This window comes from Eubalaena glacialis, chromosome 13, assembly GCF_028564815.1.
Source record: "Eubalaena glacialis isolate mEubGla1 chromosome 13, mEubGla1.1.hap2.+ XY, whole genome shotgun sequence".
NCBI classification, from domain to species: domain Eukaryota; kingdom Metazoa; phylum Chordata; class Mammalia; order Artiodactyla; family Balaenidae; genus Eubalaena; species Eubalaena glacialis.
This window is the reverse complement of record NC_083728.1, coordinates 29437710-29509798: the sequence shown is the minus strand read 5'-3', so window position 1 is coordinate 29509798 and position 72089 is coordinate 29437710. Positions and strand designations below refer to the sequence as shown.

Here is a 72089-nt window from a genome sequence, read left to right as displayed (position 1 = left end):
TGCTGAAGCTGGCAACAGAGACTTTTCCATCCGCATCAGTGAAATCTCTCTTGCAGATGCCGGCACCTACTTCTGCATGAAGTTCAAGGAAGGGAAACCTGACATAGAGTACCAGTCAGGTCAGGGCACCAAGGTGACTGTTATTGGTGAGATGTCTCCTCTACCCCTTGGTGTATGATATCTCCTCAGTAATAATATCCTCCATTCACTGAACAATTGCTGTATGCAAAAAGTTATTGAGAGTTCTATGTACATTTGATCTTGTTTAACTCTCTCAGCAACCTGTGAGCTAAGTATTTTACAGCAAGAGAAAGGGAGACTCAGGAAGGTTAATGGAGTGATGAGAAATATTTTGTTTAACGTTCCAATATTCAACATTCCCCAATAGCTAAGCTAAACCAATTAAGGTAATGTCATGGGCCCTACCAGTGGTTGATTCAAATATGAGACTGGCTTAAACCAATTGTGGTCTATAAGAGAAAAGGACAGGCATGCAGGAAAATCTGGAAAACTTATAACTTCTCTTTCCTATTGAATGGAAACAAACAATTGTGTGGCCCATGTGCTCCAGACAGATATTATATCATCATAAAGGGATCAGTTGAAAAATCTGCTGTAGATGAGTGCAGAGATGTAAAGAGTATGTTTTGACAACATTTTATGGCCATACTGTCCTGGTTTCAACTTAACCTCTGTACTCTAAGTTAGGGGAGAGAAAATACTTTCCTAAGCCAATTTGCTTAAAGTCACCAATGTCCTGAGGGATGACAGGTGATAAAAGTCCCATCCACAGTGTGTTGAAATACAGTTGCAAATCAAATGTATTCTGCTCCCAAACCCTTAATAATTTTTAGTGTTTTGCTACTTATGATGCTATCTGAAATCTGAGCAATACCCAACCTGAGAAATGATTAAACTGGTGATATTATAACATTACTGTTTATTGGGTCATCTACTCTATCCCAAGCACTTTCCCCATATTATTGTATTTATCCTCTTAGCAACTTGAGTATAAAGATGCTTGTCCTAATTGTACAGGTGAGGAAACAGCTTCAAGGATATTCAGGAGTACAGATAGTAGGGAATAGGGGTGAAGTTGGTCTGGTTTTTCTCCAGTATGCTCTACATTACTGAAGAATCTTTTCTTACAAGGGATAAGAACCCAATACATTAGTTTAAACCAAAAATAAGAGTTGATTGATCTCGTAGCTGTGGAGGATTCTAGCTTCCTCAAAGCATCCAAGACAGAGTTTTAGGAATCAAGGACTAAAGGTCTGGATTTGGGCTCAGCGCCTCCAAGACTCTTTATTCTCTGATATTCTCTCCTCTCTATTCATCTCTGTCTGAATTTGTTCTCTCCTGTTACACATGAATCTTTTCCATATGATGGGGAGAATAAATGAAGAAAATAACATTCATTCCCCAGCTTATCAACCAGGATGGAAAAAGAGCTTCTTCTCAGCCTCCACAAATGAGTCCCAGGGAATCATTTGAATTTTCCTTCCTGTGTCATATATCCAATATTTCACTTACTCATCATTGCAAGGGAGAGGAGGTGCTAAGTAGGGAAACCATCAATCCAATGTTTAACAGGCTGAAAACAGCATGTGTCCACCTAATGTCCAAATCCTTCATTTAACATAGATTCAAGTTGAGACCCAGAGACTGGGCTTGCCTGAAGGTACACAGGCAGTTGATATTAGAACTCAGGTTGCCTACTCCCAGAATTTTTTTGGTTTTATGGCTTTGACTCCTTCCTAATAACATTCTAGTTGGAGAAGAGGTGTGGATGTATGAGACAGAGAGAGAGTTCAGAAACTGCTTGTGAATGCACTCAGGTATCAAGATTAACAGGCAAAGCCTTCAATGTGACTATTATAAATATGTTCAAAGAACTAAAGAAACCATGAATAAATAAGTATAGGAAAGTGTGATGATAATTTTGTATAAAATAGATAATATCAATAAAAAGAAATTATAAAAAAGAATGAAGTGGAAATTCTGGAGTTCAAAGGCACAATAACTGATATGTAAATTTCACTAGAAAGGCTCAACTGTAGATATGAACTGACAGAACAATGAATTAGCAAACTTGAAGAAATACCAATAGAGATTATGTAATCTGAAGCACAAAGAAAAATAAAATAGTGAACACAACTTCAGAGAAATGTAAGCCATTATTAAGCACACCAACATAGGTATCATAGGAGTAGCAGAAGCAAAGGAGAAAGAGAAAGAAGCAGAAGAAATATGCAAAGAAAAAATGGTTGGAAACTTCCTAAATTTATTGAAAAATAATCTACACATCTAGATTTCAAAGCACTCCAAGTAGGATAAATTCATGAGATCCACAGGCAGACACATCACAGTAAAGATGATGAAAGCAAAGATAGGAGAAAATCTTGAAAAGCAGCAAGGGAAAATGACCCACAAGGAAACCCCAATAAGATCTGCAGCTAACTTTAGCAGAAACCGTGATGGCAAGAAGGCAGTGGGCTCACATATTCAAAGTGCCCAAAGAAAAAAGTCAACTAGGATTCCTTATATCTACCTTTCAAAATTTAAGGCAAAATAAAGACATTCCCAGATAAACAAAACCTGTGAGCTGAGATAATTTGTTGCTAGTAGACCTACTTACAAAAATATGAAAAGAAGTTATTAAGACTGAAAGCAAATGACCCCAGCTGGTAATTCAAACTCACCATATATATATATATATATATATATATATATATATATATATATATATATATATATATATATATATATATATATAAAAAATAAATATACATATATGATAAACTATAATATATTATATAATTTATATACATAAATTACATATAAATTATACACATAACATATTTCATATATAAGATATATATATCTGATAAAGGTAATTTTGTAATTATAAAAGATAGCATAAATGCATATTTATTCTCCTTTCTTACCTTAACAGATTTTAAGAAAACAATTATATACAATTATATGTACATAACATATTGGGCCTATAACATGGAAATGTAATATTTGCCAAAAACTTCACAAAGTGATTGAGAACAAAGCTGAATTTGCCTAAAGAAATGACTCTTCTTGTTAACTCAAATTCACAAGAACAACTGAAGAGAACAAAAAATGATAAATAAGATGAATATGACAAAAGCTATAAATATGTAGGTTCTTTTTTCTCTTAGCTTTTTTAGAGGACATAAAGTTATATCAAGTAAAAACTAAAACAATGTACATTTAGGTTTGTAACATTTATGAATGTGATATGTACAGCAATAATACCAAAAAAGGGGGAAAGGAGTAATAGAACTATATAGAAGTAACATTTCTATGTCTCATTGAAATTAATATAAATCTGAAGCTGACTCTGATGAGTTAACATGTATATCATAAACTCTAGAGTGACCACTAAGGAAATGATTTTTAAAATACATAGTAAGGAAATTTAATAAATTAAAATGCTACATTAGAAAATATTTACTTAATGCAAAAAGGAGGAATAGAGGAACAAAAAAGACATGATAAACATAGAAAACAAAAGGTAATGGGACTTCCTTGGTGGTCCAGTGGTTAAGAATCCATGCTTCCATTTCAGGAGGCGTGGCTTTGATCCCTGGTCAGGGGTCTAAGATCCCACATGCTGTGTGATACTGCGAAAGGAAAGAAAAAAAGTAATATTAAATGTGAATGGATCAAATGAACTGATCAAAAGGCAGAGATTGTCTGGCTGGATTTAAAAAACAAACAAACAACATCCAAATATATGCTGTCTACAGGAGACACATTTTAGATTCAATGATACAAATACATTGATAATAAAAGGAAGCCAAAGATATAGCATGTAAATCCAACCTTAAGAAACCAGGATTTGCTATACTGTTATCCAATAAAATATACTTTAAAACAAACAAAAAAATGTTATGAGATAAAAAGGGACATTTTATGATGATAAAAGATTCAATCCATCAGAAATAAAACAATAGAAATACTATATATATGCATGTAACAACAGAGTACAAAAATATGTGAAGTAAAAACTGACAGAAATAAAGGGAGAATAGACAATTCAAAAATAGTAGTTGGAGAATTCAATATCTCAATTTAGAAATAGATAGAACAATTAGGCAGAAGATCAACAAGGAAATGAGTTTAAAACCACTATCAACCAACCAGACCTAACAGACATACATAAAACATTCCATCTAACAACAGCAGAAAATACATTCTTCTCAAAAGCACATGGCACATTTTCCAGGATAGACCATGCAATAATCAATAAAACAAACCTAAATACATTTAAGAGAATAGAAATAATACAAAGTATATTCTCCAACCACAATGGAATAAAATTAGAAGTCATATATAATGGAAAGAAATTTGACAAACCCACAAAGATGTGGAAATTAAACAGTACATTCTAAATAATCAATTTTATTCAAAAAAGGAATCAGAAAAGAAATTATAAATACTTTCTGGTGAATGAAAATGAAGAACAATATTCAAAAACTTATAGGACGCAGCTGACAAAGCACTTAGAAGGAAATATAGCTGTAAACATCTCCAAATAAAAATAGATGATCTTAAATCATGACATAACCTTCCACCTAAGACACTTTAAAAAGAACAGCAAATTAAACCTAAAAAAAATCAAAACTAATGACATTTAAAAAAGAAAAATTGAAAAAATCTAAAGTTGGCTCTTTGAAAAGATCAATAAAATTGGTAACCGTTTAGCTAGATAAGATAAAAATAAATAAGACAATTTACTAGAACAAAAAAATCAAATAAGAAGTTATTTCTGTAACTACTAACATTACAGAAATAAAAAGACATCTAAAGGAACACTATTAACAATTATATGTAAATAAATTAGATAACTTAGATGAAATGGAAAAATGCCTAGAAAGACACAAAAACTACCAAAACTGACTAAAGAAGAAAGAGCATTTGAAATTAGCTATAACAAGTAAACAGGTTAAAGTCGTGATCAAAAAATTACCCTGATATCAAAACTAGACAAAGATATCACAAAGAAAATAAATAGGCAAATATATTTTATGTATATGTACATGAAAATACTCAACAAAATGCTAGCAAACTGAATCCATTAACATATAAAAAGTAATAAACATCATGACAAATTTGGATTTGTCCGATAGATGGGTTTGGTTTAGCATCAAAATCAATGTAATACATCATATCAATAGGATAAAAAGAAAACTACATGATCCTCTCAAGAGACGCATAAAATGCATTTGACAAAATCTAAAACCCTTTCATTATAAAAATACTCAACACAATAGGAATATATGGCAAATTCCTCAACCTAATAAAGTGTAAGCATGAAAAACCCACAGAGAATATTATATTTATTAAAGAAAGGCTGAAAGCGTTAGATCAATAACAAGGCAAAGATATCTGCTCTCATCACTTCTATTCAACATTGTACTAAATGTTCCAGCCAGGGTGCTTAGGTAATAAAAAGAAATAGAAGACATTGAAATTGGAAAGAAAGAAGTAAAATTACCTATATTCACAAATAACATAATCTTGTGTTTAGAAAACTTCTAAGAATTCCAGTAAAAATCAATTAGACTGACTGAACAAGTTCAGCAAGGTTGAGCATACAAGATTAATATAAAAAAAAAAAAAACAGTTGTGTTCCTATACACTTAAGATGAACAATCTGAAAATGAAATTAAGAAAACAATTCTATTTACAATAACATCAAAAAGTAAAATATTTAGGAATAAATTTAACAAAAGAAGTGCAATTTTAAACTCTGAAAATTATCAAACAATATGGAAAGAAATTAAGAAGATCTAAATAATGAAAAAAAATCCCATTTTCATGAATTGGAAGACTTAATATTATTAAGATGGCAAAATTGATCTACAGCTTCAGCACAATCCCAGCTAATTTCTTTTTCTTTTTTTGGTTAAGTCTTATTTACTATTTATGTAATTATGTAATTATTGATAACTGTTGAAATGAGTCATACACTGATTGCATAATCTTTCTTTTCTTTTTTCTTTTTCCTTTTTTTTTAGGAATTTAAAAATCTTCAGCAGATTTTTAATTTAAAAAGTGAAACCTCAGAAATATATTTTACAAAGTTGAAATTTCAGAAATAAAATTGTCATTAAAAAAACTTATTTACACATACTCATCTTCACCCCAATACGTTTCCAACAGAGAAATACCAATAGTTTCTTTTTAAAGTTCTAATACTATCACAGTGAGAATATTGATATCATTTCTTGGATGTGGTAAATGTGGTATGCCCTGCACTTAAATATGAATTCTAGATACTTGTAAATTTAACTAGCTTGAGGTAGTTAGAATTAGTCAGAAAAAGGCTGATTGTCTCAAGTCAAACAAAATGTATATTCATTAATTAGCCTTTATTTATTTATTTATATTGGCTGTGTCACACGGTATGTGGATCTTCCTCGACCAGGGATTGAACTCATGCCTCCTGCATTGGGAACGCAGAGTTTTAACAACTGGACCACCAGGGAAGTCCTAATTAGCCTATAGGACATAATTATTAACTAGAACTACTGAGGTTTAGCTCTTATTTATTTATTATTTTTTTGTAATTTTTTTTGGAGTATACTGGCTTTGCAATGGTGAATTCTATCAAATATTTAGAGAAGAGTTAACACCTATACTTCTGAAACTCTTCCAAAAAATTGCAGAGGAAGGAACACTTCTGAACTCATTCTATGAGGCCAACACCACCTTGATACCAAAACCAGAGAAAGGTATTGCACAAAAAAGAAAATTACAGGCCAATATCACTGATGAACAAAATGCAAAAATCCTCAACAAAATACTCGTAAACTGACTCCAACAATACATTAAAAGGATTATACACCATGATCAACTGGGATTTATCCCAGGTATGCAAGGATTCTTCAATATATGCAAATCAATCAATGTGATACACCACATTAACAAATTGAGGAATAAAAATCATATGATCATCTCAATAGACGCAGAAAAAGCTTTTGACAAAGTTCAACACAAATTTTATGATAAAAACTCTTCAGAAAATGGGCCTAGAGGGAACCTACCTCAATACAATAAAGAGCATATATGACAAACCTACAGCTAGCATCATACTCAATGGTGAAAAGCTAAAAGCACTTCCTCTTAGATCAGGAACAAGACAAGGATGTCCACTCTCACCACTTATATTCACCATAGTTTTGGAAGTCCTAGCCATAGCTATCAGAGAAGAAAAAGAAATAAAAGGAATCCAAAGTGGAAAAGAAGAAGTAAAGCTGTCACTGATTAAAGATGACATGATATTATACATAGAAAATCCTAAAGATGCTACCAGAAAACTACTAGAGCTCATCAATGAATTTAGTAAAGTTTCAGGATACAAAATTAATACACAGAAATCACTTGCATTCCTATACACTAACAATGAAAGATCAGAAAGAGAAATCAAGGGAAAAAATCCCATCTACCATGGCATCAAAAAGAATAAAATACTTAGGAATAAACCTATCTAAGGAGACAAAAGACCTGTAGTCATAAAACTATAAGACACTGATGAAAGAAATCAAAGATGACACACATAGATGGAGAGATATACCATGTTCTTGGATTGGAAGAAGCAATATTGTGAAAATGACTCTACTACACAAAGCAATCTACAGATTCAAGCCAATCCTTATCAAATTACCAAGGGCATTTTTCACAGAATTAGAACAAAAAATTTTACATTGTGTATGGAAACACAAAAGACCATGAATAGCCAAAGCAATATAGAGAAAGAAGAATGGAGCTTGAGGAATCATTTGTGAAGCCATCTGGTCCTGGATTTTTGTTTGTTGGGAATTTTAAATTTACTGATTCAGTTTCAATACTGTTCATATTTTCTATTTCCTCATGGTTCAGTCTTGAGAGATTGTACTTTTCTAAGAATTTGTCCATTTCTTCTAGGTTGTCCATTTTATTGACATATAATTATTCATAGTAGTCTCTTATGGGCCTTTGTATTTCTGTAGTGTTTGTCATAACTTCTCCATTTTCATTTCTGATTTTATTATTTTGGGCACTCTCTCTTTTTTTCTTGATGAGTCTGGCTAAAGGATTATCAATTTTGTTTGTCTTTTCAAAGAACCAGCTTTTAGTTTCATTGAGCTTTTCTACTGTTTTCTTCATCTCTATTTCATTTATTTCTGCTTTGATCTTTATGATTTTTTCCTTCTAATACCTTTGAGTTTTGTTTATTCTTCTTTATATAGATCCATTAGGTGTAACGTTATATTGTTTATTTGAGATTTTTCTTCTTTCTTGAGGTAAGCTTATATTGCTATAAACCTCCCTCACAGAATTGCTTTTCCTCTGTCTCATAGGTTTTGGATTGTCGTGTTTTGTTTTTTTTTTTCATTTGTCTCTAGGTATTTTTTTATATCCTTGTGATTTCTTCAGTAATCCATTGGTTGTTTAGTATCATAATGTTTAGCCTCCAAGTATTTGTGTTTTTGCAGTTTTGTTTTGTTTTTTGTAGTTGATTTCTAGTCTCATAGAATTGTGGTCAGAAAAGATGCTTGATATAATGTCAGTATTCTTAAAATTACCAAGACTTGTTTTGTGACCTAGCATGTGATCTATCTCAGATAATGTTCCATGTGTGCTTGAAAAGAAGGTGTTCTTCTGCTTTCAGATGGAATTGTGTATATGTATGTGTATATATATATATATATATGTATATATCTATATATAGATATGTATATAAGTGTGCATTATAGATAGATAGATAGATATCAGTTAAGTCCATAAGTCCAGTTGGTCTAATGTGTTATGTAAGTCCCTTGTTTCCCTATTCATTTTCTATCTGGATGATCTGTCCATTAATGTAAAAGGGGTATTAAGATTCCCTACTATTATGGTGTTACTGCCTATGTCTGTTAATATTTGCCTTATATATTGAGGTGCTCCTATGTTGGGTGTATATATATTTACAATTGATATATCGTCTTCTAGGTTTGATCCCTTGATCATTATGTAGTGTCCTTCTCTGTCTCTTATAACTCTCTTTATTTTAAAGTCTATTTTGTCTGTTACAAGTATTGCTACTCCAGCTTTCTTTTGATTTCCATTTGCATAGAATAACTTTTTCCATCCTCTCACTTTCAGTCTGTACGTGTCTCTAGATCTGAAGTGAGTCTCTTGTAGACAGCATATAGATGGGTCTTATTTTTGTATCCAGTCTGCCAATCTATGTCTTTTCGTTGTGCATTTAGTCCATTTACACTTAAAATAATTATCAGTATCTATGTTCTTATTGCCATTTTGTTAATTGCTTTGGGTTTGTGTATGTAGGTCTTGTTTTCCCCTTTCTTCTTCTTTTGTTCTTGTCTCTTGTGATTTGATAACTATCTTTAGTGTTATGTTCATATTCCTTTCTCTTTTTTGTGTGTATATTTTCTACATTTTTGTTTGTGATTAGCTTGAGGTTATTGCACATGATAGTTTTAAGTTGCCGATCTCTTCAGCAAGAATAAACAAATGGTTCAATGGCCCAGAATAGAGAGACCAGAAATAGACCCACATAAATACAGTCAACTGATCTTTGACAAGGGAGCAAAGGCAGTACAATGGAGCCAAAAATTATCTCTTCAACAAATGGTCCTGGAACAACTGGACAACCATGTGCAAAACAATGAATCTAGACACAGATCTTACACCCTTCACAAAAAATTACTCAAAATGGATCACAGACTTAAATGGAAAACACAAAACTGTAAAACTTCTAGAAGATAACATAGAAGAAAACCTAGATGACCTTAAGTAAAATGATGCATTTTTAGATACACCACTAAAGACATGATCCATGAAAAAAAAATGGTAAGTTGGACTTTATTAAAATTAAAAACTTATGCTCTGTGAAAGAAAATGTCAAGAGAATGAGAAGACAAGCCACAGAATGGAAGTAAATATTTGTAAAAAGACATATCTGGGTTTTTTAGAACAAAAAAGTGCAAAAATGAAAATTAAGAACTGAATCAATATGCTAAACAGCTTGGAAACAGCTAAAGAGAGAATTAATGAACTGAGTGAGAGGTAAGAAGAAGGTATCTAAAATGAAGCACAGAAAAAGAAAATGAAAAATAATAGTGCAAAGAATGTAAAACACTTAGGACATAATAGAAGTAAACAAAATGGAACTCAAGTCCGCAAATAGAAGGAGGAAAAGAATAAAGCATAAGCAATAATTGAAACAATGATGGCTGAAAATTTTCCAAAATTGAACAAATGAATAAAAAACACTTCAAATCTCAAGCACAGAAAATACAAAAAAGTAGCTTACTGAAGTCCATCATAGTAAACTCTAGAAACTGAAGATAAAGAGAAAATTTTTAAAAGCAATTAAAGGATAAAGATATTATCCACAAAATTACAATAATAGTCCTGACTTTTGACTCTTCAACAGAAATATGGAAGAGAAAAAACAACTATGCACCTATAATTCTATAACCAGTATAAAAAGCTCTAAATTATAAAGGTGAGATTATAATATTTTCATTCATTAAAAAGATAAATTATCTCCATCAAACCTTCAATAAAATAAATGTTAAAGAAAGTTCTTTATGTAAAAGAAAAATAATCCCAAATAGAAATACAGAAATGTGAAAAGGAATGAAGAACAACTAAAAGGGTAAATATTGAGTAAGTATAAATAATTATTATAACAAATGACTATAATAATGTTATAACATATAACATTTGTAAGTCTGAAAGTATTTATAGAATTAAATACACAATAGTAGAATATAACTGAGGGAAATGAATGAAGCCAAAGTGTCCTATGATCCTTGTCTTGTCTAGAGTAATGGGTACTAATTTAAATTATTCTTTAATAAGTTAAAGTGTGTGTTGCAATTTCTAGGTAATCACTAAACGAATGCATAAGCCAAAAAAAAACAAACAAAAAAAAAAGAAATAAAGTAATTTTAAAATAGCCAGAAGGCAAGAAAGGAGATTGAGACAAAGAATAGTCAGTCTAAACAGAAATCAAATACACATGTAACAGAATAAAACATAAATATTTTTGTATTTATATTAAATATAAGTGGCAAAAATGCTCTAATTAATAAAGATTGTCAGACTCCATAAAATAAAAACACAATCCAACTATGCTCAATCCAACTACTTACAGGAAACACACTTTAATATAATAACATAGAAAGTTATATTACGCGAATGAAAAGAAAGCACATGTTGTTATATTAACACCAGACAACATAGACCTTACTTTTTAAAAAAAAAACATATTTAATGGAGTATAATTGCTTTACAATGGTGTGTTAGTTTCTGCTTTATAACAAAGTGAATCAGTTATACATATACATATGTTCCCATATCTCTTCCCTCTTGCATCTCCCTCCCTCCCACCCTCCCTATCCCACCCCTCTAGGTGATCACAAAGCACAGAGCTGATCTCCCTGTGCTATGCGGTTGCTTCCCACTAGCTATCTATTTTACATTTGGTAGTGTATATATGTCCATGCCACTCTCTCACTTTGTCACATCTTACCCTTCCCCCTCCCCATATCCTCAAGTCCATTCTCTAGTAGGTCTGTGTCTTTATTCCCGTCTTGCCACTAGGTTCTTCATGACCTTTTTTTTTTTTTCCTTAGATTCCATATATATGTGTTAGCATACTGTATTTGTTTTTCTCTTTCTGACTTACTTCACTCTGTATGACAGACTCTAACTCCATCCACCTCACTATGGTTTTCTCAGGGTATATGCCCAGTAGTGGGATTGCTGGGTTGTATGGTAGTTCTATTTTTAGTTTTTTAAGGAACCTCAATACTGTTCTCCATAGTGGCTGTATCAATTTACATTCCCACCAACAGTGCAAGAGGGTTCCCTTTTCTCCACACCCTCTCCAGCATTTATCATTTTTAGATTTTTAAATGATGGCCATTTTGACTAGTGTGAGGTGATACCTCATTGAAGTTTTGATTTGCATTTCTCTAATGATTAGTGATGTTGAACATTATTTCATGTTTTTGTTAGCTGTCTGTATATCTTCTCTGGAGAAATGTCTGTTTGGGTCTTCTGCCCACTGTTGGATTGGGTTGTTTGGTTTTTTGATATTGAGCTGCATGAGCTGCTTGTGAATTTTGGAGATTAATCCTTTGTCAGTTGCTTCATTTGCAAAAATTTTCTCCCATTCTGAGGGCTGTCTTTTCACCTTGTTTATGGTTTCCTTTGCTGTGCAAAAGCTTTTAAGTTTCATTAGGTCCCATATGTTTATTTTTGTTTTTATTTCCATTTGTCTAGGAGGTGAGTCAAAAAGTATCTTGCTGTGATTTATGTCATAGAGTGTTCTGCCTATGTTTTCCTCTAAGAGTTTGATAGTGTCTCGCCTTACATTTAGGTCTTTAATCCATTTTGACTTTGTTTTTGTGTATGGAGCTAGGGAGTGTTCTAATTTCATTCTTTTACATGTACCTGTCCAGTTTTCCCAGCACCACGTATTGAAGAGGCTGTCTTTTCTCCATTGTATATTCTTGCCTCCTTTATCAAAAATAAGGTGAGCATATGTGCATGGGTTTATCTCTGGGCTTTCTACCCTGTTCCATTGATCTATATTTCTGTTTTTATGCCAGTACCTTACTGTTTTGATTACTGTAGCTTTGTAGTATAGTCTGAACTCAGAGAGCCTGATTCCTGCAGCTCCGTTTTTCTTTCTCAAGATTGCTTGGCTATTCGGGGTCCTTGTGTTTCCATACAAATTGTGAAATTTTTTGTTCTAGTTCTGTGAAAAATGCCAGTGGTAGTTTGATAGGGATTGCATTGAATCTGTAGATTGCTTTGGGAAGTATAGTCATTTTCACAATGTTGATTCCTCCAATCCAAGAGCATGGTATATCTCTCCATTTATTTGTATCATCTTTAATTTCTTTCATCAGCATCTTATAGTTTTCTGCATACAGGTCTCTTGTCTCCTTAGGTAAGTTTCTTCCTAGGTAGTTTATTCTTTTCATTGCAGTGGTAAATGGGAGTGTTTTCTTAATTTCACTTTCAGATTTTTCATCATTAGTGTATAGGAATGCAAGAGATTTCTGTGCATTAATTTCGTATCCTGCTACTTTACCAAATTCATTGATTAGCTCTAGTAGTTTTCTGGTAGCATCTTTACGGTTCTCTATGTATAGTATCATGTCATCTGCAAACCGTGACAGCTTTACTTCTTCTTTTCCGATTTGGAATCTTTTTATTTCTTTTTCTTCTCTGAATGCTGTGGCTAACACTTCCAAAACTATGTTGAATAATAGTGGTGAGAGTGGGCAACCTTGTCTTGTTCCTGATATTAGTGGAAATGGTTTCAATTTTTCACCATTGAGGACGATGTTGGTTGTGGGTTTGTCATATATGGTCTTTATTATGTTGAGGTAAACTCCCTCTATGCCTACACTCTGAGGGTTTTTAGCATAAATCAGTGTTGAGTTTTTTTCAAAAAATTTTTCTGCATCTATTGAGGTGATCATAAGGTTTTTCTCCTTCAATTTGTTAATATGGTGTATCACATTGATTGATTTGCGTATATTGAAGAATCCTTGCATTCCTGGATAAACCCCACTGGGTCATGGTGTATGATCCTTGTAATGTACTGTTGGATTCTGTTTGCTAGGATTTTGTTGAGGATTTATGCATCTATGTCCATCAGTGATATTGGCCTATAGTTTTCTTTCTTTGTGACATATTTGTCTGATTTTGGTACCAAGGTGATGGTGGCCTCAAAGAATGAGTTTGGGAGTGTCCCTCCCTCTTCTATATTTTGGAAGAGTTTGAGAAGTATAGGTGTTAGCTCTTCTCTAAATGTTTGATACAATTTGCCTGTGAAGCCATCTGGACCTGGGCTTTTGTTTGTTGGAAGATTTTAAATCACAGTCTCAATTTCAGTGCTTGTGATTGGTCTGTTTATATTTTCCATTTCTTCCTGGTTCAGTCCCAGAAGGTGGTGCTTTTCTAAGAATTTGTCCATTTCTTCCAGGTTGTCCATTTTATTGGCATATAGTTGCTTGTAGTTGCATGATCCTTTGTATTTCTGCACTGTCAGTTGTTACTTCTCCTTTTTCATTTCTAATTCTATTGATTTGAGTCTTCTCCCTTTTTTTCGTGATGAGTCTGGCTAATGGTTTATCAATATTGTTCATCTTCTCAAAGAACCAGCTTTTAGTTTTATTGATCTTTGTTATCATTTCCTGCGTTTCTTTTTCATTTATTTCTGATCTGATCTCTATGATTTTTTTCCTTCTGCTAACTTGGGGGTTTTTTTGCTCTTTTTTCTCTAATTGCTTTAGGTGTAAGGTTAGGTTGTTTACTACAGATGTTTCTTGTTTCTTAAGGTAAGAATGTATTGCTATAAACTTCCCTCTTAGAACTGCTTTTGCTGCATCCTATAGGTTTTGGGTCGTTGTGTTTTCATTGTCATTCTTTTCTAGGTATTTTTTGATTTCCTCTTTGATTTCTTCAGTGATCTCTTGGTTATTAAGTAGTGTATTGTTTAGCCTCCATGTGTTTGTATTTTTTACAGATTTTTTTCTGTAATTGATATCTAGTATCATAGCACTGTGGTCGGAAAAGATACTCGATACGATTTCAATTTTCTTAAATTTACCAAGGCTTGATTTGTGATCCACCATATGATCTATTCTGGAGAATGCTCCATGAGCACTTGAGAAGAAAGTGTATTTTGTTGTTTTTGGATGGAATGTCCACTAAATATCAATTAAGTCCATCTTGTTTAATGTATCATTTAAAGCTTGTGTTTCCTTATTTTTTTTCAATTTGGATGATCTGTCCACTGGTGAAAGTGGGGTGTTAATGTCCCCTACTATTATTGTGTTACTGTCGATTTCCATTTTTACGGCTGTTAGCATTTGCCTTATGTATTGAGGTGCTCCAATGTTGGGTGCATAAATATTTTCAATTGTTATGTCTTCTTCTTGAATCGATCCCTTGATCATTATGTAGTGTCCTTCTTTGTCTCTTGTAATAGTCTTTATTTTAGAATCTACTCTGTCTGATATGAGAATTGCTACTCCAGCTTTCCTTTGATTTCCATTTGCACGGAATATCTTTTTCCATCCCCTCACTTTCAGTCCATATGTGTCCCTAAGTCTGAAGTGGGTCTCTTGTAGACAACATATATATGGTTCTTGTTCTTGTATCCATTCAGCCAGTGTATGTCTTTTGGTTGGAGCATTTATCCTTTTACATTTAAGATACTTATCGACATGTATGTTCCTAATACAAATTTCTTATTTGTTTTGGGTTTGTTACTGTAGATCTTTTCCTTCTCTTGTGTTTCCTGCCTAGAGAAGTTCCTTTAGCATTTGTTGTAAAGCTGGTTTGGTGTTGCTGAATTCTCTTAGCTTTTGCTTGTCTGTAAAAGTTTTAATTTCTCTGTCGAATGTGAATGAGATCCTTGCTGGGTAGAGTAATCTTGGTTGTAGGTTTTTTCCCTTTCATCCCTTTAAATATATCCTGCCACTCCCTTCTGGCTTGCAGAGTTTCTGATGAAAGATCAGCTGTTAACCTCATGGGGATTCCCTTGTATGTTATTTATTGCTTTTCTCTTGCTGCTTGTAATATTTTTTCTTTGTATTTAAATTTTGATAGTTTGATTAATATGTGTCTTGGTGTGTTTCTCCTTGGATTTATCCTGTATGGGACTCTCTGTGCTTCCTGGACTTCATTGACTATTTCTTTTCCTATATCAGGGAAGTTTTCAACTATAATCTCTTCAAATATTTTCTCAGTCCCTTTCTTTTCCTCTTCTTCTTCTGGGACCCCTATAATTCAAATGTTGGTGCGTTTAATGTTTTCCCAGATGTCTCTGAGAGTGTCTTTAATTCTTATCATTCTTTTTTCTTTATTCTGCACTGAGGTACTTATTTCCACTATTTTATCTTCCAGGTCACTTATCCGTTCTTATGACTCAGTTATTCTGCTATGGATTCCTTCTAGAGAATTTTAAATTTCATTTATTGTGTTGTTCATCATTGTTTGTTGGTTCTTTAGTTCTTCTAGGTCCTTGCTACACGTTTCCTGTTTTTTTTCCATTCTATTTCCAAGATTTTTGAACATGTTTACTATCATTATTCTGAATTCTTTTTCAGGTAGACTGCCTATTTCCTCTTCATGTGTTTGTTCTGGTGCTTTTTTACCTTGCTCCTTCAACTGCTGTCTGTTTCTCTGTCTTCTCATTTTTCTTAACTTACTGTGTTTGTGGTCTCCTTTTTGCAGGCTGCAGGTTCGTAGTTCCTGTTGTTTTTGGTGTCTGCCCCCAGTGGCTATGGTTTGTTCTGTGGGTTTTGTAGGCTTCCTGTTGGAGGGGCCTGGTGCTTGTGTTCTGGAGGATGAGACTGGATCTTGTCTTTCTGGTGGGAAGGACCCTGTCCGGTGCTGTTTTGGGGTGTCTGTGACCTTATTATGATTTTAGGCAGCCTGTCTGCTAAAGGGTGGATTTGTGTTCCTGTCTTGCTAGTTGTTTGGTATAGGGTGTCCAGCACTGTAGCTTGCTGGTCGTTGAGTGGAGCTGGGTCTTAGCATTGAGATGGAGATCTCTGAGTGAGCTTTCGCCATTTGATATTACGTGGAGCCAGGAGATCTCTGGTGGACCAATGTCCTGAACTTGGCTCTCCCACCTCAGAGGCACAGGCCTAACACTTGGCTGGAGCACCAAGATCCTGTCAGCCACACAGCTCAGAAGAAAATGTAGAAGATAAGAAAAAAATAAATACATAAATAAAATAAAGTTATTAAAATAAAAAATAAGAAATAATTATTAAAAATATAAAAAATTATAAAGTAATTAAAAAAAAAGAAAGAAGAGAGCAACCAAACCAAAAAACATATCCACCAATGATAACAAGCACTAAAAACTATACTTAAAAAGAAACAAACAATCAAACAAACAAAACAACGGCCAGACAGAACCCTAGGAGAAATGTAAGAGCAAAGCTACACAGACAAAATTACGCGAAGAAGCATGCACATACACACTTTTAAAAAAAGAAAAAGGAAAAAAAAATATATATATCATTGTTCCCAATGTCCACCGCTTCAATTATGGGATGATTCATTGTCTATTCAGGTATTCCACAGATTCAGGGTACATCAGGTTGATTGTGGAGATTTAATCTGCTGCTCCTGAGGCTGCTGGGAGAGATTTCCCTTTCTCTTTGTTCGCACAGCTCCTGGGGTTCCGCTTTCGATTTGGCCCCGCCTCTGCATGTAGGTTGCCTGAGGGCGTCTGTTCTTCACTCTGATAGTACAGGGTTAAAGTAGCATCTGATTAGGAGGCTCTGGCTCACTCAGGCTGGGGGGAGAGAGGGGTACGGAATATGGGGTGAGCCTGCAGCAGCAGAGGCCAGCGTGACATTACAACAGCCTGAGGCGCGCCATGTGTTCTCCCAGGGAAGTTGTCCCTGGAGCACGGGACCCTGGCTGTGGTGGGCTGCACAGGCTCCCGGGAGGTGAGGTGTGGATAGTGACTTGTGCTTGCACACAAGCTTCTTGGTGGCTGCAGCAGCAGCCTTAGCGTTTCACGCCCGTCTCTGGTGTCTGCGCTGATAGCCGTGGCTTTTGCCCATCTTTGGAGCTTGTTTAGGAGGTACTCTGAATTCCCTCTCCTCCCGCACCCCGAAACAATGGTCTCTTGCCTCTTAGGCAGGTCCAGACTTTTCCCCAGATTCCCTCTCATCTAGCTGTGGTGCACTAGCCCCGTTCAGGCTGTGTTCACGCTGCCAACCCCAGTCCTATCCCTGGGATCTGACCTCTGAAGCCCAAGCCTCAGCTCCCAGCCCCCACCAGTCCCTCACGGTGGGTGATCAGACAAGCCTCTCAGGCTGGTGAGTGCTGGTCGGCACTGATCCTCTATGTAGGAATCTCTCCGCTTTGCCCTCTGCACCCCTGTTGTTGCATTCTCCTCTGTGGCTCCAAAGCTTCCCCCACACCCCTGCCACCCCCCATCTCGGCCAGTGAAGGGGCTTCCTAGTGTGTGGTAAGTTTTCCTCCTTTACAGCTCCCTCCCACTGGTGCAGGTCCCATCCCTATTGTTTTGTCTCTGTTTTTTGTTTTTTCTTTTGCCCTACCCAGCTACGTGGGGAGTTTCTTGCCTTTTGGGAAGTCTGAGGTCTTCTGCCAGCATTCAGTAGGTGTTTTGTAGGAGTTGTTCCAAGTGTAGATGTATTTCTGATGTATTTGTGGGGAGGACGGCTATCTCCACGTCTCACTCCTCCACCATCTTGAAGGTCTCCCCAGACAACATAGACTTTAAGTAAAGAATTATTATACAGATTTTGTAACAATTAAAAGTTCAACTCACCAGGAAGCTATAACAGTCCTAAATGTGTATACATTTAATAATATAGCCTCAAAATATGCAAAATGACAGAAATAAAATAGAGAAAATCACTATCATAGTAGTAGGATTTTAACAAATCTATTAGTTTTCTATGCTGCATTAAAAATTACCCCCAGGGCTTCCCTGGTGGTGCAGTGGTTGAGAATCTGCCTGCTAATGCAGGGGACCCGGGTTCGAGCCCTGGTCTGGGAAGATCCCACATGCCGCGGAGCAACTAGGCCCATGAGCCACAACTACTGAACCTGCGCATCTGGAGCCTGTGCTCTGCGACAAGAGAGTCCACGATAGTGAGAGGCCCGCGCACCGTGATGAAGAGTGGCCCACGCTTGCCACAACTAGAGAAAGCCCTCGCACAGAAACGAAGACCCAACACAGCCAATAATAAATAAATAAATAATAAATAAATTAATTAATTAAAAAAAATTACCCCCAAAACTTAGCGTCTTAAAACAATAAACATTTATTATTTTACAGTATCTGTTGGTCAGAAGTCTAGGTGCTGCTTAGTTGGGTGACTTTGGCTTAGGGTCTCTCACAAGGCTGCAGTCCACGTGATAGCCAGGAATGCAGTCATCCAAAGCTCAACGGGAGAAAATTCACTTCAAAGATCACTCCCATGGCTTTTGTCAGGCGTCAGGTCCTTGTTGGCTATTGGCTGAAGATAGTTACCCTCCACTAGGCCACAGGGCATCTCACAACATGGCAGATGGGTTCTCTTGAATAGCAGGAAAGAGAGGGTGAGGAAGATAGAAATCACAGTCTCTTTGTAAACTAATATCAGAAGTGTCATTCCATCATTTTTTGCTCTTCTATCATTAGAGATAAGTCACTAGATCCAGGGGAGGGGATTACATAATGGTATGACTAGCAGGAGGTGTCCATTATTGGGGACCATCTTAGAGGCTGCCTACCACCATAGCTCTCTAGGTAACTATTAGGACAAACAGATGAAATGACAGTAAGGGTAAAAATATTTGATCAATATGATTAACAATGTTGATTCAATTGACATATATATAATACTCCACCCAACAACTGGAAAATAAATATTCGTTTCAAGTGCATGTGGAATATTAACCAAAATTAATCATATGCTGGGTCGTGAAGTAAGTTTCAACAAATTTCAAAATATTGAACTTATATGAATATACCTTCTGATTTTAATGCCATTAAGCTATAAATCAATTACAAAAAGATAATTAGAAATTGCTATGTATTAGAAACTTAGGAAATAATCTGAATAAACCACCTAAAGAAACTACAATGCAAATTAGAAAATATTTTGAACTGAATAATTATGAAATATCAAACTTGAGGCATGCAGCTACTGCTGTTCTTAGAGGAAATATGTAGTCATAAATGCCTATATTAGAAAACAAAGAAGACTGAAAACCAGTAATTGAAGCATCCATATCAAGAATTTAGCAAAATAAAGACAATGGTTTTAATTTTAATGTGGTCAAATTTGTCAATCTTTTCCTTTATTATTATAGCTTTTAGTACTTGTTTAAGAAACTTTTCCTTACCACCAAAGTCCTGAAAATATACCCTTATATAACTTATTAAAGCCTTATATTTGTGCCTTTCACATGTAGCCTGTAATACACGTTTGTGATATGATATAAGAGTTCAACTGTATTTTTTTCTATATGGATATCTAATTGTTCCTCCCTTATTTATTGAAAAAGATGCCCTTTCTCCCACCGCTCTGTATGGTGTAAATTTGTCAAAAATTAAGTATACATATATAAGTGGGTTTGATCTGGGGCTCTGTAATTTGTTCCATGTTTTATATTCTTTGTTCATTCCTCCATTAATTATCACATTCTTTATAACTACAGCTCTAGAGTCAGTTTTCATACCTGGTAGAACAAGTCATCCAACTTTGTTCTTCTACTTAGCTATGCTTGACTTTTTTCATTTACATAAAGTTTAGAATATTTTTATTAAATTCAGCACACACACATATATACACCTTTTAGAATTTTAATTGGGATTGAACTGACTATCAATTGGGAAGCAATGAAATGTTAATGTCTTTATATATGTTTAAACATACATCTCTTTAAAATATCATACATATCTTTACAATATCATCTTTCTATCAATGAACATTATATACCTTTTCATTCACTGAGGTCCTCTATAATGTTAATCAATAAAGTTTTGTAGTTTTTCCTATAAAAATGGCACACTTCTTGTTAGATTGATTCCTACATGATATATTTGATGTTATTATAAATGACATCAATTAAATTTTTTTCATTTTCTAATTTTCTTACAATTGATTTGTGTGTATTGATTTTGCATCTAGCAACTTTGCTTATATCTAATATAATTTCTAAAATTTTTTCTATGGATTCTTTTGGACTTTCTTGATGCACAATGGTAGTATACAGTAATGATAACAGTTTATTGTCTTTGATCCTATCTTTATGCCTTTTATATATACCCCTTTCATGATCTAATAAGCAACCTAGACCTCTATAAAACAATAAATTGAAGTTGTGGTAATAAGCAAGACTATATTGTCCGGATTTCAAAGCTTTGAGTGTTTCCCCATTGAGTATGATGTTTGCTATATTTTTTAAACTAGAATGAACCATATGATATAACTAATATTTTACCATTTTGTATAAAACAAAAATAGCAATTGCATAAGTGTCCATATAACAGATTATCTTTACCAGATTAAACAATTCACTTCTATTTTCAATTACTATTTAAAGATGAGTATTGATTTTTAAAAAAAAATTTTTAGGAGTATAGTTGATTTACAATGTTATGTTAGTTTCAGGTGTACAGCAAAGTGAATCAGTTATACATATACATATTTCCTTTCTTCTTTAGATTCTTTTCCCATATAGGTTATTACAGAATATTGAGTTCCCTGTGCTATCCAGTAGGTCTTTATTATTTATCTATTTTATATATAGTAGTGTGTATGTATTAATCCTAATCTCCTAATTTATCCTTCCCCCTTTTCCCCTTTGGTAAACATAAATTTGTTTTCTACAGCTGTGACTGTTTCAGAGTTCATATGTGAAATCTAAAAAAATGGTACAAATGAAGTTGTTTACAAAACAGGTATAGAGTATTGATATTTTAATGTTTTTCCTGCATTTATTGAGATTATCATATGGTTTCTATTGTCTTTCTTTCAATGTGTAAATGTGATTAATTATATGGTTTGATTTTCTAATATTAATTTAATTTTCCATTCCTGGAATAAAACCAACTGGGTGTTGGTGTATTACTTGGTTTGCTAAAGTTTTACTTGGAATTTTACAATCTGTATTCTTAAGTGAGAATGATCTATGATCTGTCATTTTACTTCTTTATATTATCCTTGTTGGAGTTTTGTTATTAAAGTTATGCTAGCTTCAAAAAGTGAGACGGGAAGTGTACTCTTTCTCTATTCTCTAGGAAAGCTTATGTAAGATTGAAATATTGTTTGAATGTTTGTCATATCTTGCCTTGATATCATCTAGATCTAAAGATATTCTTTTATTATTTTTCCTCTAATAGTTTTACCAACTTTTAGATTTAAGAATGTAATCTGTTAGGAATTTTTTCCGTGTTCAATGAGATTTATAAAACAATAATTATCCCCAACACAAAATGTTGCTTGGCCCACTTTTTCACTGGTCCCCAAATTCCCAATATATGTAGGTTTTCTAATCCATTAGTCTTTTAGTCAACAGATTTAATTGCATCTTTTTCTGTGTACATGTATATTATAGTCTTCTTCCTTCCAAATTATTCATAACTTTTTCTTGCCTCATTGTATTAGCCAGGATCTCCAGTACATCGTTGAAGAGATGCAGTGGAGTGGGTGTCCTGTTGTTGCTAATTCTAAAGGACATTCTTGTAAAATTTCACATTAAAAATGACATGTTGTTTTTAGAATTTTGATAAATAAATATCAGATGAGGAAATTTCTCTTCTACTCCTAGTTGTCTAAAAGTTATTAAATGAGAATGAGTAGGAGGAGGAATCAATACAAAAAATGGTAAAGATATAAGAAAGTGGTTCCTGAACAGAGAAACAATGTGGCCTGAGGATTAAGAGAAAAACCTGCATTCCAGTTCTGGCTCTGCTAACGGCTAGTATGTCCCTTGCCTGTCCCAGTCTCCATTTTCCTATTTATGAAATGGACATTATCATACCAGTCACAGAGTTGTCAGAATTAAAATTATATAAAATGCACACAATACTTCTTGGCTCACCAACATTAATGGTTTATTATCTTTCTTCTTGTAGCTCCAACTTCTCTGCCTGTGGTAATAGGCCCCTTAGAAAGGGCCCTAGTTGGGCAGGCTGTGAATTTCAGCTGCACATCCTATGGTTTCTTTCCCAAAAACGTCATCCTGAAGTGGTTCAAAAATGGGAAGGAAATCTCATCCCTCCAGACCCACGTGGTCAGGGTGAAGGACAGCAATACCTACAAAATCTCCAGTACTACTGAGGTAGTCCTGTCTCTACAGGACTTCTATGCTTATATCACCTGTGATGTAAACCACCTAAGCCTACATTATCCTCTTCAAGGGACTGCTGATTTGTCTAAGACCATGCTAGGTAGTTGGCACCACATGCAGCCAGGCTTTCACCTGGCTTTGGAGAGGTTTCCCCCAAATTTACTTCAGGGGACAGACCTAAATAATAACAGGATCTTCTAGCTATTGTGTACCTACTATTGCTAGGGACTGCCACATGCTATGTAGGTGCTAAGTAAATGGTCACCAAGTAATAAGTAAGATGGACATGATTGTTTCCTGGAATCTGAACCTTTGTCTTATGCTATTTCAGTTCTACCCACCATGTCTATTTTTGAACACCCTCTCTCAAAGAACAAGATAAATGTCACTTGCAAAGTAAAGAAGTTCTCCCCCAGGGCATACGGCTGACCTGGCTGAAGAATGGAAAAGTCTCTTGGATGGATAAGACCCTGACACACACCAAGAGGAGAGATGGACTGTACACTGTGCAGAGCTCAATCCTGGTGGACAGACCTGATCACATAGAGGACGCTGTGCTCACCTGCCAGGCAGAACAAGATGGGCGGCAGGAGGTCACTTCAAAAATGACATTTTTGGTTTCTGCTCCTCTGAATAAGTCTAAAAAGTAGTCAATAGCAAGTGATTTATTTATCTTTCCTTAAAACTTTTTTCTTAAAATTGTGAAATTCTAAATTATAAAAGTAAAGCTTTCTCTCTCTCTCTCTCTCTCTCTCACACACACACACTTCCAAATAATCCAAACAACTCAAAATTATAAGATGTGTATTAGAAATTATATAACTGTTAGAAAACAGTACACTGAATCCAACTTCTCAGAGAGATTTCCTGCTTATGATTTGTTCACATCCTCTTAGGTCTCTGAAAATAGTGGGTTTCAGTTACTTGGTCGTGGGAGGACTAGATAAGGTCTGAGGTCCTTACCGAAACCAGGGAGCCAATGTCCCCTTGAATGACCTTAATGATTTCTTGCCAGGAGATTTTCTTATTATTCTCTCAGTTCCTATTGAGCTCAAGTCCTATGCTGAGCAGGGAAGCCTTGAAATTCTCCAAAGAAGAACATGTTTATACTCCACTTACTACTAGAATAAACAAACAATCATATGACCTATGCCCTGATATGTTGTTGTTCTCCTAGTCCCCCTCTGGATGTCTGGATATCCTGTACTTTTTAGATCTAGAAGGACAGCAATGATGAGCATGGTATTTCAGACATGGGTTTGACTCTCACTAACTTGTGACCCTAAAGAGTTTCCTAAAATCTCTGAGCCTCAATTTTCTCACCAACATGGGGATAATAATACCTATCTCATGGGACTATGCTGAGGAGCAAGCAATGTCATGCAAGATAATTAAATGATTGAGGATGCTCCTCCTATATTCTAGATAAATCCCAGCCGAGCAGTGTGAGATGTATTTGTGATTGCCTGGGCTTCTGCCTCAGGTTTCTGTGCTAGGCAGGACACACTGCAGCAAAAACAGTTGTCACCAATGATGGGAAAGCACGGACCCTGGGGTATGGACTTACATGTATTCTGATGGCTCCTGTTGCCCACCCTTTCATTTGGGGCTCTCCTCCTAGGCCACAAAGTGTTGCTGGTGATGGAGGTGTCTACCTCTCTTCTGCGGGAGGCAGAGGACCTGACTGTAAATTGAGAGGAGACTCAAGGATGTAGGACAAAGTGGTGGCCACAGCCTGGTCTAGGAGCAGGCTAAGGTTAGGAGGAGTCAGTCGAAGAAATGTCCAAAAGGTTACATTGTGCCAAGGTGTATCTGGAGATATGAGAAGGACACACAATTATTACTTTTCCAGGAACTCCTAGAATCTTGTAAGTAGCTCCATCTGGAGTGTGATAGAGGAAGAGGGCTTGATCTAAGATTTGCAGAAGATGTCCAAAAGACCATAGAAATGTAGGACCCAAGGAAGGGGCAGTGTCTGATCTCACAAGGCTGATATCAACTCCCCACACCTCCCCAGGCTGAGCGCAGATGTTGGCATGAGTATACACTCAAGAAACATGCACTGACTGACTGAGTAGATGCATGGACAGCTATTCCCTTCCCTGCCTGTGGGAACTTCAATCTCTGTTACCTCCTTCCTTCCTGAGGAATTCAGCCTGAGAGAAGGAGAGGGGAAGCCATTCAGGTCTAGGGAGCTTCACTCACTGACCACCTGCCCCCCACACTCCTTTACACACCACAGGGCCCCCAGAAAGTGTCTCAGGACAAGACCTAGAGCAGCTGAACAGGAGGCCTTGGGTGACTCATCCCATCTCCCCAGGAAGGTAGAACAAAGGGTCCTGAATCCCACTCTCATGTCTAAGTTTTCATGAGCTCACTCAACTCATCTCCTTCGGGGCCCAGTCTACAATTTCTCTAGCTTAAAAGATTTGATTTTTAAAACTACAATGGGAAGAGACATTTTATAGCATCCTACATTCTTCCCAACCCTGCTTTTAAAGCTTTAGAATGTGTATTTTTCTCTATTCCTGGATTTAAAAATTGCCCCACAATTTAGTGGCTTACATCAACAAATATTTTCTCAGTTTATTTCAGTCAAAAATCTGACTGTGGCTTAACTGGATCCTCTGGCTCACAGTCTCATAAAGGTTGTAGTTAGTGTGTCAACCAAAGCTACCATCAACTGAAGGTTTCACTGGGGGCTGAGGATCTGCTTCCAAGCTCACCTCCATAGCTAGTGACAGGACTCAGGTCCTTGGTGGCCACAACATAAGTCACTAGTTCACTGCCCCATGGGTCTCTCTCTGGGACACCTGACACCATGGCAGCTGATTTTCCTCACTATAAGTGAGAGGAAGAACAAGACAACAGTCACAGGCTTTTTTGTGTTTTCATTATGGAAGTGATATCTCATCATTTTTGCTGTATTCTATTCATTTAGAATTCAGTGAGTAGGTGCAGCCCACACTCAAGGTAAAATAATTGCACAAGGATGTGAATTCCAGGATCGTTGGGAGCCACCTTAAGGACTGTCTACTACATGTGCCAAAATCTTAGAATGATCTTTGATCCTCTTTTCCCTCATACTCCACATCCAAGTCATACCCCACATCTTATCATCTCTACATTCAAAACAGACCTAGAATCCAATCACCTGTCACCACCTCCAAGGCTACCACCTTGTACTAAGTCATTCTTATCACTCACCTGGATTATTGCAATAGTTTCCTAACTCTGGTCTCTCTGATTCCACCCTTATGCACCTTAGACTTTTCTCCTCAGAGGAGCCAGAGGGACTCCATCACTCTTCAAACACCTCAGTGTCTTCCTATCTCAAAGTAAAGCCAGAAGAAGTCTGTGATGACTACAAGCCCTTATTCGAGCTGCCCCCACCTCTCTGACTTCATCTGCTTCCACTTTTCCCCTTACACACTGGGCTCTGGCCACAGTGGGCCCTTGACCTTCACTGTCTTCCCTAAACTTTGCCTTTTCTGTCCTCTCTTTCTGGAATGGTCTTCTCCAGATATCTGCAAAGCTCACTCATTCACTTCTTTCAGGTCTCTACCCAAATATCATGTTACTTTTAACAGACTCTAGGACCCCCAAGTCTAGCATTCCCATCTCCTTTATAGTGCCATATGCCTCTTGTAACAATATCACCATCTGACATTTTATGTATTTACTGGATTGTTTATTAGATGGCCTCACTGACATGCATATTAGTTCCTTGGTAACTAAAAGATTGCTTTTTCTTTTACTGTTATACCCCCTTGTGTAGAACAGTGGCAGGAACCAACCAGATACCTAATAAAGACTCTCTGAATGAATGACTAGATGCTTCCTTCAGGACTTTGGTTACTGTTTTCAATGTAAAGCAGTAGGAATTCAAAAACTTCTCCACAAGACACCTGACTCTTGCATTCAGAAGCCTTAGTTCTATAGTCTACTACCTTGACTTTAGCTTAAAAGACCCACTTAGGAACTCAACCACCTCTTTGTTCTTAGCTATGTCCACTCTCACCCTTAGTAATGTCACCTGAGTTTAGGGTCTAACTCTAAAGGAAACTTGGGGTAACTGTCTGTATATACAATTCACAAAATATTTGGTAGGTGTCTTCTGTGTTAAAATCCACAGACCTTATCCCACCCAACAGGCATGTGGTTCCCCTCACCCATTCCTTTCTATAATACCTTCCAAAGCTCACCCACAAGCAAGACACCAGCAATTTAGACACCCAATAACATTCATCCAGGGATCGTCCAATACTAAGAGTAAAGCACAGCCCCGACAAACTGAGGTTAAGATTGAGTAGCTGTGAGGTCACCTCTGTGGTTTAGTTAATGATTGTCAGGCTCTCAGGGCTTCCAAAAATGGAGGAGCTCCAAGAAGGAAAAATTGGAGGAGAGAAAATCTGTGGGATACCAGAAATGTAGAGACCCTGTGGCTCTATGCTTCTGTGGAGGATCAGATCAGTTGTTGACACCAGTTGTTGCACTGCATGAACATTTACCATGAATACACTAGCCATTCCCTCCTTGGTTCAAAACCACATCTTGAGCATTCTCAGTGGGAAACAGAGCAAACCCAACCTCTGTTCTCATTGAGGAATACACTCTAGTGGGAAAGGCAAACATTGACCATAAATATATGATTACAAATTCTGATGAGGTAATTAAGAATACTCTAAGTTTATCTATAACACAGAGGAGATGGGGTGGGCATCCCCAGTACAATGCAGAAAGGGAGAATATGGAGAGTTTGCCTTACTGAAGAAAAGCCAGTGTAGCTGAGAAAGGGCTTCCTATTTGAAGCTGGCAAAGCATTTGTGTCAATCAAGGTCAGCTGAGCACATGAGCGGACTTTAGTTTTACCTTAAGAGCAGTAAGAAGGCACTTGATGAGAGTGACATGATCACATTTCTGTTGTAAAAGCACACCTCTGGCTACAGTGTGAGGAAAAGACTGAAATCAGGAAAGGGTAAGTGAGGCAAATTGATAGGCTGTCCAAGCCAGACACAAATGTGGAGAAAGAGACACACAGAAGGATTTAAGATGTACTTAGACAAAGGAATGTGGAGGAATGAGAGGAGTTAGCAAAAATGACACCAGGGTTTTCTGGCTTGACTAACTGAGTGGATGGGGACGCAAGACAAACAGCCTGATGGGGAAGTAAGTAATGAGATCAGTTTATAGATGCCAACTAGACAGTAGGATGTAGGCATGCTGATGATGACTTGTCCACTGTCATGCACACACCAGGTGGCCCTATAATTCCAACCAAGTTCCCTTGACCCCAGAGCCTGTCTCCTAATGACATTTTCAATGGTCCTTGCCAGCAAGGAGTACCAAATACAGTGAAGGAGTTAAACTTTAATGAGTGGGGATGGGGAGCAATATCATCAAGGATGGTGTGCTAGTTACTATTCCTGCATAAAACACCCCAAAACATAGGGGAAATAAACAACCATTTCAGGATGGTCAATGATGCTGTGGTTGAGAAATTCAGACAAAACACAAGAATGGCTTGTGTCTGCTGTATGTTGTCTGGGGCCTCACCTGGGAAGCCTCAGCTAAGGGTAAAAACTTCTAGGGGCTGGAATCATCTGGAACCTTGTTCATTTATATGCGTAACAACTGAGAGAATGTGAAGGGAGGGGGCTCAATATAGCAGAGTAAGAGGACATGGAACTCACCTCCCCCAAGAAACACATCAAAAATACATCAACGTGTGGAATAATTCCCCCAGAAAACTAACCGGAAACTGGCAGAACTCCTATACAACCAAGACTGTAAGAAATATTCCCACATAATTGGGTAGAACGGGAAGAAAAGCATCAGGTTGGGACCTATGCCCCTGGGAGGGGACTAAGGAAAAGGCAGATCACATGGGTGGAGACTCACTCTGGGGAGTGAGCAGGTCAAGCCACAGATAGGGACCCTGGGGTCCTACATGGAGAAGACAAATCCCTTTGGCTGCTTGGAGAATGGCTGGAACAGACAGAAAGGCTGGAGAAGCCTAGACTCCACTTGTGAGGAGTGCACAGGTGCTGGCTTGCTGCCAGACAGGGCTAAGAGAGGTCTACCCTAGCAGATGTTGCCTTGCAGCACTCCCCAATCCAGGCTGAGTGAACACCCTGGCCCTTCTTACTCCACACCACAGCCTGGCATTGTATCTAGGGCAGCCAGGACCTGGGGAAAGACTCAATCTAAGGATGCAGAGGTAACCCAGGGGGCCAGAAAATGGTCCAGATCGGGCAGTGGTCCATCGAAGCAGCCCATACTTCAGACAGCAGTGCAGCTGCTTCAATTCTTGCAACCGCAATGCTGCAGTCCCCACCCACTCCATGCCACACACTTGCACTAGATTTGGGATGACCACAACAGGAGAAAAGACTTAGATTATATCCGAGTAGTGCTGTAGATGTCTAAACAGGCAGCATGTCAAATCTCTTACTTAAAAATAAATGAGCCCCACTTACTTCAGCACTCCCCTCCTTTGGGGAAAGGCACCAGTGCAAGGAGGAGGAAAAACACACACCTAAATGGAACAGAGCCAGCCTGACCCTCAGGACTTCTGCTCCAGAAACTTGGGAGCAAACCCCTGCCCCTGACAGGGTGGTGACTATCACTGAGCTGAGAAGAAGTGCTGCCTCACTTGGTGCCAGCTCTAGCTCCTGCAACAGCAGCCACACCTACTATCAAGGTGATAGTGGCAAGCACACCCTAAGGAAAGATGTGGCTGGTATCCACATCAAATCCAGCCCTCAAGGACATCCCTGGTGGTACAGTGGTTAAGAATCCACCTGCCAATGCAGGGGACATGGGTTCGACCCCTGGTCCGGGAAGATCCCACATGCCATGGAGCAACTAAGCCAGTGCACCACAACTACTGAGCCTGCACTCTAGAGCCCATGAGCCACAACTACTGAGCCCATGCACTGCAACTACTGAGGCCCACACACTTAGACCCCATGCTCTGCAACAAGAGAAACCTTTGCACTGCAACAAAGAGTAGCCCCCGCTCACCGCAACTAGAGAAAAGCCCGCATGCAACAATGAAGACCCAATGCAGCCAAATAAATAAATAAATAAATAAATAAATAAAATTTTTTAAAAATCCAGCCCTCACACCAAAGATAGTGGGCACACACAGTCTACATAGGCACATACCCACATAAAAAACCCTTCAAGATCACAATAGATAACTGTTTCATCTAAATTCACACAGAGAAGGTTATGTAAAATGAAAAGGCAGAAGAACTACCCTTAATTGAAAAACAATAAAGAAGACTGGTGAAACCAAGAGCAGCTGGTTTTTTTGAAAAGATAAAAAAAATTGATAAACATTTAGCCAGACTCACCAAGAAGAAAAGCAAGAGGACCAAATAATAAGAAATGTAACAGGAGAAATAACAACAAATACCAAAAAGATACAAAAAATCATGAGAATACTGTAAACAGTTATATGCCAACAAATTGACAACCTAGAAGAAATGGATAAATTTCTAGAAACATACAACCTGCCAAGACTGAGTCAAGAAGAAACAGACAATTTGAACAGACCAACCACTAGAAGTGAAATTGAATCTGTAATTTTAAAAAACTCCCAGCAAACAAAAGTTCAGGACTGAACAGCTTCACAGGGGAATTCTACCAAACGTACAAAGAAGAACTTATACCTATCCTTCTCAAACTATTCCAAAAAACTGAAGAGGAGGGGACACTCCCAAATCCATTCTATGAAACCACCATTACCCTGACACCAAAACCAGACAAAGACACTATAAAATAGAAAATTACAGGCCAATATCATTGATGAATATAGATACAAAAATCCTCAACAAAATATTAGCAAAATGAATGCAACAATAAATAAAAATGATCATACACCATGAATAAGTTGGATTCATTGCAAGGTCACAAGGATGGTTCAAGATATGATAATCAATCAATGTGGTACACCACATTAACCAAAGGAAAGACAAAAATGACATTATCATCTCAACAGACACAGAAAAAGCATTTGACAAAATTCAACATCCATTCATGATAAAAACTCTTATCAAACTGGGTATAGAGGGAATATATCTCAACATAATAAAGGCCATTTATGACAAACCAACAGCCAACATAATACCTAACGGTGAAAGGGTGAAAAACTTTCCTTTAAAATCAGGAACAAGACAAGGTGGCCACTCTCACCACTTCTTTTTAACATAAATAAGAAGTCCTAGCTACAGCAATCAGATAAGAAAAAGAAATAAAAGGTATCTAAATTGTAAGGGAGGAGGTAAAACTGTCACTATTTGCAGATGAGATGATAATCTATATAGGTAGCCCTAAAGTCTCCACCTCAAAACTATTAGAACTAGTAAATGAATTCAGAAAGGTTGTAGGATACAAGATTAATAAACAGAAATCTGTTATTTCTACTCACTAATAATGAAATATCAGAAAGAGAACGTAAACAAAAAATAAATCCCATTTAAAATGCATCCAAAAAATACATAGGAATAAACTTAACCAAGGAGGTGGAACGCCTATACTCTAAAAACTGTAAAACATTGATGAAGAAAATTGAAGTTGATTCAAAGAAATGGAAAGATGTCCCATGCTCTTGAATTGGAAGAATTAATTATTAAAATGACAAAAATGCTCAAAGCAATCTACAGTAAGTCCCCTACATACGAACTTTCAAGTTGAGAACTTTCAAAGATGCAAACGTGCTCCCATGTGCCAGCTGTTGTACTGTACTATTGTAATTTTCAAGATATTGTACTGTAAGATTAAAATTGTTTTCTTTATTTTTTGTGTTTGTTTTTTATGTATTATTTGTGTGAAAAATATTATAAACCTATTACAGTAGAGTACTATATGTATAGCCGATTGTGTTAGTTAGGTAGCTAGGCTAACTTTGTTGGACTTACTAACAAATTGGACTTACAAACACACTCTTGGAACAGAACTCGTTTGTATGTAGGGGACTTACTGTACAGATTTAATGCAATCCCTATCAAATTTCCTGGGACATTTTTCACAGAATAGAAGACATAATTTTAAAATTTATGTAGAACCACAAAACACTCCAAATTGCCAAAGCAATCCTGAGGAAAACAAACAAACAAACAAAGATGGAGGTATAACCCATCCACTTCAAACTATACTACAAAGTGGCAGTAATCAAAGGAACATGATATTGGCAGGGAAACACACACATAGATCAATAGAACAGAATAGAGAGCCCAGAAACAAACCAACGCACCTATGGTCTATTAATCTATGACAAAGGAGGCAAGAAAATACAATGGAGAAAAGATAATCTCTTCAACAAGTGGTGCTGGGAAAACTGGACAGCCACATTTAAAACAATGCGATTAGAACATTCCCTCACACCATGTACAAAAATACACTCAAAATGGCTTAAAGACCAAAATGTAAGACCTGAAACCATGAAACTCCTAGAAGAGAACATAGGCAGAACACTCTTTTACATAAATCATAGCAGTATTTTCTTGGATCAGACTCCTAAAGCAAAAGAAATAAAAGCAAAAATAAACAAATGGGACCTAATTAAACTTAAAAGCTTTTACACAGCAAAGGAAACCACTGACAACATGAAAAGACAACATAAGGGATGGGAGAATATATTTACAAAGGATGTGACAGACAAGGGGTTAATATCCAAAATATAAAAAGAGCTCATACAGTTGAATATTAAAAAGAAAAAAAGCATTTACCAATGCTGGGTGTAAGAGGGGCTTGGGAGGTACAAACATAAGGGTAGGGGATTGAGAGGTACAAACTACTGGGTATAAGATAGGCTCACGGGAGAAGCAAGAAGAACTACAATCCTACAGCCTGTGGAACAAAAACCACATTCACAGAAAATAGACAAGATGAAAAGGCAGAGGGCTATGTACCAGATAAAGGAACAAGATAAAACCCCAGAAAAACAACTAAATGAAGTGGAGATAGGCAACCTTCCAGAAAAAGAATTCAGAATAATGATAATGAAGATGATCCAGGACCTCGGAAAAACAATGGAGGCAAAGATCGAGAAGATGCAAGAAATGTTTAACAAAGACCTAGAAGAATTAAAGAACAAACAGAGATTAACAATACAATAACTGAAATGAAAACTACACTAGAAGGAATCAATAGCAGAATAACTGAAGCAGAAGAATGGATAAGTGACCTGGAAGACAGAATGGTGAGATTCACTGCTGCGGAACAGAATAAAGAAAAAAGAATGAAAAGAAATGAAGACAGCCTAAGAGACCTCTGGGACAACATTAAACGCAACAACATTCGCATTATAGGGGTCCCAGAAGGAGAAGAGAGAGAGAAAGGACCAGAGAAAATATTTGAAGAGATTATAGTCGAAAACTTCCCTAACATGGGAAAGGAAATAGCCACCCAAGTCCAGCAACTGCAGCAAGTCCCATACAGGATAAACCCAAGGAGAAACATGCCGAGACACATAGTAATCAAATTGGCAAAAATTAAAGACAAAGAAAAATTATGGAAAGCAGCAAGGGAAAAACGACAAATAACATACAAGGGAACTCCCATAAGTTTAACAGCTAATTTCTCAGCAGAAACACTACAAGCCAGAAGGGAGTGGCATGATATACTTAAAGTGATGAAAGGGAAGAACCTACAACCAAGATTACTCTACCCAGCAAGGATCTCATTCAGATTCGATGGAGAAATCAAAAGCTTTACAGACAAGCAAAAGCTAAGAGAATTCAGCAAAACCAAACCAGCTCTACAAGTGGGAAACACAAGAGAAGAAAAGGACCTACAAAGACAAACCCAAATGGTCATAGGAACATACATATCGATAATTACCTTAAACGTGAATGGATTAAATGCTCCAACCAAAAGACACAGGCTTGCTGAATGGATACAAAAACAAGACCCATATATATGCTGTCTACAAGAGACCCACTTCAGACCTAGGGATACATACAGACTGAAAGTGAAGGGATGGAAAAAGATATTCCATGCAAATGGAAATCAAAAGAAAGCTGGAATAGCAATACTCATATCAGATAAAATAGATTTTAAAATAAAGAATGTTACAAGAGACAAGGAAGGACACTACATAATGATCAAGGGATCAATCCAAGATGACGATATAACAATTATAAATATATATGCACTCAACAAAGGAGCACCTCATTACATAAGGCAACTGCTAACAGCTCTAAAAGAGGAAATCGACAGTAACACAACAATAGTGGGGAACTTTAACGCCTCACTTACACCAATGGACAGATCATCCAAAATGAAAATAAATAAGGAAACAGAAGCTTTAAACGACACAATAGACTAGATAGATTTAACTGATATTTAAAGGACATTCCATCAAAAACAGCAGATTACAATTTCTTCTCAAGTGTGCACAGAAGATTCTCCAGGATAGATCACATCTTGGGTCACAAATAAAGCCTCAGTAAATTTAGGAAAATTGAAATCATATAAAGTATGTTTTCTGACCACAACACTATGAGATTAGAAATGAATTACAGGGGAAAAAAATGTAACAAACACAAACACATGGAGGCTAAACACTACGTTACTAAATACCAAGAGATCACTGAAGAAATCAAAGAAGAAATCAAAAAATACCTAGAGACAAATGACAACAGACACTGAAGAAATACAAAGCATCCTAAGAGACTACTACAAGCAACTCTATGCCAATAAAATGGACAACCTGGAAGAAATGAACAAGTTCTTAGAAAGGTATAACCTTCCAAGACTGAACCAGGAAGAAAGAGAAAATATGAACAGACCAATCACAAGTAATGAAATTGAAACTGTGATTAAAAATCTTCCAACAAACAAAAGTCCAGGACCAGATGGCCTCACAGGTGAATTCTATCAAACATTTAGAGAAGAGCTAACACCCATCCTTCTCAAACTCTTCCAAAAAATTGCAGAGGAAGGATTACTCCCAAGCTCATTCTATGGGGCCACCATCACCCTGATACCAAAACCAGACAAAGATATTACAAAAAAAGAAAATTACAGACCAATATCACTGATGAATATAGATGCAAAAATCCTCAACAAAACACTAGCACACAGAATCCAACAACACATTAAAAGGATCATACACCATGATCAAGTGGGATTTATCCCAGGGATGCAAGGATTCTTCAATATATGCAAATCAATCAATGTGATACACCATATTAACAAATTGAAGAATAAAAACCATATGATCATCTCAATAGATGCAGAAAAAGTTTTTAACAAAATTCAACACCCATTTATGATAAAAACTCTCCAGAAAGTGGGCATAGAGGGAACCTACCTCAACATAATAAAGGCCATATATGACAAACCCACAGCAAACATCATTCTCAATGGTGAAAAACTGAAAACATTTCCTCTAAGATCAGGAACAAGACAAGGATGTCCACTCTCACCGCTATTATTCAACATAGTTTTGGAAGTCCTAGCCACAGCAATCAGAGAAGAAAAAGAAATAAAAGGAATACAAATTGGAAAAGAAGAAGTAAAACTGTCACTGTTTGCAGATGACATGATACTATACATAGAGAATCCTAAAGATGCCACCAGAAAACTACTAGAGCTAATCAATGAATTTTGTAAAGTTGCAGGATACAAAATTAATGCACAGAAATCTCTTGCATTCCTATACACTAATGATGAAAAATCTGAAAGGGAAATTAAGGAAACACTCCCATTTACCACTGCAACAAAAAGAATAAAATACATAGGAATAAACCTACATAGGGAGACAAAAGACCTGTATGCAGGAAACTATAAGACACTGATGAAAGAAATTAAAGATGATACCAACAGATGGAGAGATATACCATGTTCTTAAATTGGAAGAATCAATATTGTGAAAATGACTATACTACCCAAAGCAATCTACAGATTCAATGCAATTCTAAGCAAATTACCAATGGCATTTTTTACAGAACTAGAACAAAAAATCTTAAAATTTGTATGGAGCCACAAAAGACCCCGAATAGCCAAAGCAGTCTTGAGAGAAAAAAACGAAGCTGGAGGAATCAGGCTCCCTGACTTCAGACTATACTACAAAGCTACAGTAATCTAGACAATATGGTACTGGCACAAAAACAGAAACATAGATCAATGGAACAAGATAGAAAGCCCAGAGATAAACCCATGCACCTATGGTCAACTAATCTATGACAAAGGAGGCAAGGATATAAAATGGTGAAAAGACAGTCTCTTCAATAAGTGGTGCTGGGAAAACTGGACAGCTACATGTAAAAGAATGAAATTAGAACACTCCCTAACACCATACACAAAAATAAACTCAAAATGGATTCGAGACCTAAATGTAAGACTGGACACTATAAAACTCTTAGAGGAAAACATAGGAAGAACACTCTTTGACATAAATCACAGCAAGATCTTTTTTGATCCACCTCCTAGAGTAATGGAAATAAAAACAAAAATAAACAAATGGGACCTAATGAAACTTCAAAGCTTTTGCACAGCAAAGGAAACCATAAACAAGACAAAAAGACACCCCTCAGAATGGGAGAAAATATTTGCAAATGAATCAACGGACAAAGGATTAATCTTCAAAATATATAAACAGTTCATGCAGCTCAATATTTAAAGAACAAACAACCCTATCCAAAAATGTGCAGAAGACCTAAATAGACATTTCTCCAAAGAAGACATACAGATGGCCAAGAAGCACATGAAAATCTGCTCAACATCACTAACTATTAGAGAAATGCAAATCAAAACTACAATGAGGTATCACCTCACACAAGTTAGAATGGGCTTAATCAGAAAATCTACAAGCAACAAATGCTGGAGAGGGTGTGGAGAAAAGGGAACCCTCTTGCACTGTTGGTGGGAATGTAAATTGATACAGCCACTATGGAGAACAGTATGGAGGTTCCTTAAAAAACTAAAAATAGAATTAGCATATGATCAGGCAATCCACTACTGGGCATATACCCAGAGAAAACCACAATTCAAAAAGACACATGCACCCCAATGTTCATTGCAGCACTATTTACAATAACCAGATCATGGAAGCAACCGAAATGCCCATCGACAGACGAATGGATAAAGAAGATGTGGTACATATATACGATAGAATATTACTCAGCCATAAAAAGGAGCGAAATTAGGTCATTTGTTGAGACGTGGATGGATCTAGAGACTGTCATACAGAGTGAAGTAAGTCAGAAAGAGAAAAACAAATATCGTATATTAATGCATATATGTGGAACCTAGAAAAATGGTGCAGATGAACCTGTTTGCAGGACAGAAATTGAGACACAGATGTAGAGAACAAACGTATGGACACCAAGGGGGGAAAGCTGAGGGGGGTGGGAGTTGTGTGATGAATTGGGCGATTGGGATTGATATGTATACACTGATGTGTATAAAATTGATGACTAATAAGGACCTACTGTACAAAAAAAAAATAGAAAAATCCTATTTATTAAATAAATAAATAAATAAACACCTAATGTACCAAACATCATAGCTTAGCCTAGCCTACCTTAAATGTGCTCAGAACACTTACATTAACCTATAGTTGGGCAAAATAATGTATTTTACCTGAAGTGTTGAATATTTCATGTAATTTATTGAATGCTTTAGTGAAAGTGAAAAACAGAATGGATATGGGTTACAACAGAACGGTTCTAACTGTATCCCTCATGATTGGTTTCTACTCAATCCATATCACTTTCACACCAGTGTAAAGTTGAAAAATTGTAAGTTGAACCATTGTTAAGTCAGGACTGTTTGTATTAATAACAGATAATTTAGACTTCAGAGCAAAGAAAATTCCCAGAAATAAAGAGGGAAATCACATAATCACAGAGTGCCAATTTACAAAGAAACTATAAATGTGTATGCATCTAAAAAAGAGCATCAAAATACATGAAAGCAAAATTAACAAACTGAAAGGAGAAATAGACAAATCCATAATTATAATTGGAGACTTCATCACTCCTGTCTCAAAGAAATAAGTAAACAAAAATATCAGCAAGAATACAGAACTGAACAACACTACTATGGTATAATAAAAAATATATTGGGTCTTTATATTTGGTCTATAAATCTTTATCTCCAGCTCCTGACAGAGCTTGGCATTTCCTGAGTGAAGGGAATGTCTGTTATGCTGATGAAGTGACTCCTGGCGGGACTCCTAGATCAGTTCAGATGGGGGCTGGTCACCAGAAACACCAAACATGTGATTAGAGGGCTTGAACTTTCAGCCTAACCTTCTAATCTCCAACCTCCAGGGATAGTGGGGCTGGAAATGTGAGCTCAATTACATGGCCAATGATTTCATCACACATGTCTATGTAAAGAAATCTTGATATTAAAAATTCTGAACAACAAGGCTCAGGGAGCTTCCTGGTTGGTTAAAATATTGATGTACTGAGAGGGTGGTGGAATCCCTGATTCCACAAGGATAGAAGTTCTTGTGCTTGGACTCCTTACAGACTTGTAAGGAGTTCATCTGGCTGTTCACTGTTATCCTTTATAATAAAATGGTAATCATAAGTACAGCACTTTCATGAGTTCTGTGAGTTGTTCTAGCAAATTATTGAACCTGTGGGAAACTCCAAATTCATGGCCAGCCAGGCAAAGTATGAGTGGCTTGAGGATGCCCAGGACTAGAGGGTATACTTCAGGTTAGAGTCTGAAGCAGGGGCAGTCTTGTGGAACTGAGCCCCTCAGCCTGTAGGGACTTCTCTAACACCAAGCAGTTAGTGTCAGAATTGAATTGAATTGTAAGACACTCAGTTGATGTAAGAGAACTAAATCAGAAAGCAAACTTTAACCAACTGAAACTAATGCACATTTATAGAACACTCCAACAAAAGCAGGATACACATTCTTTCCATGTCTCTCATGAAACCAAGAGAGACATGTCATATCCTAGGTCACAAAATAAACCTTAACAAACTTAAATAAAATCATACATAGTAGATTCTCTGATCCTAATGATACTAAGCTAAAAATCAATAGCAGCAAGATAACAGAAAACTCTACAAACATTTGGAAATTAAACAAAAACATCAAAGCTGGGTGCCTGTTTTTCATAAATAAAATTTTATAGGCACAACACCATGTCCATTCATTTATGTGTTGTCTATGGCTGCTTTTGTACTACTAGGGCAGAGTTAAGTAACTACAGCTGAGTATGGACTCAGGCCTATCATATTTACTATTTGGACTTTAAAAAAAAGTTTGGCGAGACCTCCCTGGTGGTACAGGGGTTAAGACTCCACACTTCCAACGTAGGGGGCACGGGTTCGATCCCTGGTTGGGGAACTAAGATCCCATAGGCCATACGGTGCAGCCAAAAAAAAAAAAAGTTTGGTTAAAAAAAAGATAGTCTCAAGGATGTCGTAAATTATACAACACAATTTACAGTTGTTATTTTATAATAACAGTAAATGCAAAGTAACCTTTAAAATTGTACAAAAATTTTAAAAAAACAATCCTATCAAAAACTGGGCAGAAGACTTGAATATATATTTTTCCAAAGAAGACATACAGATGGCTAATAGGCACATGAAAAGATGCTCAACATCACTGATTATTAGAGAAATACAAATCAAAACCACAGTGAGGTATCACCTCACACCTGTCATAATTGCTATCACCAAAAAGTCTATAAATAACAAATTTTGGTGAGGATGTGGAGAAAAGGAAAGCCTTTTACACTGTTGGTGGGAATGTCAATTGGTGTATCCACTGTGCAAAACAATATGGAGGTTCCTCAAAAACCTAAAAATAGAACTACCGTATGATCCAGCAATTCCACTCCTGGGTATATATCCAGAAAAAATGTAAATACTAGTTCAAAAATATACACACACCCCAATATTCATAGCAGCATACTTACAACAGCCAAGACATGGAAGTCACCCAAGTACTCAGATGACTGGAATAAGAAGATGTGATATATATATATATATATATATATATATATATATATATATATATATATATATATATATATCACATACATACACAGAGTGGAATATTACTCAGCCATAAAAAAAATGAAATACTGCCATTTGCAGCAACATGGATGGACCTAGAGAATATTATGCTTAGCGAAATAAGTCAGACAGAGAAAGACAAATACTATATGATATCATTTAAATGTGGAATCTAAAAAATAATACAAAAGAATGTATATGCAAAACAGAGACAGACTCACAAACATAGAAAACAAACTTGTGGTTACCAAAGGGGAGAGGGAAAGGGGAGGGACAAATTAGGCATATAGGATTAACAGCTACAAGCTACTATATATATATATATAAAATAGATAACTAACAGGAATATACTGTATAACTCAGGGAATTATACCCATCATCTTATAGTAACTTATAATGAAATGTAATCTGCAAAAATACTGAAGCACTGTGCTGTACACCTAAAACTATCACGATATGGTAAATCAACGATACTTCAATTTAAAAAAAAACCAAAAAACAACTGTTGGCTACTGGCTGTGCTGGCACCTTAACTGGGCTTTCAGCTAGAATTCCTACATGTGTCCTTGTCATGCAGTCTCTGTGTGTGTACTAGTTTGGGCATCCTCATAGCATGGCAGCAAGTGGGATATTGCTGCAGTCAGTTCTGGAAAATACAATCTCTCACCGTTGAAAAGAGGGAGTGGGTTGGAATGATGAGTGCTAAATGGAACACTCTAGCCAGTTCCTTGTCAAGGGCTCCACGGGGAATCTCAATCAGAAAAAAAAAAAAAGCTAAAATAATAAGATCTCAAGCTAAGAAAGAACTTGTCATGTGACAGAACAATCTAATTTGGTCTCTAACTTCCTCTTTGGTTCTGCACTTCTCATCACCATCATACAGTCTGCTGCAGGACGGAGGCAAGTGTTGGGAGCCGAGGGGAAACTGAATCACAGAAGGCAGTGTCTGGCATGGGGCCCATGGAAGGGAGTAGCTCACGGATGAGAGGACTGGATACAGTCTTTTGTGATGTCTCTTGCTGCTCAGAAGAAAAGAGGAGGCACATTCCTGATGTGGGAGTTTCCCCTGCTCATCCCACTCCCTTCTTCCCTTCTGCCCCAGAGCTGGCCCCAGACCAGAGCAGACAGAAGGGGCACCCCTGCTCCTCCTGGCTGTGATCTGGTTGTGTTGTTCTCCTTGCAGATGAACACGCTAAGGCTCCTCCTCACCTCCCACAGGCCTCCTTCATCCTCTAAAACAGCAGCTATCCTTCCCCTCCACGTATGTAACTCCTTGCTCACCCAAAGCCACGTCCCCTGCCATGCACTCTCTAAGCCAGGGGCGCCCATCAGACATGGTTCATTTTTACCACTGACACCTCTGGAGGGGGGAGAACAGGGCCCCACTCCCCTGAGGCCCCATCCCAGGAGCTCTCCCCCTGAACAACTGTGCAGTTCACTAAGCCCACTTGTTGGACTGTTACAGAAGACTGAACAGACCCTCCATATGGCAAAATTTGTCCCTGAGGCTCCTGGATGAGGAATGGCCACCAGTACCCTTGAGATGGAATGTGGGTTCCTGGGGTCACAGCCTAGGCACTAAGAGAGTCTGCCAGGGCCTCTCAAAGCATCTTGGGGTCCTTATAGCAGTAATTTCTTAACTTGTGTCTGATTCCTGTTTCACAATCTAGAAGCAGGAACTCTCAATATCCCACAGCCCTTTCCTCCCATGATAGTCACTTCCTCTTATGTCAGGGAGGCAAGGTTTCACTTCCCACCACAGAGAAGAGTCCCAAGCCTCTCCAGGACAATATTCTGACAAAGCAGGCTCCAGGAGCCAACAAGATGCCCACCCCTGCTTCCTGGTCCCTCCTGCCTCTGCCATCCTTGCTGCTGGCTCTGCTACTGGGACTTATAGGTGAGTGCCACGGCCTCAGGTACCACTGTGCAGGGATACTCACCTGAGTGTGGCAGTGGTACCATTTCCCCACTGGCAGTGGATGGATCTCTGTTCCAGGGCCTCTTTCTTTGCTGTCTCTTCCTCTTTAAGATATTTCTCTAAATGTTCTCTTCTACAACAAGAATATCCTAAATGAATTCCCCCAGAATTATTACTTACAGAAGTCCTTTCCTCTCCAGTTCACATCCAGACAGCATTTAGCCCACCCTGGCATTTCTCAGTGACAGGGATTCCTGGCCGCTCCTCAACCCCCACATCCCTGGCACCTGGTGAAGGATCCATCACCCTCTGTGGCATTACCTGCAGAAATAGATACCATCCTGAGAGAGGAGGTGAATGTGTGGCATCTGACTCTTCCATCCTGCTGAAGACCATAGAACCTGGAAGTCAGGGCTGCCTTAACTAAGAGGGACATAGATAAATATAGATAGATAGACAGATGATAGATAGATAGATCCCACATATTACACACACAATGTAGAACAATTTTAAAAATTGGTAAATGGTGCTTTTTAGACTATTAAGCCTCCCAGAATCTCAGCATCCTACCATTATATTCTTGACATTGTAGTTTCTCCTTCCTGTCCACTCCCTTCTCCCCAGAGCTGACCCAGACCCAGGCAGACAGATGAGGCACCCTTCCTCTTCCCATCTCAGTTCAGAGGTCATGTAGTAAGGTAGTTAAAGGGATAAATATTTCTTGAAACCAATCTGCCAGGATTCAAATCCATTTCATCACTTATAGACTGTTTGATTTTTCACAAGTTACTGAACTTCTCTATTCTTCTCTTATTTGTGAAATGGGGATAAACAATAAAGCCTTACTAATATGGTCGTGGTGAAAATTAAATAACTTAGTTAATATATTTAAGTGTTTAGAGTGATGTGTGGCACACAAAAGCTTCTATGGATGCTCTGGCTGTTATAACCTCCAGGGTTTATTGAATGCAGATATGAAGACATAAAAAAGGTCCCAGTGATTTTGGTCATCATAGCACCCAGTCTGTGTCCTTGACAAGCCTGTGTCTTCATTTAAAACCCACAGCAGACATGAAAAGGAGAACTGATCCATCATGCGTCATAGGAAGAGGAAACCAAAACAGAGGAAGGAAGTGGCCTTCTCACACTCTCCAGGCTTGTCAGGGCTGGATCTGGACCTTGAGCCCACATCAGCCTGGTGTCCAGGCCAGGGCTCTCCCTTTGGACTCCAGGACAGCAGAAGGAGGACCCTCAGGCGCAGTCTGAACATATCTCAATTTTTTTTTAGTTTCAGACTCACAACAAAAGCACAAAAGATGCTTTATTTTCTTAATGTATATGTTTCTTAGATAAGGAAATAGAAACTCGTAGTATAAGTAATTTTCTCAAGATCAAACATCAAGCAAATGATAGAGGAGGCATTAAACCCACATCAAAGGGATTCACAAGCCCTTGCTTTAATCTCTTCACTGTGCTTCTCCCATCTAAATTGAATTTTTAACAAAAATGGAATTGTACTAAATGTGGAATTTTTATTTGTTCGTTCACTAATAATAATTAGATATCTTCTCCATGTTGATCTATGTGTCTACATCATCATCAATACATCCCCAATATATGCTTTATTATACATCATTATTTTTAATAGCTATAGGATTTCCATTGTATGGGTGTACCTTCACTTACTTAACTAACTCCCTGTTCTTGGACAAGTGTCTCACATTAAACTTTTCTGTATTGTAAATATACTATTAATGACATTCCTTTACAGAATGTATTCACCCTTGGCTGATTGTTTCATTTGAATAAGTCCCTAGAAGAGGAATTGCTAGGTCAAAGGTTATGAGTGCACTTCGAAGGCTTTTGAAATATAGAATTTCCTGATAAAATATGGGTGTCTCAAAAGTAGTAATACATTATCTCTACAAATATGACACAGGAGCAGCAGTGGATATGGGGACATTTTGAATATTTGTGACCAGAAGATGTTGAAGTCTTTCCCCTCTGCTTGTTAAACAATGGATTCATCAATGTATACATATCACAGGGTCAGGACTATGATGCCACATGGCCTTCTATTAAGGTTGTGTCAACTTATATTACCACCAGCGGAACGTGGGAGTGCCTGCTCAGCCACTCCTTCAGCAACACTGCGATTTGAGAACATCCCTCATTTTTTGGCTATGCTAATAATGTAAAAATTGTGTCTGTTTTTCCTTACAGTGGGAGGAATGTTTCATTTCATTTTATTTTTATTACATTACAGGCTTGTTGTCAAATAATCCAACCAAGGAAGAAATGTACAAGAAAACAATAAGTGTTTCCATTTCCACTCACTCCCTGAATGCAGCCACTTTTTAAGGATTTTTTTTTCTTCCAGATAGCTTTCTGTCACAGATACAAAATGTCACCTTTATGGTGTAGTAATTCCACATATTTCCTTGGGTTCAATTCTAGGCTCTCCTGTTTCATTGACACATGTATCTTGGTAACAACTATTCCATATTTATGCAGTTTGAAATACTGAATATGCTGAGACCTGCCTTCATTTTTTTTTAACTTTTGCAGCTATTCTGCCATGGACTCCAGCATTTGACTTCTGATTAAATGTAAATTTCATCATTTACTAAGGTTGTTAAACAGCTATTCATAGATTTGCTTGTTTTCCCATCACTTCTCTGCCTGTGGCTTTTGCAAGGCTGCTTGTCTGTCTTGTCTTGTCTCTGTGACCCTCTCAGCACCCATTCCAGCAATCTGTCCATGCCCAAAGTTAATATATGGTGGAAAGAAAGAACTAGTGGGATTTCAACTTCAATCTGAACCCAGGAACCTGAACACCAGTTCAGCCCCAGCTGAGCAATGGCAGGGGACTTGGAGCTGACTTGTGTTTCCTTCCAGGAGTAACAGGTGAGGAGGAGCTGCAGGTGATTCAGCTGGAGAAGTTAGTGTTGGTCACACTGAGAGATTCAGCCACTCTGCGCTGCATCATGACCTCTCTGTTCTCCGTGGGTCCTGTGAAGTGGTTCAGAGGAAAAGGGCCGGGCCAGAAGTTAACCTACAAACACAAAGGAGGCCACTTCCCCCAAGTAACAAATATTTCAGATACTACATGGAGAAACAACAGGGACTTTTCCATCCACATCAATAACATCACCCCAGCAGACGCTGGTATGTACTACTGGGTGAAATTCCAGAGAGGAAGCCCTGACGATGTGGAGTTTAAGTCTGGACCAGGTACTTCGGTGTTTGTGTGTGGTAAGTCCATACCCCTGAAAATCCAGCCCTCTGTTCTAAGACAATCACAATCCCCAGGCCCCAGCCCAAGGTCTCCCATTGTTAGCTCTTGTGTCAAGATTGAGGATAGAAGATGGGGATAGTGAGAAATCATAGTGAAAGTGCAGAGTGAAATATAACCCATAGAGTCATATTTCAATAGACTCCTAATCCTTTAGAATCTTCCGGCTTCCAAGGACCTACAGAATAGGCTGAAAGCAGAGTAGGTAAACGTACAAACTCCTAGTCCAAATGACCTGGTTCAACTTCTAACTCTGCCACTGCAAGCTGTGTAACTTTTCAGTTTCTTAAATTCTCTGTGTCTCAGTTTCCTTTTCTGTAAGATAGGGATAATAAAGGTGCTCATGTTGTTGATTTGTTGTGAAGATTACAAATTAAATGAGTTTATAAATGTAAAATACTTAGAAGAGTGTCTATAACATAACAGTTATTATATTTGTATACATTGTCAGTATTCACATATTAAAACCAATTAGACATGAAAATGTAATCTTAAAAGCTTAGAACCATAGACTCACAGAAACAAAGAATGATAGAATTATTGAGGCAGAAAATTATAAAAACCGCATTTAAATTGACCTTGATTTCTGTAAATCTATATATTCTTGGGTGTGGTCCTGGCTGATAGATTCATGGCTGAACACAAAGCCTGCAAGACTGTAAAGAGCATCCATTAATGGGAAGCCTGAGAAGCAAAGCAATTATTTCAGCCCTGTTTGAATTGATGAATTAATAGTTATAGTGTTTTTCCTGTAAGAAATGAACATGATAACTTACCCCATAGTTACTCCATAACTTAACCATAGAAACAGACATCAACAGAATTTTTTAATCTTTAAAAACATAGCACCTTAGGGCCGTGGAAACAAAGAGAATGGTAGGCAGTCTTTGGGGGAAAAGGGGTCATATGATGTTCAAGAATTGAAAATTGAAAGTCAATTTATTTGAACATTTGTATGAAATCAGCACGAGATGTCTAAAGGCAACATTGGAAAATGGAGGACGAGGAGTAGTGCCTTCAAAATTCTTGGAGGAAATGATGTCCAACTTAAACTTCTATACCCAGCCCATCTGTCAAGTTTTCAAGATCAACAAGAACTATATTTCATGCACCATTTTTGCTTCACCAAAATGGGAGTTAAAGAAAAGGTAAGAATGGGAACTAGGAATAAGGAATTGGAATTCCCAAAATAACAGTTGTGCAAGAGGAATAGGAATGTCCACTGTGTCATTCTAGAACAGGAGGACTGATGGCTTTAAGAGGGACATCTCAAGAAGATAGAATTGCTATAATATTTAAATAGTCTTGAAATTCATGCCCACAATTTTTAATACTATTTGCCATCATGTTGAAGTATTAGACAATGATTTAGAAAGAAGAAAGCAACAAAAAGCATAAGAATTATAAAAGAAATGGGAAAACTACATCTTTTTGCAGATGATATGGTATCTGGAAAACATTAAGCTGTTGCAAACAGTAATATAATTCAGTACATTAGAAAGTTACAAAAACAACAAACAGAAATCAATAATCTTCATATATACAAAAAAAACAGTTGGGATCATAGAAAAGATGAACATATATACAATAGCAAATTTAAACTAAATTAAATTCTAGAGCTAATTCTACCAAAATATTAACAAGGACTTGATTTACTCTCCCACTAAAACCTGGAAAACTACATGAAATTGTTGTTGACAAGACACTGGACATCAGGCAACAAAGGACAGTGATCCTTGACAAATAGAAACAAATTAGGTTAGAACCAAAATTGCTTCCATCTTACTCTCTGAGAAAGTTTCCAGCCCACCATTCAGGAAAAGAGAAACCAGATGGAGCTTGGATGTCTCCCAGATTTGATAAGAAGGAGCTAGAAGTCCAAGGAGGGCAATGGGCCTAAAGTTTTCAGAGTAGAGCACCAAAGATGAGAGAGATACAAACAGAGAGAACTCCAAGGATCTTGTGCATTCAGCAGAGTAATGAAAAGTGTGTGTACACGAGAACCTATATGTACATGAGTGTATTACATGGCCTCTGGGGAAAAATTCCTTGGAGCTGACACAACAGCCAAGTGCCTGTCACCACCAACATGAGTGAAAAAACTCAAAATTCATGGGTATCTGGTAGAGTACACATAAAATTTCTTCCAGAATAGAGGAAAAAGATTCAACCCTAGACTAAATAATGCTGTGGCCTTGCATCAGAAATCTTAAATATAATACATGAAAAGATCAGACACTTTCTCTGAAGTGAAATAAGCTGAAGTATATTTATTATAATGTGAAATATTCAACAGCCAAAAAAGTAAAATTCTCAATGTCTGGCATGCAATAAAGTAGCTACAGAAAAGATTGATTATGTGAAGCAGAGGCACGGAAAATATTTTTACAGAACAATATTTCACTTTTAGAGATGAAAACTATAATATCTAATATCTATATATACAAGACTCCAAAAGAAGAAAGGGACAGGAAGAATATTTAAAGAAATAATGGTCACATATATTCCAGATATGATGAAAATTATGAACCTATGTTTCCAAAAAGCTCAGTGACCCCAAGCACAAAAAATATGAAGAAAACTAAACCAAGGTGCATCATAAGCAAATTGCATAAAATTTATAATAAAGAAAAGATGTTAAAAGTAGCCAGAGGGAAAGGAAACATTAGATACAAAGGAAAAAAAATAAATGTGAGAGTGGATTTCTCTTAGAAAGGATAGAAGCCAGAAGATAGTGGAGAAACATCTTTAAAGTATTTTTTAAAGGAAAGAATCATTAGAAAGTCAACCCAGAATTTTTTGTCCAGCAAAAATATCTTTCAAAAATAAATTCCTTGATTCAGCAGCATATATACTAAAAACGGAACTATACAGAGAAGATCAACATGGTTCCCATGGAAGGATGACATGCAAATTTGTGAAGCACTCCATTTTTTTTCAGTTTTATTAGACGAAAGGAGTCCTGGAAATGGATGGTGGCTATGGTTCCACAACAATTTGAAAGTACTTAATGCCATTAAGCTGTATACTTAAAAATTATTGAGATGATACACTTCATTCTATGTTCATATTACCACATTTAAAATTGAGGTTAAAATAAAGACTTTTAGAATTTATCACCAAAAGACTTGCACTACAAGAAATATTTTGTTTTACTTTTATAGACTAGAGATTGATTTTTTTTATAGATCTTTATTGAAGTATAATTGCTTCACAATACTGTGTTTGTTTCTGTTGTACAACAAAGTGAATCAGCCATATGCATACATATATCCCCAAATCCACTCCCTCTTGAGCCTCCCTCCCACCCTCCCTATCCTACTCCTCTAGGTCGTCACAAAGCACCGAGCTGATCTCTCTGTGCTATGCTGCTGCTTCCCATTAAAACAGACAAAGAAATATTTTTAAAAAGGTCTTCAAGCACAAGTAAAATTAAACTGGATGGAAATCCGGATCTACACAAAAGATTTTAGAACATGAGAAATGGTAACAATGTGAGAAATGTAAAGAATATTTTATTATTTAAATTTGTTAAAACATAATCCACCATTCAAAGAAAACATAATAACAATATATTTAAGGCTATAATGTAAAAGCAAAATGTATGACAAAGACAGCACAAAAACCAAGAGAAAATAAATAGAAATATACTATAGGAAGGTTTTTATATTGTATGTGAAGTGGTATCTTATCACTTGAAGGTAGCCAGTGATGAGTTAATGATACACATCACTCAAAAAAATGTATAAAAAACAAAAATGTATAAAATATATTTTAAAAGTGTATAAAATAACACTACAAACAGTAAAAGCTATAAACAAAAGAGAAAAAATAAATCATAAAGAAACCCAAAAAAGGCAGAAAATGAGGTACAAAGGAAAAAAGGAGAGATGAGACATACAGCAGGATGGTATATTTAAACCTGGTCAGATGAATAACAATGTTAAAAGTCAATGGTTAGGAGACCTTCAAGATGGCGGAGGAGTAAGACGTGGAGATCACCTTCCTCCCCACAAATACATCAGAAATACATCTACATGTGGAACAACTCCTACAGAACACCTACTGAACTATGGCAGAAGACCTCAAACTTCCCAAAAGCCGTGTGGCTGACAGAGTCTTGGTGCTCCGGCTGGGTGTCAGGCCTGTGCCTCTGAGGTGGGAGAGCCGAATTCAGGACATTGGTCCACCAGAGACCTCCCAGCTCCACGTAATATCAAACGGCGAAAGCTCTGCCAGAGATCTCCATCTTAACGCTAAGGCTCAGCTCCACTCAACAACCAGCAAGCTCCAGTGCTGGACACCCTATGCCAAACAACTAGCAAGACAGGAACACAACCCCATCCACTAGCAGAGAGGCTGCCTAAAATCATAATAAGGTCACAGACACCCCAAAACACACCACCAGATGCAGTCCTGCCCACCAGAAAGACAAGATCCAGCCTCATCCACCAGAACACAGGCACTAGTCCCCTCCACCAGGAAGCCTACACAACCCACTGAACCAACCTTAGTCACTGGGGACAGACAACAAAAACAACGGGAATTATGAACCTGCAGCCTGCAAAAAGGACACCCCAAACACAGTAAGTGTTTAGCCCCAGTGGCTAAGGTTGGTTAAAAACAAAAAAAAACTTAAAAAAAAAAAAACAAAGAGACAACACACCATTGTTTCAGGCTGCATGAGGAGAGGGGATTCAGAGCACCGCCTAAACGAGCTCCAGAGATGGGCGCGAACCGCGGCTCTCAGCGCAGACACCAGAGACGGGCATGAAACGCTAAGGCTGCTGCTGCAGCCACCAAGAAGCCTGCGTGTAAGCACAGGTCACTATCCACACCTCCCCTCCCAGGAGCCTGTGCAGTCCACCACTGCCATGGTCCCGTGATCCAGGGACAACTTCCCCGGGAGAACACACGGCGCGCCTGAGGCTGCTGCAAAAAAGTTCCAGACTTTTTCCTGGACTCCCTCCCGGCTAGCTATGGTGCACTAGCCCCCTTTCAGGCTGTGTTCACGCAGCCAACCCCAGTGCTCTCCCTGGGATCTGACCTCCGAAGCCCGAGCCTCAGCTCCCATCCCCCACCTGCCCTGGCAGGTGAGCAGACAAACCTCTCGGGCTGGTGAGTGTTGGTCAGCACCGATCCTCTGTGCGGGAATCTCTCTGCTTTGCCCTCTGCACCCCTGTTGCTGAGCTCTCCTCCATGGTTCTGAAGCTTCCTCCCACCACCCCCCATCTCTGCCAGTGAAGGGGCTTCCTAGTGTGTGGAAACTTTTCCTCCTTCACAGCTCCCTCCCAGAGGTGTAGGTCCTGTCCCTATTCTTTTGTCTTGGTTTTTTCTTTTTTCTTTTGCCCTACCCAGGTACTTGGACAGTTTCTTGCCTTTTGGGAAATCTGAGGTCTTCTGTAGGAGTTGTTCCACATGTAGATGTATTTCTGATGTATTTGTGGGGAGGAAGGTGATCTCCAAGCCTTACTCCTCTGCCATCTTGAAGGTCTCCTCCACATATTCTTTTTTAGTGCAAAGGAAGATTTACTTAGATACATCATATTCTGGATAATGAATTGAGACTCAGTGTATTTAACATAAGTCATATTGTACAAAATACGTTCTCTAACCACAAGGGAATTAAATTAATAAGAACAAAAATGTCTGGAAAATTTCCAAACATTTGGACACTAAATGACACAATTCTGAATAAAATGTCCTCAAAGAAGAAATCAAAAGGAATATTAGAAAGTATTTTAAATTAAATGAACATGAAAGCACAACATACGTAATTTGCAGGGTGCATCTATGATGGTACTTAGGGGAAATGCTATAGCACTAAAATGCCTGTATTAGGATAGAAGTGAATAAGTGACTTTAAACACTCAGTGACTTTAAACACTAGAAGAAGTGAATAAGTGAAACCCAAAGTAAGCAGAAGAAAAGAAATAATACAGAACAGAGCAGAAATCAGAAAGAGAAAATGGAGAACAACAGATAAAATCAATAAAACCAAAACCTGCTTCTTTGAGAATATCAGTAAAATTGATAAACTCCCAACCACACAGACAATTAGAAAAAAAGAGAGAGGACACAAATTACCAATATGAAGATTGAGAGAGGTGACATCTTACAGACTCCACAGATATATTAAAAAATTTATACCAGTAAACTCAACAACTTTGATGAAATGAACAAATTCTTTGAAAAGATACATACTACCAATCTCACTCAAGAATAAATAAACACCCTGATTATCCCTATATTTATTTTAAAAATTGAATTTGTAGTTTTAAAAGCCTCCTACCAACAGAAGTCTAGACCCAGATGACTTCACTGAGGAATTCTACAAACATTTAAGGAAGAAATACTAACAATTGAGGAGGAAGTAATGCTTCCTAATTAATCTTTAAGGTCAGCATTATTCTGATACTAAAACCAGATAAAGAAATCTATAGAGCAATATCCCTCATGAGCATAGAATTACTATAAAGCTAGAACAATTATACACTATAGTATTGGCATCAAGATAGACAAGTAGATCAATGGAAGAGAATAGAGACTCCACAAATAAACTCATGCATATCACCAATTGATTTCCTTAAAAATATATATCTGAAGGCAATTTGGTGAAGAAAGAGCCTTTTCAACAATGGTGCTGGATAACTTGGAGCATTAGTAGGCAAACACATGGAACAGAATAAAAAATTCAGATGTATACGTTCGTCCCACAATACACCCAAGTAAATTCCACATGGATCAGCAATTTAAATGAAAAAAAGATCAAACTGTGCAAGTACTAGAAGAAAACATGTGTGAATTCTTTTATAACCTAGAAGTGGGGAAAATCTTCCCAACAAAAATTCAAACTGCAGAATTAAAGAGAGAAAAACATGATAATTTGATCACATTGTATAAAAAGAAACTTGTATATGGACATGTGTGTGTACAATATTTTGCAACTTATAATATTGACAAAGAATCACTCCTAATATGCATATAGAAATTCTAAAATGTTAGGAGAAAAAGGCAAGCAACTTCCAGAATTATGGGCAAGAAATATAAAAAGATAATTCATAGAAAATGAAATATGAATGTCTCTTAAACATATAAAATTATGTTCAACTGCTCTTATATAAAAAGAAATGCAAATTAAAACTGCACTGGGGGGCTTCCCTGGTGGCGCAGTGGTTGAGAGTCTGCCTGCCGATGCAGGGGACACGGGTTAGAGTCCTGGTCTGGGAAGATCCCACATGCCACGGAGCAACTAGGCCCGTGAGCCGCAGTTACTGAGCCTGCGCGTCTGGAGCTTGTGCTCCGCAACAAGAGAGGCCGCGATAGTGAGAGGCCAGCGCACCGCGATGAAGAGTGGCCCCCACTTGCCGTAACTGGAGAAAGCCCTCGCACAGAAACGAAGACCCAACACAGCCATAAATAAATAAATAAATAAATGGATCATCACATTAAAAAAACTGCACTGGGACACAATTTCTCACCTACCCACTTGGTCAGAAGTCCAAAAGTTTGACACCACAGTCTGTAGGGGAGCTGTGAGGAAACTGATATTTCCATATTTTGCTGGTTGAAATGCAAAATCATATAACTTATAAGGAGGAGAATTTTGCAATATCTAGTAAATTCACATATTACATAAACATATTACAAAATTACACTTTACCCTGTGACCCAGCAATCCTACATCTAGAAACGTATCCAAAGATATACTAACATAAGTGCACAGTGACTTATGCTTAGGCTCTTCATTACAACACTGTTGGTAAGAACAAAAGATGAGCAGCTAAATAAATTATGGTCAGTCAAATAATGGGATTCTATGCACTGTAAAAGGGCATGAGAAGAACTCAGCACACTGCTTCAGAGGGACCACAGGATAACATTAAACAAGAAAAGCAACCTGTAGTACAGTGTGTGGAGCACACCACCTTTTATGTTAAGAAGAGTGGGAATGCAAGCATATATAGTTGACCCTTGAACAACACAGGTTTGAACTACAGGGTCCACATACATGCGAATTTTTTTCAAAATACTACAGTGCTACGTGGTCTGAGGTTGTTTGAATCCATAAATGTGGAACTGTGGATACAGAGGAAACTTGGACATGGAGGAACCACACAGCTGGAGGGCAGACTATAAGTTAGTTATAAGTAAAGTTTAAACTGTGCAGAATGTTGGTGCCCTAACCTTTGCATTGTTCAAAGGTCAGCTGTATATATTTGCTTATATATTTTTTTTAAAATATAAGGAATAAACCAAAATCAAATTTTTAATATTTACCTACAGGGGAGTGAGGGAACAGGGTAGAAGGGACAAGGGTGAAAGCTAGACTTCTCTAGCTGTACCTTGATTGAGGTTTTGACTTTGCAAACACATGAACATTTTAAATAATTAATACTAAACAAAAATTTAAAAGAAAAAACCTAAATAACTAAATTACTCAATCTAAGATGAAACTAATACTCTAACTATACATTGATGGCTTATCCAGACAAAGACGAATTATTTCAAGGGACTTTAAGACATCATGTTTTAGTTTGGAACCACCAAGAAAAAGATCTTGAGACTAGGATTTGAGTGAAAGACCCCCAGTAGGGCAGTGATAAAATCAAACAGTCAGTAAAGGGTGGGTCATTAAGCCCACTACCACTATAGGCAACTAGAGTTTATTCCAGTTGGGAAACTATGGAAAATGATACAGAACATAATTCTCAGATTCATCCCTGTGAAGAGGAAAGGAATTTGGAATACTTATATACTAACTGTCTCATAGTCATTGATTAAGAGCTGCTTCCAGAGGGTCTCAGATGCCCAATACTTCCAATATTCCATGTGCACAGGCAACTTTCTAGAAAAGCAACCACCCAAAAACCTTTTAGGTGAAAACATGCATATACTGGGGTTTGTGGTGGTCCTGAGTGCACTGGAGAGGTCAAGATCAAGGAATTTAGGTGAGCCTTGGAGATCATATGCTACACATAATAAGAATAATAATAAATATACATATATATATCTCCCCAATGACACATACCCTAATAACAAAAAGAACCACAAGGAAATCATAAACTCTATTCAATTATCATACCATTTGGTAAAAACGGTATGCTAGTGATAGATTTGAATTAGTGATATTGTTAGATATTAATTACAACATTAAGTATTAACACATTTAATTGTATTTCTCCTTTAAAAAACTTACTTAATAGCCCTATTCACCAAAAAGACCTGGAACAATGACAACTCAGTAGTAATGAGCACTGCTAGTACACAGATTATGTACTCTAGATAGCATTTCCACTAAAAGAACTAGGGCTGCTTTGGGGAATGACTGATATCAGATCTTGGACAGAAAACATGCAAAATGAGCAACATATGACTCTTGTTTGGATCCTGATTCAAACAAATCAATTGTAAAATGATATATAGGAGACAAGCAGGAAAATTTAAAAGGTGAAAAATATTAAGTGATACTAGAATCATTATTAAGTTGTAAGTGTGATCTTGGCTTTGATTGTGTTTAAAAAAGAATTATTAACTGTGAAATGTACATGCTGGGGTAGTTGTGAATGAGATGATAGTGTCTGCTGTTTCCTTTAAAATAACCTAGTGGATGGTAGGAGAACTACAGATGAAAACAAGATTGGCCATTTGTTGATAATTGTTAAAGTCCCATGATGAGTACTTTCTATTTTTATGTGTGCTTACAAATTACCATAATAAAAACTTTTTTAAAATTTCCAGCCTACTACAATACCTAGTGCTTTCAAACATACTGAGAGGAGTTATACCCATCTGGTAGAAAGTTTGGGATGAATTTGTCATAAACAAACGTGTACCCCAAACAGAAGCCCACTACAATACTTAGTGCTTTCAAACATACTGAGAGGAGTTATACCCATCTGGTAGAAAGTTTAGGGATGAACTTGTCATAAGTCCCATGATGAGTACTTTCTATTTTTATGTGTGCTTACAAATTACCATAATAAAAACTTTTTTTAAATTTCCAACCTTTATACCCTCTGATAAGTCTTTGTGCACTCCCAGAATTTGTCATAAGTTCATAGAACAGTGAGCAAATGAAAAGAGCGAAACCATTAAAAACTCCTAGGAAAACAAAACGCTATACAAGAGGGAAATATAATAATGGTATATGACATAGCCCAGTTGTGATCAATACTCTTTTGGTCATAATATTATAAACGCTGAATCCTGATAAAATTTAAAGATTTGGATGTGACTATGATAGGAGGATGTGAGAAGGGGAAGTGTGAGTGGCAGGTGGAGGGAAATGTAAGAGAACTAAATCATCACCTTCTATTGTAGTAGGTCTATCCATAATATATAACACTGAGAGAGAAATGATAATATAAGCACGTTATTTAGAAACACAGAAAGAAATGTCCACAGAATCAGCTAAAATACTTAGAAGTGGTTGGTTTATAATTTTCACAAGGAGAAGAAGCTAGGGGTCTGATACTTTTCATTACATATTTTTAAAATAAATTTATTTATTTTATGTATTTATTTTTGGCTGCATTGGGTCTTCATTGCTGTGCACAGGCTTTCTCTAGTCGCAGTGAGCTGGGGTTACTCTTCATGGTGGGGCATGGGCTTCTCATTGCAGTGGCTTCTCCTGTTGCAGAGCAAGGGCTCTAGGCAGGCAGGCTTCAGTAGTTGGGGCACGCAGGCCCAGTAGTTTTGGCTCGCGGGCTCTAGAGCACAGGCTCCGTAGTTGTGGCACACGGGCTTAGTTGCTTCGTGGCATGTGGGATCTTCCTGGATCAGGGCGCAGACCCATATCCCCTGCATTGGCAGGCGGATTCTTAACTGCTGCACCACCAGGGAAGCCTTACACATCTTATATGACTTTTATATAAAGTACTTTAAGAAGGGAGGAAAGGAGAAAGGAAGGGAGGGAGTATGACATGTTCGGACCTGCATTTTAGCACGATCACCAAGGTCTGCTTTCTGAGTGTGGGTGCAAAGGTGGAGAAGCAAATCAATGAGGCCAACTGGCAAGCTCTTATGATAAGAAGAGTCATAATAAAAATAAAGAAGAGGAGAAAACTGAACTTGAGAGATTGGGGTGATGTCTTAGTGGGTGACCCATAAGGGTGGGTATTGTACTAGAAAGTAACTTGCCATGTTCATTTCTCTCTCGTCTCTCTCCACCTTGCCTTGATCAAAACTAAGCCTTCTCTTCCAGAGATTTCTGGCCCCTCCAACAGGGTCAGCCCAGGCCAGGTAGTGAATCTCACCTGCACATTAACTGGCTTCTTTCCCAAAAACATACACCTCAAATGGTTTGAAAATGATGTGGAGCTTCCACCCTCATCGTCCGCCCTGGAAATGCTTCCTCCTACACCATCATCAGCACTGCCCTGGTGACCCTTGCCTTGTCCTCACTCCACTCCCAGGTCACCTGCCAAGTGGCTCACAGTGAATTGCAAAGCCCCCTCAGTGGGCATGTGAACATCTCCAAGTTTCTTCAAGGTAAGGGCCCACCCACTTACCCCCATGGCCCAACCTAGGTGACCTCCACCTGCTCCCTGTTTGGAGCACCTCACCTGAGTCTTCCCATTCATTCTTCACCAAACCCCACGTAAGGTAAGTACGAGGTTCCCTATCTTATATGACTATCCCATTCCCTTTAATGCCATGATCAGGTCCTTCTCTTTCAGAGATTCCTTCCCTCTAGTGTATTTGGGAGGTGGTAGTTCATTCATTCATTCAACAATTGTTAATTGAGCATCTGCTGCATGGTGCATTGTTCTAGGTGCTGGGGATTCCATGGTAAACAGACTAGACCTGGTTCTTCTTCACCGAGTTCAGAGTCATGTGAACCCCATCAATCACGATGCAAACAGCTATATGTCATGACTTGTAACATTTGTTATGAGAGAAAAGAACAGAGTACTGAAATAGATGAAAACAGGAGAAATCTAGTTTACAAGGAAATATCTTTTTGAAAAAATGATGTTTGACCCAAAACATGAAAGATGAAAAGGAGTCAGCCAAGCAAAGAGTAGAGGAAACAATGTACAAAGGCACTGTGATGAGGAAGCAGGGGTGGAGAGTAAGACATTTTTAAGGAGGATAGAAGAGGACTGTGTGGCTGGAGCTTAGTGAGAAGAGGGGTGGTTGGAAAAGGAAATGGCTGGAGAGATAAGGCAAGGACCAGATCACACAGCCCACTATGCCACCACAATTTGGCTGCCAGTCACTGCCTTTGAAACACTCTATTAAACCCACCCTTGCATCAAGGGATGGGTCAATGTACACAAGACTACAGCCCTGCCTTTCTTGCTCTGACCTCATAAAGATAAAGCCATTACTGAGGTGTTGAATCAGACTTGAAGAAAGATGGAAGGACAGGCAACAGAAATCACACTCACTACTTCAGAAGTCCATCCACGTTGGCCTTCACAAGGGATTTCCCAAGAGGTCTGCACTCTCCTTAGCACCCATTCCCACCCTCAGCATGGCAGAGTGCTACTTACTGCCTGAAGATGGGTGAATTCCTTCCAGGGGTTCAGAACCCAACTCTCCTTCTCTCCAGCTCCAGCCAGAGAAAAACAAAGATCCCCATTAATAGCATCGTAATCTCCACAGCAATTCATCCTCCCCATTGGAGATGATTTGCAGGATTATTGTAAACAAGAGTTTAGCTCTTTATTACTCAAATGCCTCCATCCCAAAATAGAAGTCTGCCTTTGTGTAACCAAAAGATACCGTGAGAGAGTTTTAGCCTGGAAATGGAATCTAGCCTCCACTTTCAGCATCCAAAGAAGCTGTATGTCCCTGCTTCATGCAGATGAGGAAATAAAGGATTAGAGAAGTGAAGTGACTTATCCAAGGTCACATGGCTCTTAAGTAAGTGAGCTGGAAATTGAGTCCAGTAATACACCTTCTCAGATGACCATCTCTGATCTCCTTCCTGTGAGAACTCCCCATGCAGAGATATCAGAGAAAGGCAGCGCCCCCCCTCCCAAAGAGAGGTGGTTCGGTCATGGTCAGAGATGGGCAATGTGCTGCTCTCCACACAGTCTCCAAACTCTTGGCTCCTCCTCCTTCCCATATCAACCCAGTCAGCCAAGTCAGAGACATGTTCTTACCCAATCCATCACAATGTTCTATCAAATTTCCTTCTTAAATCTCTTCTGAACCATTACATCTCTCTCTACTGCTTGTACCCAGGTTAATACCCAAGTTCGAACCAACATCATCTCTTACCTGGATGCAACAGCTCCCTCTTTCATATGTACCATTACCCTCGACAGTCCTTCTCCCAACCCCGCAGCACCCAAGGGCATTTTATAAAGGAAGCCTGATCATGTCCCTCATTTGTTTAAAATCCTTCAGTGGTTCACCACTGCTCTTACAAAAAGAAACAAAATCCTACTGGGATGTTCAACAGCAGTCTTCAAGAATTTTCCTTCATATATCCTGAATATCATTGTGAAGAATTATGAAGTCTACCATATTTTAAAGTTAACATGTAAAATTGTTAGTCATATGCTTAAATAGTCACACAGGACATAACTCCTGGTAAATTACAAATGTTACATCAGTTTGAAAATGTTTGATGGAAAAATAACAGCATCATAATTTGATTTCCACCATTACTCATTTCAACAAAAACAATAAGTTCTTCCTAAATTTGTATTTCTATTATAATTCCCTGGGAGCACTTTATCCTAGTGCAGTATATTTTATATTTGAAAGTATTTTATTGAGCACAAAATTATATGTATCACAGAGGACTATGAGAACACAGAGAACCACAACAAAAATATGTGTATAAACTAAGTTTATAAAAATAAGATTTTTTCTTATGAACTAAGGTTCTAAGTGTTTGGATTGAATAGCACAACTGATCAGACAACCTAATTATATGACAAATTTTGATAAATAGTTATTAAAATAACAATTAAAATGTAATCTGAAGTGCCACTCAGTAAGGTAGATGGGGGAGCTTACGATGTTTTGATTACAGCAGGCTTTCTGGCAGCAATATTTTGAACTCTACTCTTATGTTGTGTCCCAAAATCTTTACACCGAGGGCAATGCAGCACAGTTAGATTCAAGATGAGTGGGGAAAAGGCTTTTCTTTGTAAACTCAGAGAAGGAGAATTGAGAAACAGGAGGCAGGAGAAGGAACAGGTCTTAGTGCACATTCTCAGGCAGATCAATTTCAGGAAAGAGTCATTTGGAGGATTCAGGATCTCAAAATTAATTGTATTAAACTACCTATGTATTTATTTTTTAGGATGTCGTTATGTGCTTCCAGGGGTAAGTGTAGCAGCAGTAAGTGTAGACAGTCTTCAAAGTGGTTATGAATTTGGCTTCATCTTGTCCATATTCCCTCTACTAACACTGGTCACCTTTCTGTCCTTGGAACATGCTAGGCTTCACCTCAGAGTCCCTGCCCATGCCCTTCCCTCTTCCTGAGATGCACTTCCCCCACACACAGCCACTCTCAGTGCCCTCCCTCCTTCCTCTTGCCCTCTTCCAACCCCTTTGCCTAATGTTCCAGTTACCAGGGCTGCATAACAAATTATCTCAAACTTATTCCAAAAGTCTAAACTTACTCCAAATCCTCAAAATCATTATGCTCACATGTTCTGTAGTTCAGGAAATTCAGACAGGGCCTAGTAGGAATGATTTGTCTCTGCTCTATTATATCTGGGACCTTAGCTGGATGATTCCGAGGCCTGAATCATATGAATGCTCCATCACTAACATGTCTGGCCATTGGTGCTGAGATGAGCTTGGGGCCTCGGTTCTTACATGAGCCTCTTCTTATCATCTTTCCACATGGGCTAGTTTAGGCTTCCTCACAGCTTGCTGGCGGTGTTCCAAAGGTGAGTGCCCCAAGATTCCCAGGTGGAAGCCACATCAACTTTTATAACCCAGCCTTGGACCTCACACAGTTTCACCTCTGCTGCACTCTGTTCCTCATGACAAAGTCCCACCCAGGTTCCAGGGAAGCAGAAGTAGACTCCCCCACTGATGAGGAGTAATAAGGTTCTGGATGACATTGTGGACTTGCTATAGCCATTTGTGGAAAATACAATCAGCCACATGTAGTTCACTCCTATACATCTTTCATATTTCTACTCTAAGGTCACTTTTTCCAGAAACACTTTCCTACCTTCCCACTTCCACACCAGGTCAGGTGCCCCTACAGTCTCTCATAACCCACATGGGGGTCAAGTGACTGCTTTTTCTCCCTTGTCCTCCCCACCAGAGCAGGAGCTCCACGAGGCAAGGACCATGTCTGCCTTTGCTCACTGCTGCATCCCAAGAAGCGAGAGAAATGCCTAGAAAGGCATGGGTGCTCCTTGAGCATCATTTGCATGAAGGAAGAAGTAATGAAGGAAAGGCCGTTGTTTCAGTTGTTCCCACAGTGAAGATGTCAGAGCACCATGTCCCAAGTCTCCAGGCAGCCATTCTCACCTGCCATGTGCAAAGGCTTTACCCTGAAGCCATAGAAATCACCTGACTGAGGAGAAAAGGATTCTTCAGGACCTGTGAGTCCTTCAGCCCCACCAAGAACCCAGATGGCACATTCAGCCAAGACAGTCATATCCTGGTCAGCACCTCAGAGGACAAAAGGCTGTTCACCTGCCAAGTGTGGCGTAAGGCCCAGACAGTGGTCCAGATCAGCGGATAGCTGAGCTAGCTTACAGAACAGCAGGAGAGTTTGGGTGAGTAGGGGTGAAATAACCAAGCAGCTAAAGATTTGAACCTGGAGACAGGCCGGGTTCAAATGCTGGCTCTGCCATGTTTGTCATGTGCGACCTTGGGAAGTCACTTCATCTTCTGAAACTCAGTTTCATCATCTTTAAAATGGAACAGCAAATATAGCCACCTCTACATGCTGTGATGCCTTCAGTACCACACAGCAGTAAGCACCACTTTATCACACAACTGCATCCTGATAACACATTCCTTTTACCAGATATTCTTGTGAATAACCAAGATAGTATGCAATATCTTTCCCCAATTCTCACCCAATCTCCCAAAAGCCATTCGGATAATATAATTACTGAGCACATATTAGGTACTTTGCTGGGTGCTCATTTGATACAAAAGTGATCTAAAGTACATGTTATGATCCCCATTTTAAAGAAGAGAAAACTGAGGCTCAGAGAGGTGAAGTGATTCCCTCCAAGACCAAGATGTAGTCTTGGTACCTGAGTCTGAGGTGGACTGAGCCTCCCTGGTGGTTGAGTGATGGGAGCAGGAAGCCAAGTTCACCCTGACATCTTCCTGTCACCAGGTGCCAGAGCATCCAGCTCTCTCTTTGGGACCCTCTTCCTGCTTGGCTGGAAGTTGTTTTCCCTGACTATACTTTTCATCATCTACGTCCTCAGGAAGACCCTCCTTTGCAGGTAAATGAGGCACCCCAGATAAGGCTTGGGCTCCCAGGGGTGGAACTGCAGGCCAACAGAGGGCCCTGTGAGGAGAAGACACAAGTGTTCTCATTTCTCCTCTACCTTGAAAGATGTTGAATCCAGCGGGTCCCTGAGAGCTGCACCCCAATTCGCTCAACCTTCCCCTCTGCCTCTCACAGCTTCAGTCTTAGGATGCACAAGGATGCAGGCTCCCCTGACCTGGGCAGGTTTGGTGGTGGTGGGGGGAGCATTTAAGGAGGGAGATAGAGAGGGAGTTAGTGTGGAGAGAACACTGGTGAGGTGGTCTCTGAGGAGAGGTCTGAGAAGGCCAAGGCTTCATCCAGCTCCCTGCTTCCTCTGCAGGTCACAGACACTGCAAAGCCCTCCTCAGTGACATGGGACCCTTGTACCCTCCTGTCTTATTCAGGAGGACTGATCCAGGAGGACCACTTCCCATGATGCCTGTAGCCTCTGCCCCAGCTTCTCCTGCCTCATCAGCCTTCTGAGACCTGTCCAGCACTGGCTGCCCCTCCCTGTCTCCTGCAGCCCAAGAGGAGCTGAGAGCCTGGACCGGGAATGTCAGTCATGAGAGATGGCCTCTCATGCTCTAGCCAGGAATGAAGCTTCTGTGGACACCTGACCCTGAACAAGAAACCCAGCAGAGGCAGGCCAGGCTCCTATCCAGGAGGAATCATACCTGCATTTCTGAAGGCCTCTTTCAGCTCCTCAGGGAAAGCTCATTGTGGGCACCGAAGGTAGCATGAAACCTTTAAAGTGCCTTCATTAAAATGGGATTAAAGAAAACACTTATGGCCAATAGACTTATAAAAACACATGTAATCTCATTAGTGATCAGAAAAATCCAAAGCAAGACCATGCTGAGATGCCATTTTGTCCCTATTCAAATAGTAAAAATAAAGAAGCAACTGACTCTTTCTTACGTTGCTGGTGGCCATGTAAATTGGCACAGCTGCTTTGGAAAACAGTCTGGAAATTTTAAGCTGAACATTCACGTACCCCGTAACTAAGCATTTCCACACATTGCTTGTACCCTCCCCCGCAAAAAAACTTCTTGTGCATGTACACCAGGAGATGTGTACATATATACATGGTAACATAGTTTAAAATTACCAAAACCTGAGAACAATCCAAATTCTCATATACAGGAAGATGATCTAGTATTTAAGGAAAATTACAGAATTAAATGTATACCACAATAAAAATAAATCAACAACAGCTACACACAACATTATGGATAAATCTTAGCAAAAAAAAATCAGGTATGTAAGCCTCAAAATATTTTATACAACATGATATAGGATAAAACCATATTTTAAACAATGGAACCATGAACCCAAGATTTTAAATAGTAGTTGTCTGAGGTGGGGAAAGGTAGAGGAATGAGAAGGGTGGGTACATATATGTAGGTTAAGTTAATATCGGGTTTCTAGATGCCAGGCTCGGTGCTGGCTTCATGAATGTATATATCATCATAAACAAAAAAATAGTAAAACAAAATAACAGTAAAAGAATAATAAATAGATATGTAAGTTGATTGGTACATGGAGGGATGGATGGATGGATACATAGGTAAGAAGATTAATAAATGAGGGTCAAGCATGATCAATGATGTGAGTGTCATGAAGCAAGGATTATGATAAGCACAATTGTATGTACTCAAGATCTGAGGAAAACAATAACAGGAAGGACATTATTTACAGAGCCTCACGTTCCCTACCTATTATGACATTCTATGATTCCACATACAGAGGAAAACATAGTTTGGATGCCACCACGGGTCAGGCACTTCAAATGCAGTATCTTATTTCATCCTCACGACAATACCACAGATAGGTGCCATTCACCATTTTGCAGGTGAGGGATCTGAAGGAACGTACTCGTTGTTAATCAACAAGTGTTGGAATCAAGAAACCAAGATTCAAACCCAGCTCTGCTCAGTGCTTTTAAGGAGCCACACTGCCTACAGTTCTAGAGACAGACGGGGAGATCTTGACCGAACCTCATTCTACTGCTCCTGATCTCTCATGCCTGCTGTTCACACTAAAGCCCACTCCATGTCTCTGAGTGGGGAGGAGAAGGGAGGAATACATGCACTATGCCAGCTCTGAAAGGTTGTTCTGGAGTAGATCTAGGGTTACTCATGAGCCCCAAAATGACCCTGGTGAAGATCTGGGGGAAGTAGTATAGTCCAAGTTCTGGGGAAAGGCTCTCTGTAAAAGGATAAATATGCCCAAAGGAAATAAGCATCTATGGTATTTGTTTTCCTGTGGCCTTGAACGTGTGGAGTTACAGAGATGGAGAAGCTGAGCCCAGCCTCCACTGCCCCTCACACATTGTTCTCCTCTTCAACTTTTTCAACTCACAGTAGAGCAGCTTCAGCTTCAGCATCCTCATCCCAGCCTCCAGGGCTGGGAGCCTTTATGACGTCTTGGACCCCTTCCCACTCCCCCTTCTCCAGAAGCAGGGCCAGGATGAGGATGAGCAAAGCAAAGTGCCCAGGGAGCAAAATTGAAAGAGACACTCTTTCTCAGGATAGGGAAAAGACATCGTCGGCCCATATAGGACTTTGTCACCTGGGTTTTTTGTCCTAGATGTGCTGTCTCAAGTCCCATGGATTCTTTTCCCTCCCATCCATCTTCGTGGTTGCCCAGACACTCATCAGCACTTATCCAGATCACATCAGTAGGCTCCTCACAAGACCCGCTCTAAAGTCTCCAATCCATACATTACAGACATCAGAATGGTCTTTCTGAAACATTTGCTTGAAAACTTTAGATAGTTCCTCATTTCCTAAATCCTACCTCAAGAAGGTGACAGTGAATGTCTCAGTGTCCCATACCTTAAAACCAGAGGAAAAATGAAGAAGCCAGAGAGCCCCAGCTTGGACATGAAGATTCCTTGTTCCTTAAAAGAAATAGCTCACGTCCCAAGCAAGCCCAGTCCAGAGCTTCCACAAAAATGATTGCTCACCACAAAGGAGGTTATGCCTTCATTTATTCCAGAAACATTACTGAGCTTATGCTATGGAACAGGCACTGTGTTAGTCAGAGAGAAAACATGGGTACAGATGGTCCCCACCCTTCAGGAGTTTACAGTGTGATGAAAACAGATAGAAAAGAAAGAAGGGAAGGCGAGAGACAGAAGATTGGAGGGAGAAGGTAGGAAGGAAGGAGAATGTGATGAGTATTGTGAAGAAAAAAGGGGTGTACAGAATCATGGGGATTGCAATGATAGAGATTTCCACAGGATCAGGAATCAAGTGGCTACTCCCTAGAAAGAATGGTAGAGAAAGCCTTTCTGAGAAGAGAATATTTAAACTGATATCTGAAATTTGCAAGAGCCTGGGAAAATACATTCTCGGTACAGAGAACCCACTGTGCCAAGCCCTAAGGTATGAAGGAACTTGCAATGTTCAAGGAAGAGGAAGGGGACCAGTGGGGATGGAAATTGAGGGAAATGGGACATGGAACAAAGCTGAAGAGATGGGCAGGAGCCAAATCACAAAGGGCTTTCTACCATGGAGGGAATATGGATTTTATTCAAAACAGAATGGAAAGTTGTTATAGAATTTTAATCCACAGAGTAGCTTGAAGATCTGACTTACATTTTTAGAAATCATTATGATTCCTGGGAAGTAAGTAGATTAGAGGGATGCACATAATCAGAAAGCTCAGATGTGAGGTTACTACAGCAAACCAGGGAGCACTGACGGTGGCTTGAGCTATGGCGGTGCCAGCAGAGATGGAGAGAAATAGACTAATGTGAGATGTATTCAGAGACAGAAATGATAAGACATATTTGGAGACTGAATGTGAAAGGTAATGGAGAGGGAGGAGTTGGGGTGGCTTCCTGGCTGGTCTGAGCAATGGATAAGATGGGAAGACAGGTGGAAGAATAGGTAGGTGATGAGAACTATGGGTTCAGTTTTGAACACATTAAACATAATGTTTGTTCATCATCCCAGTGCAGATGTTGAGTACACGGACGGACAGATACGTCTCTAGTTCAGGAGAGGGGTCGGAGCTGGAGAGATATTTTTAGGGTCACTGGGTCTATAACGCTGGTTGCCAGGGCAGACATGCAGCAGAGCTAAAATAACCATTTACCTTTTCCTTCCTTCTTGCTTCCCAAAAGCCCTTGGATACAATGCAGTCTCCAGACTGTGGTATAAAAGTGGTACTTATGTGACACGGATTGGAAGGGGAAGCAGTGAGACAAAATGTTTCCATATCTCATGTTGGCATCATTATAGATATATTTTTCTTTTGCAGTTTCATATGATCTCTGCAGGGGTTAGGAATACCTCCCTTGTTTCCTTGTCATGCTGGGTTATCCTGGTGATACTCAGCAGTCTCACTGGAGGTTCAGGAAGGACTACAAAGAGAGTGACATACAAGGAAAACTCTCACAAGGGGGAAGTTAAGAGCTAAGATAATGTGAGACTTTAACATCATGGTCAGTATGAGCTGGAAAAGCTCTTGATATCACCTAATCCAACCTCTCCTCCCCAAGCTCACTTCACAGATCGGGAACTTGTATGTTGGAAATAATAAGTGACATGATCAAGATAAAACAATGTAAATCTCAAGCCACCATTCCAATATGTGCAAAATGTATTACATTTTAAAATCTTTCCATGATTTAACATGATTTCTATTTTAAGCACCCTTTCCATGGACATAAACTTGGTCAATTCAGGATCTTCTCCATCAAATCAAGTTCCCCCCACCCTCTTTATCCCCAGTGATAGTAAGGTGACTTTGTGACATTGGTCCATGCAGGCATTTCCTGAGATGTCCATCACCTGTGCTTCCCTTGACTACAGATCCACATGGCTGCCCCTAGCATTAATTTCTTTCTGATCAAACAGCTTCATTATAACTACTAGATTCTAGCTCTACCCACAGTCCTCTTCTGCACACTGGGAAATCTGGCTCCTCAGGGCACCAGGAAACTCTGCAAGGTGGTCTTGGGTCCTTTCTCCCAGCAGAGCACACACCCAGTTCAGCTCCTCTGTTGTCTGGCCAGGCTGGAGGCAAAATTCCACAAACCATGTCACCAGGAAGGAAGACACAAGTCCTCCTGACTCCCCTGTCCCTCCAAGCTGGACCCAGGGTTTGAGAAGCAGGTTGCAGGACCCTTCTAGATCCTCACCAGAGCTGGTTGCCTCCAGTTCACCTCCTCTCTCCTGTAAGTCAGACAGTGTTGTCTAGTCTCATAAGGTAACTGGAGTGTGAAGAAGTGGGAGGGAGGGGCTGCTTCTACAGGAGCCTGTGTTTTTTCCAAACCTTTGCATCTTTCATCTGAATTCACCTTTTGAATCTCAAAGGTGTCTTTATCCTCTATTTCTGCAGTGACAGCCTCCTGAAACAGATGCATTACATTTATCTGCTGCCTAATTCGGTCAAAATAAAACATTCAACACTGAGGAGAAGGAATGAGTGAAAACTGGAGTACAGAGCTCAGCAGTGACACCAACAGACACATTTTGTAACTACATGTCAGAAGCCATATACTCCAATGCATCCCAACATTATGAATATTCCCAAAACAAGGAAGAGACTAGGTACCCCTGAACTTCATTACTGGACAGCATTGGGGGGTTCTGTTAGCAAGGTAGGGGTGGGATACAGCTGTGGAGCGGTCCAAACAAGGGCATCTTTTACAGAGTGAAGTAGGATGAGGGACAGGAGTTCTGGGGGCTGAACCTAGAGTCTCCTCACACTGCAGACCAAGACAAAAGGGACACAGGGAGGGGGTGCACAAACACCATGACTTTTCTCCATTTGTATCCAGGTGAAGTTCACTCAGCCCTCTTAATCAGACTCCCTTTTTGTTGCTCCTGTTCCTGTAACCAGTTTTTAGATGTACTAGACCCTCCATAGGGTTCAAGTAGAAAACTACTTCATGCTTTCTCACACTGCCTTTCAAGTAAGTTCAACCAAATCATCCGTCCTAACCGATACTAATTGTACCTCTTATTCAGGTACTAAAAAATTTGCAATCTCTCATTCATTCCCACACCTGGACCAGCCTCAGGTGAGAAGCCTGCATGGGGCTGAGTGATGGGTAGGCTTCTTCACCATTTTCCACCTGGCTCTTCCATTCCTTCTTCCTCTCACTGCTGCCTCTGAATCCCCCAAGACTGAGAAAGCAGGAAGGAAAGGGTGGGGGGAGAGCTTCCTGACCATTTTCTTTTCCCCTTCCCCCTTCAGTGGCACAGTGGTAAGCAGTTGGTGGTGGAGAAGTCCAAGTATTATTTTTTCTGCAGCAGTTTTGTGATTACCTTTTAGATATTACTCAGGGAACTCCAGGTTGCAGTTTGAGCAGCCAGTCATCCCCTCCCCTATACTTGTCTGGTGTGAGACAATGAAACTTCCAGAGACACATGTTCAGGTTAAGGGTCCTCTTAAAGCCCAACAGGCAGCCTGAGGTGGGGCAAACTCCTCTTTCCACCCCTAAGCATTTCCACAATTCTTGGTCTAAAGAAATCCCCACTCCAATATCTTGTATGGTTCATGGCCCAGCCTCCCACTATACACTGTCTCAGTAGGTTCTGGGCTGCTGCTGACAGAACTAGTCTTGGGCCACCCCTTCTGCACAACCTGTGTAGATGGTCCTGCTCCTAATTTGCAAAATGCTTCACGTCTATTTTCTCTCACTTTTGGAGCCACAGTGATAGAGTCTCAATTACCATCCTGTTGTAAAATATCGCATGCAGTATTGATGACTGTCAGATAGTTTGTTATTTCATTTAATCCACATAAGGAGACAGTGGAATAAAATTATTACCCTATTTTAGAGAGGGGGAAACTTAGGCTCACAGACAGTCATGATTTGCCCAAATTAATGCTAACTCATAAGGGAAGGCCAGAAGCAGTGTTCTTTCTGCCCAACCACAGCTGCCTCACCAGACACTCTCCATAATCTTCCTCCCTCCCTCTCCCTCTCTCTCAAACACACACACACACACACAATCATAGAGTTTAGGTGCTTCCTAGTTTCTGCTGCTGAAAAGATAACCTCTGAAAATTCAATAAGAACAATATACAAAGCACTATATACAAAGACCTGTCAAAACCAGGCCTAAAAATATTTAGTCTGGGGTCCACTCCACAATGAACAAAAAGTCATATTTGGAATCCAGAGTTTGAGGGTACTTCAGGAAAATGTTGCTTCTCAGGATGGTGGATCGCTACCTGATCGATGCCTGCAAAGTGCTACACCCAATACAACAATATCGCATAGAAAATCAGACATGTAGAGAACTTTCTCCTTCCCTCATAGAAAACCTAACACTGAGCCCAACTTCAATCTGCAGTGTAAACACAGAGTAAATTTTTTGAAAACATATTTTTGTAATTATTAAAAGATGCTCAATATCAGTAATCATCATGGAAATTAAATGCACATATAAATCAAAGCCACAATGACAGATCACTACACACCTATTAGAATGGCTGAAATTAAAAGACTGACACCACCGCAAGGAGCCACTGGAACTCTCATACACTGCTGGTGGGACTGAAATACAACATATCCTTTTGGAAAACAGTTTAGCACTTTCTTATAAAGTCAAACATACACCTACCATATGATCCAGCCATTCCAATCTCAGGTAACGACTCAAAACAAACGAGTGTATATGTCTACAAAATTACATGTAGGAAGAGTTTTACTATAATTGCTCTACATAGTAGCTTTGTTTATAGTTGCTAAAAATACCAAACAACCCAAATGTCCAACAATAGGAGGATGAATAAACATAATATATCCATACAATGAAATACTTCTCTACAAGAAAAGTGCACCCATACAATAGAATACTCCTCAGCAATAAAAAGGAATGAACTATTGATATACTCAACAGCTTGTATGTACCTCAAGGACAATGCGAAAAGTGAGTAAGCCAGTCTTAAACATTCACATACCATATAATTCCATTTATATATCATTATCAAATAACAAAATTATAGACATGGAAAGCAGACTAGTGGTGCTGGGTATTAGGGATAATGATGGAGGGGTAGGTGTGTCTACAAGGGGTCAGCATGAGGGAGATCTTTGTGAGGAAGGAATACTTCTGTACCTTGACTGGGGTGGTGGTTGCACGAATCTATCATGTGATAATGTGACAAAGAACTACAAAAACACATTGTACCATTGTAAACTGCCTGGTTTCATGTAGTGCATTAGTTATGTAGGATGTAACCATTGGTAAAAACTGGGTTAAGGGTATACGGAACCTCCCTTTAGTATTTTTGCAATTTCTTGTGAATCTATAATTATTTCTAAATTACAAAGTTTTTTTTAAAGAACTCCAAAATTTTGAAACAGTGTAAGAAAAGCATTAAGACAATCCAATAGAAAAATGAACAAAAATTTGAACATGCAGTTCTTCGAAGAGGAAAGAGTTTTGGTCAAGTAATATGTGAAACAATGCTGAACCTCACTAACACTATGGAAAAGCAAATAATCACCACAATGATATAACAACTGAAAAAAAAGACTAACCTAAATGTGACATTTAACAACATAGATAACTCTCAAAACTTGAACATGAGAAGGACCAACATCACCAAGTTGATGAAACAGGAAACCTCAGACTCCCCTTCTGCCACAGATATGTATTTGACAGAAAACCAGGGGCTAATTCCTTTGCGAGAAATCCAGGAAGTAGTTAAGTGGTTCCTCTGCCTCAGGAGAGCTGGAAGCTCACCACATTGAAGCCTGTAGGAAAATTCTTGGTATGTGCTCACCAGAATCTTGCTTCTGCCAAGAGGAAGGAAACCCTAACCACAAACTTTTCCCTGGGAAGTGAAAGAAATGGAACTAATCAACAGTCTGACTTTTCTTGGTGCTGCCAGAGGTACTGGTTTCTATCTTGCCTAAATTTAAATACTGACAGGAAAGGGGCGCCAAGTTGGGGGCCCTTGAGAGAAAGATAGCCAAGGTGGTTTGTTCTAGCACCAGAACATGCAGTACCAAAAATAGACCTTACGTGGAGCTCCAGAACCATGGCTTTCTGCAGAAAGAGAGGCTGCAGTATTGCAGACAGACACCAGGGAGAGCACCTGAGTAGACACAAGCAAACCTCTTCAATTAGGAGATTGCATGCACAAACCCAGAGAGGAAACAAACCCAGAAAATGCTTGAGAGGTCTCCAGAATCTCTAGCCAGACTGAGTGGAGAAAGTCCTTCCTAGAGGAAACAAGACTGCAAAGACTGGAGAGTTAGCTGGGTTGTCAAATTCCAAAGTGCCAACAGAAGATAACAAGATACAGAAATAACATGGAAATGTGACCTAGCCACAGGAACCAATTAAATCTCCAGAAACTAACCCTAAGGAAACACAGACATATGATTAACCAAATAATTCAAAATAGCAATAATAAAATGCTTGATGAATTAAAAGAGAGAACAAAGAGACAACTAAATGAAATCAGGAAAATGATGCTTGAGCAAAGTGAGAATATCAACACAAAGACAGAAACTATAAAGGAACAAACAGAAATCCTGAAACTGAAGAATACAAAAATTGAATTGAAAAATTCACTTAGTGACCAAAAGCTGACTTGACCAGGCAGAAGATGGAATCAGTGAACCCAAGGACAAGATTTATTTTTCAGAATTAACAAGGCAGGAACACAAAAGGGGAAAAGAATTAGGAAAAGCAAAAAGAGATTAGGAGACTCATACAACTCCATCAAGTGGAACAACATAAACATTATGGGAGTCTGAGAAGGAGAAAAAGGAGAGAAAAGGGCAGAGACACTATTTGAAGAAATCATGGCCAAAAACTTCTCAAATCTAAGGAGAGAAATGGACATACAAATTCAGGTAGGTCAAAGAAATCCAACTAGGATACAATTTAAAAGACCTACACTAAGAAATATGATGATGAATCTGTCAAAAATCACAGGCAAACAGAGACTCATAAAAAGAGGAAAAGAAAATGTGACTCACTTGTACAAAGGTGTTCCTATTAGCCAACTTATCAGCAGAAATTTCACAGACCAGCCCACAGTACTATGATGTATTCAAAGAAGTGGAAAAAATTGCCAATGAAGAATACTAAACCCAGCAAAACTGTCCTTCAAAATCATAGGATAAATTAAGACTTTTGCAGATAAACAAAAGCTGATGTACTTCATCACCACTAGACCTACACTCAAAGAAATGCTGCAGGAAATATTTCAAGGTGAATTGAAATGACAATGAACAGCAATACAACTCTCTGATATAACTAAATATATATATAAATATAGAAACCTTTAGTTTGTAATGTAGGCGTGTAAATCATTTCTAACTGGAATGGAATTTTTAAAAGAAAAGCATAAAAAATAATTATAAGTCTATGTTAATAAATACATACTTCAATATAAAATGAAGTAATTTGTGTCATCAATAAGATAGGACAGGAATGTAAAGAGGTAGAGTTTTTATATGCAATTGAAATTAAGTGGTCATCTCTTTAAAACAGTTTGACTTAACTTTAAGATATTTTATGTAGTTGCATTGGTAACCACAAAGAAAATGTAAAATGTACACAA

The 72089-nt window shown here is 38.4% G+C and overlaps 1 protein-coding gene, 1 non-coding gene and 1 pseudogene across 2 annotated transcripts; all 3 read left to right on the top strand.

Annotated features, from left to right (window-relative positions):
* LOC133104167 (signal-regulatory protein beta-2-like) overlaps positions 1 to 178 on the top strand; it is a 2627-nt pseudogene extending 2449 nt beyond the window's left edge.
* Positions 179 to 41726: 41548 nt separating this feature from the next.
* Positions 41727 to 56503, top strand: LOC133104166 (signal-regulatory protein gamma-like). The gene is made up of 4 exons (XM_061209828.1): positions 41727 to 41799; positions 44719 to 45064; positions 55764 to 55779; positions 56309 to 56503. The coding sequence occupies exons 1-4, from the start codon at positions 41727 to 41729 to the stop codon at positions 56501 to 56503; spliced, it is 630 nt and encodes a 209-aa protein (XP_061065811.1).
* On the top strand, positions 47950 to 48052 carry LOC133104603 (U6 spliceosomal RNA). Its single transcript, XR_009703663.1, has one exon. It is a non-coding gene; the product is annotated as a U6 spliceosomal RNA (small nuclear RNA).
* Positions 56504 to 72089: the final 15586 nt, after the last annotated feature.

Coding starts and splice junctions, on each gene's coding strand:
- LOC133104166 (XM_061209828.1), top strand. CDS start 41,727: ATGCCCACCCCTGCTTCCTGGTCCCTCCTGCCTCTGCCATCCTTGCTG. Junction 41,800..44,718: donor TCTGCTACTGGGACTTATAG/GTGAGTGCCACG, acceptor GTTTCCTTCCAG/GAGTAACAGGTGAGGAGGAG.